General features: G+C 37.6%; 3 protein-coding genes and 2 long non-coding RNA genes across 5 annotated transcripts; 2 read left to right on the plus strand and 3 right to left on the minus strand.

Moving 5' to 3' along the window:
* Window positions 1–1,435: 1,435 nt before the first annotated feature.
* On the minus strand, window positions 1,436–1,921 carry LOC136242848 (uncharacterized). Its single transcript, XR_010694660.1, has 3 exons — window positions 1,802–1,921; window positions 1,624–1,736; window positions 1,436–1,567 (listed from the first exon to the last, which is right to left on the minus strand). It is a non-coding gene; the product is annotated as an uncharacterized lncRNA (long non-coding RNA).
* Window positions 1,922–4,417: 2,496 nt separating this feature from the next.
* LOC136246365 (uncharacterized) lies at window positions 4,418–11,824 on the minus strand. The gene is made up of 2 exons (XM_066037757.1): window positions 5,187–11,824; window positions 4,418–4,698 (listed from the first exon to the last, which is right to left on the minus strand). The coding sequence occupies exons 1-2, from the start codon at window positions 11,822–11,824 to the stop codon at window positions 4,623–4,625; spliced, it is 6,714 nt and encodes a 2,237-aa protein (XP_065893829.1). The 3' UTR covers window positions 4,418–4,622.
* A 13,722-nt stretch (window positions 11,825–25,546) lies between these two features.
* Window positions 25,547–28,576, minus strand: LOC136242616 (uncharacterized). Its single transcript, XR_010694588.1, has 3 exons — window positions 28,331–28,576; window positions 26,341–26,412; window positions 25,547–25,847 (listed from the first exon to the last, which is right to left on the minus strand). It is a non-coding gene; the product is annotated as an uncharacterized lncRNA (long non-coding RNA).
* A 3,421-nt stretch (window positions 28,577–31,997) lies between these two features.
* On the plus strand, window positions 31,998–33,731 carry LOC136246366 (uncharacterized). The gene has a single exon (XM_066037758.1). The coding sequence runs from the start codon at window positions 31,998–32,000 to the stop codon at window positions 33,729–33,731; it is 1,734 nt and encodes a 577-aa protein (XP_065893830.1).
* A 123-nt stretch (window positions 33,732–33,854) lies between these two features.
* On the plus strand, window positions 33,855–37,439 carry LOC136246367 (uncharacterized). The gene has a single exon (XM_066037759.1). It carries the CDS (start codon window positions 33,855–33,857, stop codon window positions 37,437–37,439), a length of 3,585 nt encoding a protein of 1,194 aa, XP_065893831.1.
* The last annotated feature ends 32,295 nt before the right edge of the window (window positions 37,440–69,734 follow it).

Raw genomic sequence — 69,734 nt, forward strand, 5'->3', positions numbered from 1 at the left:
AAATGGAACCACAAATAATAGTGATAAACCCACCACACACAATGGCCATAATTCCAAACCTGTCTTAAACAACGACTGTATTTATTTACTAGACTAAGAAATAATAATATAATTCAAGTGCTATCATCCATGTAAATACCTTACCATAAAGTTGTTAAAAACATTCCAACACTTTATTGGACAGGTGTAATAATAACACTGATGACCACTTTTTCCTTTTGGACCACCATCATAATATCCATACAGTGATATATATATTCTTGTGGAGAACAGCTATAGATAAAGTAGCTCGCAACATGCATAATATGTATGCGTAATTGTATTTTAATCTTCCATACAAATTCCATTCTATAAACTTAACAAACAAGCTGGTTGACGTCCCACCTTTACAGCAAGTGCTCATGTTTGACACTCACAGACTGACTGATTAGATGGAAGGAGGGTCTAAACTACACAGTATTCATCCTTATCATGAGTTATGGGGTCCCTCTGATAGATTGTCATGACTGGTTCAAGTGATATATTGCTAGAATAATGTTCTAAAAGTGTGGGAATTGGTGGTTGAAATAGTGTCAGGTGTGGTGGCTCAGTAGTCAGAAAACTGGATATTAAGTGCTAGGATTGTGTACGCATTAGTAACATGGGGTTCTGACTGTTTTAGGAGTGACCCTGAAAAGTAGATATCAAAGTTTGTTTTCCATGGCGGATGGACCTGTTAGCTATACGGTATGGTTGCCCACTATCTCCCAATAGTGGTCAATGTCAGTGAAATATGCTGCAGAGCCTACATGATGGACCAACGTAAAGTCTCAAAAATGAAGAAATAAAGTGACTAAGTTTGGAACAGGTGCTGTTATCTGGGATACTACTATTATATAATAGTCTAATTGTGATATCACCATAATTTTGTTTCCAGCATGATTAATATTGGTAATATTAGAGGTAGTTTCAACACCAAAAGATAATATGTTTAAATTTTCTCTGTGGTGGAGGCATAATCCAATTTTGTTGCCTAAAGCTTGTGTTACAAATCAATTTTCAGCCACTTCATCAAATGTGTGGATACCTTATGGTAGTCTGCTCTAACAGGCTACAGTGATTTTCAAAAGACATGCTAAACTAGAATCTCAGATCAGAGACTGCACGGTTTAGGTAAGGCCAGTGACTAGCTAGGTTGAAACAGAAGTCAGTGATGGGTTTAATATGCTCTGCAACGTCTAAGTGGGTTGTAAGGATGTGAATTGCTCTGTGAGGTAGAGTTTGATTTTGTTGCAATAGCTGGGTTATCCATGCAACACAGGCTACTGTACGTGTGGTGTTTCTAATGATACGTATACCCTGCATCTATTCTTTGAGTTGCAATTAAATATAGCCTTGTAGTTTCCTAAACAATTAAAGCATAGCCATTTATTATTTACTATTTCCAACTGTGTTTTTGCATCAGATACCATATTGCAATACATGGCACTATGTGGACTCTTACAATACACACAGGATATATATGGTTTTCCATTCACTGTGTACTTTCTTCTTCCTTGTTGGCAGTCCTGACTGACCCTACATACACCTGTGAAGAAAAATTCAGTGATACTTGATTGACTATGATTATTACGACATTCTCACCCAGATTCTAACCTATGGATTGTAATTTTTCTTTCAATACAAGTATGATCTATGAAGTTCATCAATATCTTCAGCTTAAAAAGAGTCCAAAAATGTTTGCCAACCAGGCAGATCTTCAGAAAATAGCATTTAAAAAAATAGCATTAGCACCTTTTAAACAGCATTTCAAGAGTGTTACCTTCTCATATCTTAAATCTCTATCATCTCAAAAGTGTCTCATTCAGAATCATCATCTCCTTCAATCATTGACTGTATCTTCGTTGCTATCAAGTTTTTGAATTGATTCTGTCAGTGAGTATATATATACACTGATTGATATAATGTTATATTATATTATAACTAATTAGTAGTCTCTTCAGCAGCAGGCTGTTTCAAGTCATCTTTCCATAGATGTACATTTAATGAGCCTGGTATGCCTTGTGTAATCTGTTCAACTTGCCCATTCCTTCATCCTAGTTTGATGTATATGAAAAAATAGAAAATAAACGATCTACCAGTGAAATGGTTTGTCTTGACAGTAGCATTAAATCATGCCACAGTACAATGGTGCCTGTGGGGAGGGTTACAAAACAGCAAACCTATTTGGTCACAGCTCCAATGTCATCGCTGATGCACAATACAGCCAAGATAATTATTACAACTCACGATATTACTCACTAAACAATAAGGTCTTGGTCTTTCAAGTTCAAAGAATTAGATGTGTGTGGAAGACCCCTTTTCACAAATTTGGTCACATATTATTTTGCTGTCTTGGCTTATTGAATGTCATATACTTTCCTATAGCTGTACTCCACAAAAATATATATCACTGTGTGAATATTATAATGGTGGTCCAAAAAGGATATTGCAGGAAGAAATGGGTCATCAATGTTATCATTAAACCAATGAAGTGTTGAAATGTTGTAAACAACTTTGTGGTAAGGTAGTTACATGGATGATAGCACTTGAATATTATTTCTCAGTCCATTAGCACTTCTCAGAACTAGTTGTGTAATATTATTTAATATCCACACATTTCCAATAGTCACTAATAGACATACACATACTGTTGACTGTAGTCTAGTTAAGTAGTCTATTTAAAAGTATGACTTCATTATTGTTTGCATTCTTGCATTTTTTCATGTATATCATTGTTGTTAAGGTACCAGCAAACTGTACAGACAGGTTATAAGCAATGGATCTGACTGTCAATAAAACTATAAAAGATTTCTTGAAGAGAAATTTCAGATTTGGTACTCATACGAGGTACAGAAAGGCTTTAACGGGCAGCTGCACCAGGATTTGTACATGAGTATACTTAAGCCACTTGGAGCTGAATGGCTTTTCAATGCCTATCAGTATCAACAGAGTAATAGCTCATTAGAATTCTGGTTCTTGAACTATAATTGTTTATAGGAAAATATTTTGAGTATTGACTTCAGCATTTCTAGAATATTATTATGTATTAACTATATTACTTTCAGTATTTATTGCATTTATGGTAATTGATCCCTGACAGCTACTGTAACTAAGCACCTTTAAAAAAAACCCTACACAATTTAATTATACCGCTAAACCACAATACTATATACACAATTCTGGACAGTTCTAGAATAGAATGAATACAATTACAAATTGCATCATAACCATAAGTGTATAGTGTGAAAATTTCACAGACAACCTGTCTAGTTACTAGCGTATTATTACAACAATTTAAAAATTGATGCACCGTAGGGAAAGGTAAACAAATGTCTCTTTCAAAACACTGCCCTAAATACAGATGTATTGCTTTCTGGTGTAATGGCTTATAAAGATCCTGTCCAAAACAAATCACTGTGGTAAATGCAATTGCAAAAAGTCCACATTCTTGGATACCCTGTTGCTTATGAACCTTGGCAACATTGTGTTTAATGGAGACTCCAAACAATTCATGGATGATCACCTGGGTTCTGTCATCAGTGCTGTCATACAGGGAGTCATACACCATCACCTTGTCTGATTCTTCTAGGTGAACATTGGAAGCATCAATCCAATCGTTACTACGTAAGTCAATTATTTGTGTGTAATACCTCGAACATTGCTGTCCACCTACATCATTCTGCTTCTTTGCTTGCAGAATTGAACTGTGTAAACCACTGATAGCAGGAAACTGCTTCTCGAGTGATTTTTGTGCAAGGTTTATAACCAAATCATTCAGCTCTTCTCAATTTAAAATCTTTCTTTATGTCAAATTACTAGGCAAGCATGGCCAGTGTTTACCCACTCTCAATCCACCTCAAATTTCTGGTCTTCTACAGGTGTGGAATAGTCTAGATTACTACTGCATCCTTGGACTTCAGTACTATTTCCATTGTGCTTATCAACTGGTACAGTACGTATTATCAATTCTTCCACAGGTTCAAGCTTTATTCTCTTCAGTAGTGTCTTCTCAGTGTCATCATCTTTCTTCAAAGCCAAATCCAGCAACTTTCAAGTTGTAACCAAATGTTCATCATCATTATAAGAGAAGGAAATTTTGCAAGGTATCTAACACCCTGATCTGACAAACGTAGCTATAATGTACCAGTTTTCCAAAATAAGGTGACATATACAAGTATCGTGAAAATGTTAGAATTCAACCTTGTATTGTTAAGCAGGAATATGTAGCTACATACAAGAACAGTACTAGTGATGAATATCATGAGCAGTATTTCACCAAACCGACCATGTTAGGAATGAATTACCCCAGCTAGTAACTACAACGTAGTTTTGCTGTGCAACAAAATGCCTGCCATATCAAATAGAACTTAGCCTTCAGCCCACCTGTTTCTGAGCCAAAACATCACTTATAATTGTGACATATGTAAATTTTTATGTAGTGATAGCATTAGGGAAAAGATCTGTATATAGTGTAATACACTACAGCTATTCAATTTAAAAGGTGAAAGTTCTATGATACACATTAGGGGGATACATGTATGTGTGACACACTATATGCATACAATCTACACTTGTCATTGTTCACATCTCAAAGCATACAGTCAGTCTTTAATCTCATCCATCACTTCCATGAAGGATTCACGATAGTGAGTGGCATCATCCATCTCTGATTCTCTGCTATATGTAAGAGTAAAGAGAGCATATTATGAGCCATGACAACAATAACTGTAATGTATGATGTGTAGAATATTTAGAAACAGTAACACAATAAAGTACAATATTAATGGGGTCTCCTGGAGATCCAGAAACATCGTTTGATATTTATACTTACATAGGCTTGCAGCATAACCATCAAAATTATTATTAAAACTTTAGTAGTACAAGTGAAAGTAGCTATAGAAAATCTACAGTGCAGTACACTGTTAAAACTGCAGCAGTGGAGTATTGTATTAGCTAACTTAATGAATAATAATATTATGTTGCTTTATTTATTTTTTATAGTTTCCATCCAGCATATTTTCCTAAAATTCTTGATATTGTGCTCAAAAATTATCTCTATTGCCTTTGACACACCCGAATTTGGCTTTGTAGGTAATTTTTGGCAATGTACATGGAAGCGTGATATGCAATGCTATATCACATAATGATAATAATAGTATACTTACATTTCACATATAGTAGCATTCACCCTTCTGCTATCATCAATAACACTATCAACGAACTCTTCTCTCATTGGTATCTCATTGTTGTCATTGGTAGTGTCAGGTTTAGGTGGTACACAATATTTAGTGATTTTCTTAATTGTCCTTTTGTAAAGGTAAATTTCCATTATCAGAAATGGTATTAAGGGCAGTATAACTAATACAAACATAAATGATAGCAATAAATCAGGATCATAACTGTCAATAAGTGGTATCATTGAAACCACAATCATCAAATGCAACACAAAGCCATCAAACACATTAAGAATGTCAGGTCTATATGGCCTTATTGTCATATGTATAAAGGCTAACAAGGAATTGAAAAAGATCAATAAATACTGGGAAGCGTCATTATTTGATGTATCGGCAATAATTATCAAAATAACAACCAGTCGACATGTCATGTAATAAGCTGCAAATGAACGATACTTGTCTTTGTAACATCCTTGAAGCTGATCTAACAATGGTTTTATTCGGGTAAAGTTGATTTTGTTGTTAAGAAATGGCTCCAATAAAAGTAGAAATGGCAGACCAATTACAATAATTAGAGTGCATATTATTGCTAGAATAAAATATGGTAGATGACGGCCATGTAAATATTCTATGTCAGGTGACAGGTAAGTGTAAACCTTATCCACATTATGAAATGTCAGTGATCTCAATATCAGTAATGAAGTTGTTGCCACAGAAGTGTATGATAACAATAGAAGAAAAGAGATAACATGGATAATTCCTCTACTAACGAATGATGAAAACTTGTATGATATTCTTGCTGATTGGCAGATTACTACAATGATAATGGCAACAGCTAGTGGATGGACATAATGAATGAACTGTTGGTCAATTCCACTCATATCAGTTACTAAACAGAGCTGTCCTAAAAATTGTGGTGTAACTTTTGCAATACTGGACATAATGCTAATAAATGTAAATAATCCTTGTGATGAGTACAAGTGTTCACTCAGCAAAATATCCACCACACTGTAATAGTATGTAATAGCATACAAATAACCAATCCCAATGTGATAGTATGTCACAATGAACACTATTATAACTATCACCACCCAGTATAGGATTGATAATGTTACCACAAGTACTGTTTGTCCAGGTGTACATGTGTCAACACTTACACATTCTATAGAATCAAATGAAAGAGTATAGCCTTCCTTACAACCACCACAAGCTGTACCAGATCGCTGTGAAATGCACTGATTTGTTCTGACTGGTGAAAGTTCATAAAATCCATTAGCTGTTTCACAACAAGCAAAATTACAATAGTTATTAGGACAAATCGTCACTGTAGCTTTATCATCAACTATACCAAACCAGTAACCTCTTTTGATAGATGATGCACTACCAGAACAAGACACAACATCACTATCATTGTAGCATACACATGTTTGTGTATTATTATTATCATAATGGAAACCAGGGTGACATGGTGATAGTTCAATTATTAGCTTAGTGGAAAACTCCTTTAAGTTAGAAGTACTGCCATCATATGAAGTGATAGTCATTGTATAATTAGTAGCCCCCATAACTCTCATCCCCTTTATACTCACTCCTTCAAATACTGTACATGATATTAACACATTGTCTGATCCAGCAATATGATGATCTTGATCTTCACTTCTCAGAACAAATTGTGTTGATTCAGTAGGTTGATTGTAATAATCCATTACACAAGCACTCCTTATAATTTCCTGACCTAGCATTATATTTCTTGTTAGATAAATCTGACAATTTGTATCATTGTCATTGTCAATACATGTAACTGCCGAGTCATTAAATTTTAGTTTTCTAGGAGATGTTTTAATGACTCCGTCAAAATGATTATATCCTTTGCTAACGATGCTGTTGCTGAAACACATCTCATCACATGATGTTGGCATGTCAACATAAACATCAGAACCTGTTAGGCCAGTGTTGTTATGAAATGTAATATTTGTAGTGTTAAATGTAATTTTACTCTCAGTACTTCTTGTCAGGTCACAATACATGGCCCCACCAAAGCGATTAGCAGTGTTGTGGGAAAATGTGTTATGAGAATTATGGGATATACTTACAGTGAAGTGATTGGTTAGATGCATGGCCCCACCACTTCCTGCAGCTGAATTACTGAAAAACTCTGTACGGGAATTATCCATAAATGTTACAGAAGACTGCACAACAGAGATGGCTCCCCCATTCTCTGCCTCATTCCTGGTGAAATTTACTGAAGCATTTTCCACAAATGTTGATTGTAGAATTGATAAGGCTCCACCATATTGAGATGTATTGTTCATAAACTTCACTGTAAGTTTTCCTTCTAGTGTAATGCTGGAGTCATCACTACAATAGATTGCTCCACCATACTGAGTACCTTCATTATTAGAATAAGTAACTTTTGAATGTTCTGTAACAGTCACAGTGGAATTGTCGGTAATGTACAGTGCTCCGCCACTTTCACTTGCTTTATTAGTATTGAACGTTACACTTGAGTTACCATTAAATGTGATATTAGATGAAGTCCTGTAATATACAGCTCCTCCATATCTGGCTGTATTATTATTAAATGTTACACTTGAGTTACCATCAAATGTGATATAAGATGAATCATAAAAAAGTACAGCTCCTCCAAAATCACTGGCTTCATTATTATTAAATGTTACGCTTGAGTTACCATCAAATGTGATATGAGATAAATCACGACAAAGTACAGCTCCTCCATATCTAGCTGTATTGTTATTAAATGTTACACTTGGGTTACCATCAAATGTGATACGAGATGAAGGCCAGCCATATACAGCTCCTCCATCAATACTGGCTTCATTATTATTAAATGCTACACTTGAGTTACCATCAAATGTGATATGAGATGAAGACTCACAAGATACAGCTCCTCCATGTGTGGCTGTATTATTGTTAAATGTTACACTTGAGTTACCATCAAATGTGATATGAGATAAAGACACACAAGATACAGCTCCTCCATCCCTGGCTGTATTATAATGAAATCTTACACTTGAGTTACCATCAAATCTGATATGAGATGAAAACTTACAAAATATAGCTCCTCCATCATCACTGGCTTCATTGTTATTAAATGTTACACTTGAGTTACCATCAAATAATGTGATATGAAATGAAGACACACAATGTACAGCTCCTCCATAGTTGGCTTCATTATTATTAAATGTTACTCTTGTGTCACCATCAAATGTGATATGAGATAATACAGCTCCTTCAAAATCACTGCTATAATATACAGCTCCTCCATTATCACTGGCTTCATTATTATTGAATGTTACACTTGAGTTACCATTAAATGTGATATTAGATGAAGTCCTGTAATATACAGCTCCTCCATATCTGGCTGTATTATTATTAAATGTTACACTTGAGTTACCATCAAATGTGATATAAGATGAATCATAAAAAAGTACAGCTCCTCCAAAATCACTGGCTTCATTATTATTAAATGTTACGCTTGAGTTGCCATCAAATGTGATATGAGATAAATCACGACAAAGTACAGCTCCTCCATATCTAGCTGTATTGTTATTAAATGTTACACTTGGGTTACCATCAAATGTGATACGAGATGAAGGCCAGCCATATACAGCTCCTCCATCAATACTGGCTTCATTATTATTAAATGCTACACTTGAGTTACCATCAAATGTGATATGAGATGAAGACTCACAAGATACAGCTCCTCCATGTGTGGCTGTATTATTGTTAAATGTTACACTTGAGTTACCATCAAATGTGATATGAGATGAAGACACACAAGATACAGCTCCTCCATGTGTGGCTGTATTATTGTTAAATGTTACACTTGAGTTACCATCAAATGTGATATGAGATAAAGACACACAAGATACAGCTCCTCCATCCCTGGCTGTATTATAATGAAATCTTACACTTGAGTTACCATCAAATCTGATATGAGATGAAAACTTACAAAATATAGCTCCTCCATCATCACTGGCTTCATTGTTATTAAATGTTACACTTGAGTTACCATCAAATAATGTGATATGAAATGAAGACACACAATGTACAGCTCCTCCATAGTTGGCTTCATTATTATTAAATGTTACTCTTGAGTTACCATCAAATGTAATATGAGATAATACAGCTCCTTCATGATCACTGGTATAATATACAGCTCCTCCAGCAACACTGGCTTCATTATTATTAAATGTTACACTTGAGTTACCATTAAATGTGATATTAGATGAAGTCCTGTAATATACAGCTCCTCCATATCTGGCTGTATTATTATTAAATGTTACACTTGAGTTACCATCAAATGTGATATAAGATGAATCATAAAAAAGTACAGCTCCTCCAAAATCACTGGCTTCATTATTATTAAATGTTACGCTTGAGTTGCCATCAAATGTGATATGAGATAAATCACGACAAAGTACAGCTCCTCCATATCTAGCTGTATTGTTATTAAATGTTACACTTGGGTTACCATCAAATGTGATACGAGATGAAGGCCAGCCATATACAGCTCCTCCATCAATACTGGCTTCATTATTATTAAATGCTACACTTGAGTTACCATCAAATGTGATATGAGATGAAGACTCACAAGATACAGCTCCTCCATGTGTGGCTGTATTATTGTTAAATGTTACACTTGAGTTACCATCAAATGTGATATGAGATGAAGACACACAAGATACAGCTCCTCCATGTGTGGCTGTATTATTGTTAAATGTTACACTTGAGTTACCATCAAATGTGATATGAGATAAAGACACACAAGATACAGCTCCTCCATCCCTGGCTGTATTATAATGAAATCTTACACTTGAGTTACCATCAAATCTGATATGAGATGAAAACTTACAAAATATAGCTCCTCCATCATCACTGGCTTCATTGTTATTAAATGTTACACTTGAGTTACCATCAAATAATGTGATATGAAATGAAGACACACAATGTACAGCTCCTCCATAGTTGGCTTCATTATTATTAAATGTTACTCTTGAGTTACCATCAAATGTAATATGAGATAATACAGCTCCTTCATGATCACTGGTATAATATACAGCTCCTCCAGCAACACTGGCTTCATTATTATTAAATGTTACACTTGAGTTACCATTAAATGTGATATTAGATGAAGTCCTGTAATATACAGCTCCTCCATATCTGGCTGTATTATTATTAAATGTTACACTTGAGTTACCATCAAATGTGATATAAGATGAATCATAAAAAAGTACAGCTCCTCCAAAATCACTGGCTTCATTATTATTAAATGTTACGCTTGAGTTACCATCAAATGTGATATGAGATAAATCACGACAAAGTACAGCTCCTCCATATCTAGCTGTATTGTTATTAAATGTTACACTTGGGTTACCATCAAATGTGATACGAGATGAAGGCCAGCCATATACAGCTCCTCCATCAATACTGGCTTCATTATTATTAAATGCTACACTTGAGTTACCATCAAATGTGATATGAGATGAAGACTCACAAGATACAGCTCCTCCATGTGTGGCTGTATTATTGTTAAATGTTACAGTTGAGTTACCATCAAATGTGATACTGGAATTACAACTGAATATGGCACCACCATTATACCTTGCATGGTTGTACTTAAATGTCACTGTTGAGTTTGCCCAAAAGATCATCAAGGAATGAATTTGATAAATAGATCCACCATTATCTGCAGCAGAGATATTAATAAATTTTACATCAGACTTATCACAAAATATGACAGTGGAGTTCCTGCTATAAATTCCTCCACCAGACTTTGCTGTATTACCCTTGAACAACACACTACCTCTAATATGAAGATTAGTATGTGAAGTGAAAATTGGTACTCCTGTGTTGTTGATAAACACATTGTCTTGTAAACAAGCATGACCAGTGATCCAGCTACCTGAACCATCAATATAAACTACACTTTGTGTGGCTATATTGGAAATGAATTGGCTATTTTGGATCACCATTTTGTATTGACCATGTCTATTAGTATTTGGTGAATAATGTAGAGCCGCTCCATGTCCACTGTATTTAATTTTGTGTGTAAAATTGCAATTGTTAATGTACACATTTCCGGACACTTGTGAAAGTAAAACACTACTTCCTTTGGAGTTATGGAATGAGCATCTTTCAAATGAAACATTGGATGAGTTGTAGAATTCAATTCCTGGATAATCTTTAGAGCCACACCCCTCCCACTGGATACCTTCTATGGTTATATTCTTGCAGGAGATGAATTTTACTGCACCAACATCGATAACATTACACTTTACAACAGGATTTCTGTTTCCTATTATCATGATATTTTCAAGATCTTCTAATGTCACAATAGAGGACAACACAACATCAGTTGTAATGTTGACAATGGTGTTATCACTGGAGATGTTATTTAGAATGTCAGCAATTGAATGAAAAGTAAAGTTTCTAGATACACAGCAGGGAAGTGTATCCTGACCTCTCTCATTTCCACCACCAGCAAAGTCTTCATCATCACTGTTCCAAGATTGCCTATCAGGCATCACTGTACTGTCTCCTTCAATTTGGCTGAACAAACACACTAGCAGAGCAACAGCAGCTATGGAAATTTTTAAGAGTTCCATGCTTGTATCGACAGGTAACAAAAATACTAACTTTCCATTTCCGTTACTGATATTTATAGCTTCAAAGAGGATATGATGTCACACTGATGATGTCATGATAAATGTACACATTCAGTCAATGATAGTTATAAACATGTTTGTGGAAAACATGTACATTACTACTTCAGATTCTAGACCTGATAGCTAATTAGACCTATACACCAATTTGATTTTACTAAGCAGTGAACTTTTAAACGACTATGTTAATAGGGACCCACTAATTATACTGGCATAATAATGAGCATAACAGGTACCTGAAAGTATTAAATATAATGCTAACATAATAGGCAGAAAACTTATGTAGTACTATAAAGTCTTGCTTATCAAAATACATATCACACAAAAGATCGATATACTCTAATAGAACAGTCAGTAATTGCAATAAAATTAACAGGTAGCTGACTGTTCTATTAAAGTATATTGATCTTTTCTGTGACATGCATTTTGACAAGTCTGTGCTTCAACCACGTACTGTTTTCTTATAAAGCGCAAAATTATTAGAAAAATTTGGGAATTGGGGTATATTAATATTGAGCATAATAGGTAAATATTGAGCATAATAGGTAAACATTGAGTATTATTATTATTATTATTATTATATAAGTACTGTGCAGAAATCTACAAAAGATTGTAACGCACAGATATTAATCATAATTACAAAACATTAGCCAAGTGCCATAAATTTACAGTGAAGGAAAAAGAGTTTATATTCTTGACACTGTTTGACATTTAGGGTCTGTACATCCGACATTTGTTAGTAAATGGTTGGACATAATATGTAGGTGTATCATTGTTGGATGTGGATCCATTTCCAACTTCCATAGTAGAATTGTCGCTGGAAGAATTCAACGATTCAGTTCTGGGATTAGGTATGAAAGTTGAATTAATGACTTCACCATAAATTTGGCCTTTAACATAGAGTTTGGCACGACGAATTTTAATATGTTTTTTGTCAGTTCCGGAACAAATCAAGCTCCAACGCTCCTTTAGTAATACTTGCTCTCTTAGTTTTTCCTCTTTATTCATATCAGGTTTGATTTGTATGCCTTCAGGGATTTTAGATCTATTGGATAAGACAGTGGCTACATCAAAAGCACGAGATAGTTTCACTAGTAGAGGTCTTGGTTTGGTTCTAGATGAATTAAACTTTCCCAGACGCAAGCAGTCCCTAATAGAAAGATCACTAATGTCACCATTAGCTTTGTTCAGGATGTTAACACAGGAATCAATGTCTGACTTGGTACGACTACTTCTCGGGGTGCCAGTAGGACTTTCTTTGATACCATACACCACAACATTGAATTTACGATCTGTAAAATTATTTGACACAGTAAATTTGCTAACAGGTGCAGGCTGATTGTATGTACCACTTGAATTCTGTGGGGTTACTGTTGACATTTGTGTTCCCTTGCTTTGCAAGGCTGTTGGCTGGGTGGCAGCAGCTGTGAGTTGTTTGTTAAACTGTTCAAATCGTGAATTAAGGTCAGCTACAGATTTAGTCAACTTCTCTTCTATAACATTCATCTTTGCAGCTATTGAGTTCTGTTTTTCCTGAATGTCATCAAAAAATTTAAACGCTACTTCAACTTTTGGCTGACAAAGTTTACAGAAAAACTTGACACGCGAGTTTATGTTAAAAAGTACCTTCAGCTCATCTTCAGTTAAGCCAGCACATTTACTGTGCTCCCACTGTCCACACCAGTCACAACTGATACAGTCATTTTCAACGTTCTCGCTGCACGAAACACACGCGTAGTGAATTGTTTTGCCCTCCTTGGCTGGTGGGGAGATGTCAGGTTGTCTATCTCGCTTGAACGGGTGCGACATACTCCGTCATAACGAAGACTGTAGTCACTTTTGACGATAAAACGAAGAGCTTGATTTTGAACAACGTCTAATTGATGCCCACATTTTATTAATTTAAGCATATTAAGTAAATTTTTGAGCAGTGCAGCATACTGGAATGTCCCTAAGTCTATGTACCATAATAATCAGTTCCTTATTGACACTTTCATTTACAGTGGGGTAGTACTATAGTCATAGTGTATATTCTAGGATTTCTCCTTTGGTGGGAATCAAGAATTTGTGTGTGTGTGTGTGTATGTGTGTGTGTGTGTGGTAGTGCTGTACACCTACAAAATTTTTATCACCGGTTAATTGCCTACCAATAATTGGCAATAACCGGTTAATTGGTTTGTTTGTATATTGGCAGACATAATGCGAGTCAACAAGCCCGCTGAAAGATTTAGGGTGGTACCAAAGTAACCATCAACATCTTGTCTTGCAATAACAGTTTTTACAATTACATATTTACACATTCTTTGAGGTTATGTTATGATGTTAACACTTGTCAGCAGGGGTAATTTATGGTTTACCAAGTGGGTGGGCAATAACCGGTTTAAAGGTTTCTTAACCGGTTATTGGCTGACCTAGACAACACCGGTTAATAACCGGTTAATTGGACACCGGTGTACAGCACTAGTGTGTGGGAGGGGGTGGGGGAAGGGGGGGGGGTGACCAGGTGAAACTCTAGCTGTTATATAGTTGTCCAATGTAAAGCAGTTGGAACAGTTCCCAAACACTTGCAGGTTAATCATATAAGGCTGTGTCACGAGTGCTGCGTTTGTGATTGGGTGAAGCCAGATAATATGTTTCATGGTTGGTAGACTAGGGCATTTTCATGGTTATAGCAAAACAGGAAGTTTTTTTTTTCAAATCTGGCTTTCTGAGTTTAAATCTGGGGGGTATTTGAGTTAGCTGTGCATGCCAATTGAAGGTAGAATTTTACAAAATTATGCTTTCTGAGATGAAAGTTAAGGAACAATTTTGAGAGTTAAGCATGCTATTTTTTTCTAAACTGGGTAAACTTGGGCTCTCAGATATTTAATAGCCATCACTATATGCATGAATTTTTGCTAGTTGTATACAGACTACCCCCTAGGAGATTTTTAAAATTAATCTGATACTGGATCTGTGAGCATTTTAATGTTGTGTTTGCAATTTTTAACTAGGAAAAGTTTTACATATAACCGACTCTAAGATTGAATCTGAGAGCAGTTTTGATAAGTTTTTAGTGTGTCATTTTGAAAACAAGCTTAACCTGAGTATAGTGTAGTAATCACTCACAATTTTAAGGGGTGCGTCTGAGATTTTTGTGGGAAAGGTTCCCCCTAACAACCCTAGACTGTAAATATGATAGCTGCAAAGCCATGCAATGTACAGTTGTAAGTGCTAATACTTGTGGTTTTCTACTGTCTATTACAAGTCTTTACTGAAGGGTAATGAAGTACTACACTCGTACATAAAGGTTAACACACACACACACACACACACACACACACACACACACACACACACACACACACACACACACACATGCACACGCACACGCAAACACAAAATATATAAACTTATCAAAGTGATATCAACAGTGGCTGCTATTAACAAAGGAGTAATAGGATAATAGGAGTTTGAATTGAAGGTCAGTTTTATTACAGTTATTTGCTCTCAACTACTGCAATTTTGTACTATAGAGTTACGTAAGGGTTAACATGCATATAAGAATACTAAAGTGTGTATTATAGTGAACATTTTGTAAACATACAATAATTTTATAGTCAATACTATAGCTAGAAGGGGAGCAATTTATCACTAAAGCATATAATACTCAGAAAGTGTGATGTGTTTATAGCTATGAACTGTAACTTAAACTTTTATATACACGTCAGCTCTGAGTGACTGCTTGAATTGTGGGTATGGTTATAGTTATGAGAAATGTTAATCAAGTAAGAAATAATGATATTGAGTGCAATCATCTAAGAAACTACTTTACTACAAAGTTATTTACAAAATTCAAATGGTTTGGTAGCGCCCTGAAAATAGATTTACTATAATATTATATCAATGAAAATAATATCGTATAATCTAAATGACACCGATATAGCTGTCAAATAACAATGGGCCATGGCTATAGCTATTATATGCTAAACTTAAGTTACTTATGTTTGTGTATTTGCTTTATACATCTGAATATTGATTGTTTGATAAAAGTGAGGCTACTGCATTTTAGTGCGGTACCGATTCCCACCTTTTAGGGAAAACCGATATTCGATATATTTTACCCTGTTTTACCAATAATTAACCGATACCCGATTGTAGGTCTCTACAGGTTATACTTGTGCATACTCCACTAAAAGTACAGCTAGTAAAGCCACAACTCTAATACATCTACACAGCTTTAGAATTGAATGTAGGTTTTAATTAAGTGGTACTGGACTATTTCTGGTCATCTTACTTATCTAATCCTGCTATGTTCTCTATCACGATAATTATATTGCATATACAATACAGTTTCATCTTCACATAACAAAAACTTAATGTCGGTACTCTGAATATTGTGTGATGAGGTAGTGATTGTATAATTTACTGTATTGTAGTCATTATTGTATACACTATACAGGGCTGTATATCGGAAATGTGTACCAAATGTGATAGAGTGTGGGGAGCATGTGAGAATATTGAACGTCAATTTTTACTGATCATGTGGATATTACATAATATTATATAACTATAATTCTGAGAAGTGCTAATGGACTAATAAATAATATTCAAGTGCTATCATCCATGTAACTACCTTACCACAAAGTTGTTTACAATATTCCAGCACCTTTATTGAATCAATAATGGAATTCATGGCCCATTGTAACTACCTGAAATACAGATATTTAATGTAGCTATAAGTAGCTTCCATTTTTTCACTTAGAGTAGTAACAATGACAATTGGTCAATTACAACACTATAAACACTGGAGTAGGTACTTACATTGTATACACATACCACGGTAGTTAGTACATTCGTAGATATCAGTGCAAGTGTACAGTAGGTGCTTAAAATTAAACAGTATACAACTTTTATATGGATGCAACGCTATACAGGTTGATAGTACTATAGTATGTACAAGTTGAGCTGAGCCCTGAGATAACAACTATAAAAATTTCTCAAGAGGAATAATATTTCAGCTAACCATATGATTAGTGGTGACAGTAAAGGTGTCGAGAGCATACATGTGTGGTTTAGCTCCATTACATGTTCAGAAAGGAGTATAATGCAACAGATGGTACACTTTTACAGGAAATGTAAGGGTGGGAGGAAAGAGAGAGGCACCAACTTAACTTATTCCTATACAATTTTTACTGTCTATACTAGTAATCTGTAGTAATCTGCACAACATAAATCCATCAAAGGCACTCTATCCTTTCAGCAAATAGGATATTAATCAAACGAGCTTGCAGTAAGATATTTTTGATGAGATTTAATACAGGTTAGCTACCATTGTGAAGTTTAACACAGGTTTTATACAGCCTTCGGCTTTCACATAGTAAATGCTTTTACTATAAGACATTTTGATCATGTGGATGCAGAAAAACAAATACACACATACATACAACATTATGCCTCTTACATTTAAAGTATTAGCTAGACTAAAATTTCCATGCTGGCAGTTGTATAGGTAATCATCTTTGATTGTCATTACTGTCAGTAATGACATTCATGATGCCTGTATAGACTTTGTAGCTGGAAATATAAAATTCTTTTTAAAAAAATTGTCAAGTTTGTGTCTTACTTACTTGACATTCTGTAGTTAGTGTTAAATCATCCACACTGGATTTGATAACTTCTTTTTTATGTGACAAAAAGTGATGAATCTATAACTGGCCTAATAATTACAAACACTAACTAGCAATGAAGTCTTGTGTTGCTACACTTCTTACACAAAATAAATAACTCCATCATGGGATATAGCTACACTATCTGGCTAGCTATTTTCACATTAAATCCAGTTCTGCTTTCTGGAGATAGATGTCTGTAGCAGAGGCAAGGCTTATACTTTGCCCTAGAGGCATTTGAGGACACTGTAGTGACTTCAGACAATGTTATTGGCTTACAGTGGCTAGCAACTTTACATATACATGAAATGTGTGTTTTGTTGCATTGTGGTCCATCTAGAGCTCCCAATTCCCAATTACGTATACTTAAAAGGTCATAAATGTCTCCATCTTCAGTGAAAATTTACTCGCATAGCTACCTAAATGATTAAATTCCTTTTATCTAAGAATGAACATTATGTCCTAAAGATGGCTTTCCATGCAAAAAATCACGCATGAACACTCACCAACACACCAATCAATACAATCTCTAGTTTATCTGCAATCACCCGTATTCTACTAATGCCTAAAGCAGCTTTATTAGACTTTGAGAAAGTAGTAGCAGCCTTTCTAGAATCTATGTGCAGTTGGTAGATCATGTGATTTCATGTGGGATTGATGGTGACATTTCAGATTTTGGCAATGTTATGTATGTACACCATTAATTGTCACAACATCACATAACAGATATTTCCTGACAGGAGACAGATACAGGTATGTACCATACTTAGTGGCATACTCCATAACCAATATAACATGGAGTGTGAGGCAGTGACTGTGTGATGTATTATAGACTGTAGTGGAAATTTATGCCAAATGTGATAGTATGTAGCTATATGGGGAGTGAGCATACAGGATGATCAATAGTGAATAATGAAACTGTGTGGATATTACATAATAAATGTAGAAATAATAATATTCAAGTGCTATCATCCACATAACTACCTTACCACAAAGTTGTTTATATCATTCCAACAGTTTATTGGTGTAATAATACAGTTTATAATTTAAACTTGTAGTAACCAGATACTGATATATTTTTATTGAGTATACAGACACAGATAGTCCACTACATACATAATACTAATCTGTACAATATTGGGGAAAGCTATGTATGTGTTTAATCATACAGTATAGTTACCATATATCTCCAAAAAGTTCCATGACAAATTCTTTGCTGGCATCATCAGCACAATTGAGCATACTGACAACTTCATTAATGCTGTCTAATACACAACTTAGCCCTACAGGTATTGAGACAAGTGTAGTAACAATGAATAATCAAATGGATATGGGTAGGTAGTAGTCTCGCATAGCCACACCACTACTTTTTCTTTTGTGTGTGGATGGGAAAAGTAGCTAGGGTTTGGTACAATGACAATAGAAATCCTGTTCAGACCTTCACTAGTTTTCAGTGAGCATTGATTGGCGAAGCCCTAAACTTCATAACCTTGTTAACAAGTGATGTACCTGCCATTTATAACACCTTTTGTCAAGATGAATTAATATCTTGTTCTATGCAATCGATATCCACTTGAGGACTAATAGCACTTTACACTGAATGGCTAGGCATCTTCTTTAAAGCTTTCAGATTGCTACGAAACATTGCAATTAATAGCGGAACATGCATTGCTTGTTAATAGGGATATGAAATACAGGGCTTTTCCATTAAAATGCTTTATATAGTCATTGTACCAGACCTTACTTTTCCCGCCTGTGCACACCCAAAAGAAAAAGTAGCTTGGCTATACGAGGCTAGGTAGGTAATACAGTGTGCACCAAGAGTTAATAATACTATATTATTTTATTATAAACTCTTGATGTGCACTGTATTGTAACTGCAACAGCGATCCCTTTTATGATTATCTAAAAGACAGATTTGTTGTAGTGCAGTAAAACCTTACCAGGTAAACCAGATGACCAAGCAGTTATTCCAGTTATCAGCTATTTTTTGCATAACCGAATAACCAATCTCTAATATAAGTCAAAAATGTAGGTGTCTTCTGCTTTAACATTGATATCACAGATTCTGCTATAATCACTTGGTGCCTATATGGAGCCCTAGTCTAAACTTACCATGCTTTGTACTATAGATTTACTGCATATGTAAGAGTTGACATAACCGCTGCACTTTGTTTATGGCACTAAAGAGGTATTGGAAATGATAACATTGACGTAGCATTGTCAAAGTTATCTCAATTGTAACTGTATGTTGCAATTGTGTAGAATAATAAAAGTACAAGTATTTTACGTTTGATTAGAGTTGAAATAAAAAAGGTCGTAAAACAAGGGAATAGCAAAAAAACTAGTGAAGCATTGTAAGAGGGGTTGCCTATGCCTGCAGATATAGTAATGGACTGAATTAGTGTTAAATGCCATTAGTACATTTATCTGCAGGTATAAGCAACCTCTCTTATTTCACAAATTTGGTGGTATGTAGCTATTAAGTTAGTGATTGCAGAGACACTTCTCATACATTTGTATCGCTGAGTAACAGCCGCTTAACAGGCGGAACATAGCTGAAGATCAAGCATAATGGCCACTTCATTTTTCAGTAATTGATTGTTGGGACACATGTTCAGATGAGAAATTAATATTATGGTATTTCTGGCGCCATCCTTCTTTTGATGTGGAATGTGCAGGGTCATTAGTCATAACAATGTTATAAAAAAGTACGTAAACAAACAAGTATAGAAAGGAAAATAAAATGAAAGTTGGATGTGAGAATAAAAGGGTAGTGAAACAAGGGAATAGTAAAGAAGCCATATTTCCCTACCATGAATTGACACCTTGAGTTGTCAGTGAAAAGAACTCGGACACAAAGGAGAAAAAATGTAAGTCCATGATGAGTGTATTGTACATACTGCGGTTGGCTAAGAGGCACATTGTGGGACGAAGCGATGTAAAAAATCAAGCCCGTAGCTTTTAATTATCCACTTTTGAGTTATGCTTAGCTGAAGGCATCAGGTAGCCAATTAGTAGAAAATTCAGTTAAATAGAAAAAGATTAAAATTCCATAGAACTTTTTGGAAGAGTTTGGGTTTGTTCTGAATGCATTTTTGGGCTTGGTTATGCTGAACCAATATGGCCAAGCTGTTTTGGAGGAAACCTGCGGCTGTTTCTGGGGTGATTTTGAAGGGCAAGTAAGCCCAAAACTCCATGATCCCTAAAATACTGTACTAAAAGTGGGTTATTGTGGTGCATGACTTACAGTCCCTTACTGCATAAACTTTTTAGAGTACAAGCACAGATACTACATCACTGTATGAATAATATGATGGTAAGGATATTCCAGGAAGAAGTGGGTCCTCAAAGTTATTCTTATACCAATAAAGTGTGGTAATGTTGTAAACAACTTTGTGGTAAGGTAGTTACATGGATGATAGCACTTGAATATTATTTGTTAATCCATTAGCACTTCTCAGAATTAGATATGTGTAATATTATGTAATATCCATGCAATTCCAACAGTCACTACTGGATATACACTGTTGACTGTAGTCTAGTTAGTAGTCTATTTAACTGTTTGTTATGTTTTGTTTTTTTTTAAAACACATATGCGAAGCCTTTGAAAGTTTGTATTTTCTCTGCCTAACAGTAGCACTGCTCACTTGTTGCCGTTTATAAGCATTATAAACCAAAGAGCTGGCAAAGCTAGAGTGAATGCGCCAGCTGCAGTAGGTCTATTGCTGATGGCTATCTATTTCGTTTCTATGTTATATGATGTAATTGCATAATGTAAAATCTTTGTCAATATGTGCTATTTTACAACAAAAGTCACTTCTTGGGAAGAAGTGCATGACATCTAAATAATAGTGCAAAAGTCAAGCCCGTACCCTTATGATCCCTATGCATTGTTGAGTTATGCATAGCTAAGGAATCAGTTGATCAGATAGCAGAAAATTCAGTTAAATAAAACATTTTTAAAATTCCATAAAAACTTGGTGAAAGGGTTTGGAATTTCTCTGAAGGCACTTTTGGGCTTGGTTATGCTTATATAGCCAATACCAACACGTACTGTTTTGTGGGGGGAATGGGGGATGATTAAGGCTGTTTTTTTGAGTGATTTTGAAGGGAAAGTAAGCCCAAAACTCTATGATTCCTAGAAGTGGGAACTGCGTGACTTATTGTGGTGTGTGACTTACAGTTCCTTACACTAATACTACATTTTTGTGGAGTACAAGTACAGATACTACATATTGTCTATAATGGTAACAAAAAGTATAAAGTCTAGAAATTTTGTTAGTGTTTTATCTTGTAACTGTTATTTAGGTTTAAGGCCCTTTGTTTCTGCACCTCCATTACCAAGTCCGGATGGACATAAGGTTATGATCAAAAAGGAAAAAGAATGTATTGCAACTGAACATATGGGAATGCAAATTTAAGGCAATATGGTGCAGCAGTGAAAAGACTGCTGCTGTTGAATAGCATCAAAAGTTGTCAGCCATCTATTGTCGTGCGGCCCAAGAATCCGGCGCGCCACACCGTGGGTATATTGACAGGAAGAAAACAACATTTTCACACCTTTGTATCTCGGTAATCCCTTATCCGATTGGAATCAAATATGCTACATAGTTGGCCGCTAGCTAGGGGAGTCTACATTCCAAATTTGAAGGAAATCGCTCCAGCCATTTCCAAGACACGAGCTGCCAAAGTTTCGATTTTTTCTTAGTTTTTTTTCCCTTCTTTCTTCGTCTTTTCGCGCACTTGCAAAAATTGCTATATAAAAATGCAAATGCGTACTCTGATCGCCTTGAAATTTGGCACAAAGAAAGGGAGTCCAAAGGCAAATCCTAGTATCAAAGTTGGTGCAAATCCGATGAATGATTCAGGATTTATGACCGAATACTGTACCACACCACAAGAAAATAGAAAGAAACATCTTCCTATGGCATAAAGCCAACTTTGACAACATAAGGAATTTACATCACAGAGTTTTCCAACACATTCTTGAATGTTGTTAAGCTAGGAAGGGACACTGCATGAAGTGCATAATAGGTAAATATTTTGGAAAATTCATGAAAGCATTTTAGGCAAAATTTTGAGTATATTTGGCTCAGGCCTACTTCTTAGTAACAAATTAAGTTTGGTCCCACTGAGTTGTACCAAATGTACACTTTGCACAGATATAGTATCTATATAAATACAGTTAGAACTCTTCACAATGACTTGATTTTCTCTCCATTTCCTGTTCCATCCAACCCTCATGGCATATATCATAAATGTATGGAGCAGAATTTTCTTCTTTTCCACTGGCAGTCTATGTGCCTTGGGTGTGCATCACTTTCTGTAGTAGACTAAAGCACAGTTGAACTGAAATGTCAAGGCCAACTAATCAAGATTGAATGGTGGCCATTACACTTCGCTCTTATATATTTCAGTCCATTACACAATGCTACAAATGAAGAGTTACAGTATGTACAAAATAAACATAAATTTACTTGAGGTGTAAAAAGGGCTTTCCGTGAGATTTCTCCTAAATATATCATGTGATGTCAATCATGAATTCAGGCCTTTGGTAAAATCATAATGTGGTACGTGCCATATTGCTGTCACAGGGTTGTGTCTGCTCTGCCATGATGGATGGGAAAGGAACTGCAATGGTAGGGCAATGCATGCTCATGCCCACCCTGGCCATGGCTACACCTATGGTGTGTGTGTGGGTGCGTGCGTGGGTGTGAATTTTTGTGCCCATATGTGTACATAGTTTAGTGGGTGGCGGTGATTGTGTGATAGCAATAGTCTGGCCAGTAGTTTTTTTTGCATGATAACTGATGAGGTCCTGGGAACACATCTACTGTTTGTTTTGCCATTAGTTAAGTCAACCCAGCAGTAGTAATGGAAAAGTGTTGACACTAAAGAAATGATTGGCAACCTCCTACATCTCACTTATTGGGTTGAAAGGAGAGGGATTTGTGCCATCATCTGTGAACCTCCTGCTGAATGCTAATCTGTGAAGTACATGGTAATCAATAAAGCAAAGTGTAAAATTCTCTAGTAGCAATAAATATTTTGAGATTGGCCGCCTTTCCATTGTACATAACATTGCCATATACATGGAAGGTTACCAAACTCAATCAAGACTCACGGCAGTGAGTCGCGCGGCCAGTAAAGCAGAAACGCGCGCCGCAGACAATAAATGACGCGACCACTACGTGAGGATTTTACAGGAACGAACGTTGTCAAATTCGGCCGTCCTGTAACTCACCCGCCACTTACGCTATCCCTCTGAAACTCTAGAGTTGAACTCATCGTGTCACTAGTAACTACCACACAAGCAGTGAAGCAAATCCATGCCGATTGCTTCGTGATCGAGATTGCCGACATCAAAGGGGAAGTTTCATTTAAAAATATATATATATATTTTTTTTAATCGCATGCGGTTAGACGCAACCGCAGGTGTATGCCTTGCGTTCCTTTGTGCATTCCAAACATTGATTGCCCTGCTATCGCTTCAGTATTCACTCAATCGCCTCAAGATTCACATCATCGATTTCACCATACATGATTATCCTACAGTAGGCACTCCAGTCCGATTTTTAAATTTTGGAAAAACTGGCTTTTTATGTGCTCAGTAGATAGAGTATTGATTGCCGATCTCAGAAATATATAGTTTGTTGGATTGGAATTAGCTACTTTGGCATGCACAGTGCTTAAAAACTGAAAAAAAAGGACATTTTTTCTCCGGGGCTTCCCATACATTTTAAAGGGGAAAATGGCACAATTGAATCAGGGAGCCATCTAGCAATCTGGACTATCTTGAAACTGCAGTTGTTTCTAGCTGCAAGTTTGTACATGTAATGAGAGTAACTTCAGGTCTTATTGGATCTCAGCAATCTTTGTATGCTTTGTGGTGAGCAAAAATGCTTCACCTACTGCACACTTCTCAATACTATGGTGTATACCCATAGGTAAGTGGCTATCTCAAGTTGGTAAAAACATCAAGTTAACAACTTATGTAGGTAAACAACTAAAGTGGAGGTGCCACAAGGATGCAACAATACCTAAGGTGGAGTTGTGGTTTCAATTATGGCATTGTTATACCGACTTTGAAGTGGTTTATACTTTTGAGCTGATGACACAGCCATCAGAAAATTGCTCTGGAGCTGAAAATCGCTAACCCGAGTGAAGTAACTACGGACTTTAAAGTAACCACCAGTGACTACCTTTCACCCGACAGTACGTTTTTTTAAGTTTTAAAGTATTCTACAAACATTACAAGGCTTGAAAAGATTACAAAACAACACAAAACTTACTTATATATAACGCGCACGATAAAACTAAGATTTTCATGATGATCAGCGTGTGGACAAACCCCACAGCGATTTTCATCCTCATTGGAGCTCGGACAACGGAGCAATCCCTAGTTAAACACGAGTTGTCATTTTGTGCCAGGGTTCTATTGGGGACTATACGGATAATTTTTTTATTAAAAAATCTCGGATACTGGAATGCCTACCCACAGTCGTAATTTCAGCACCAAACGAAGTTTCAGTCGTCCTCAGTCGACCTAGAGGCCAAATACAAAACCCAGATTGTTGTTTTCCGCATTACTCGCTTGGCATGTAGGGCAATGTGTCTTTAAACTGTTCTAAAAGTTTCGTTTAGATTGAAACGTATGTTTTCGAGAATGGCTAGTTTGAATTTAGTCGCCCCCACGTAATTTGCTCTCTAAGAATTTTACTCGGAATTTAAAGAATGACGCAGAGCACAACTGCGGTCACTGGGTATTGATGAAATGGCGCTCTATGTAGTTAATCAGTGCATAAAGCCACAAAGAAGTGTGCTGACATAGATTATAGTCCACAGATATAATCTATGGTGCTGCATACCATCGTTCGTTTTTATCAAATTTAGTCGCCCCCACCGTGACGTAATTTGTCCCTCTAAGGGCGCGGCTTAAAGAATGACACAATACAACTGCGGTTACCAGATTTTGACACAAGCTGCGAGTAATTAGCACATGTAGCTAGCTAATTGTCACCATGCATTATTACATTTTATAGCACCCCCACACAAAAATTATACATGTAATTACAACATACAGAGGACACATGAATGCCAAACACTTTTCACAACAATATAATGTAAGAATTGTACAATAATTACTGTAATATAACAGCTATGTATTTCCATTGGCCCGCCATGGTAGCAAGTCTCACATGACGGCATGTATATTCATCCAATCCAAGCACAATGGGAGTAACACGTAAGTATGATGACAAGTTGGTATGACTCCATTTGTAGAATCCAGATGAATGGGTGTGGCTCCAGTATGTCTAAACAGTTAACAAACATTCCTGTTATATATACGTGCTAGAGTTGCAATATAATAGCATAGTATTTAAATGCAACAATACATAGTCTCCACTATCAAACGACACTAAGTGGAGGATATTGTTGCATCTCTAGTATGTACACTCTATCAGTACAACCTGTCTTAATGGCCACCAGTATAGAAAGACAACCTCTCTTGAAAAGCGAATTCCAATTGAGAATTTATACACTGTTACCTGCTTATTGAGTGAAGGTGGCAATAAACAAGTTCCACCGTAATTTATACACATGATCTGATCTGTATATTCTGTCAGTGGATGAGATCCACTTGGCCAGGACAAAATGTGACCCAAATGTCCTGGATGATCCATACTCAACCCACTTATGACCCAGTGGCACAATAGAACTGAGTATAGAGAATACATTTATATTTATTTCTAAGATGTGTGGACACATTACAACACATTACATGTACATACAAGACATGCTACGTACTGTTTTAGCATTTCAAGTCACCACATTATGTACGGACCATTCAACAATGCTTCATAGTGCCCATCTGTAAACCTGAAGAAAAGTTACGAAAAATAAAAATTTACATAAGTACAATGAAACCTCATTAATATGGCCAGCTGTGGAACCAAAAATTTGGCCTGAATAACAAGGTGGCCTTATGAATGAGGCCATAAAGTACTGCTTAGCTATATTTGGGATCTACTAGAGGTGGCCAATATAATGAGGTGGTCTTATTAAAGAGGTGGCCGCTAAGTGAGGTATCACTGTACATACAGTTCACAATGGTGAACAATATTAATGGTTAACAATATACACTGAAACCTGCAGGTCACTTGTGGAAGATTGCTCTCTACACAAAATGACACACTCAGAGATGGATGATACAGTAACACATTGTGACTTCAATACTCGTGATGTGTCACTGCTAGGCAGCAACCATATACACAGCACTGCCAATGCACAACATCGCACTTGCTTGTACACACAATTTTGCTCAAGATTTTACAAATTGATAATTAAGGGGTGTGGAAACTAGCTGCTCGCTCGAAAGACTGTGTGGCAGCTGTTTCCCTTCTGTACAAGTGGCCACCAAGACAGGTCCACTGTGGATGAAAGCCAGGCATTAGATATTTGGTATTTCATGTGTTGAAGGCATTCCAGGGCTTCCGGTAGTCTCAAATCTCACCACAGTTTAACTCAGGCAGTGTTGTGGTCACCACTAAACCACTGGAATGCTGTGTTATGTGAAAAATATATCCTATGGATAATGACTTCATCACTTTCTTCATCAGGAGCTTATAAGGACCAATAGTGAAACTTTTTACACTTTGGGCTGACAGCCAACTGCCTAAGTCTGAAGCAGTGCCTTTGGTGCTCTAACAGATTGGCTGCCCCCTTGCTGCCAGCACTCACTGTCTCGTATGTTGTCACACACTAAATCCATCTCTATAGCCAGTTAGAACAGTATGCTTCTTACCTTTTTTAAGGCGCAAAATGCAGCCACCTCTTTAAAAAGCTAGGTCAGAAAATTTTTGTCCCTACGGCCTGAATAATGACCAGCTTTCACTGTACTATTAGTGACTAGTGATCATGGAGGATTATTTATTAAGATACTAAGATATATTAAATGCTACAACCTCTAAATATAGCAGTAAATTTTTTACCCTGGTCCAATGTCTAATAATCATGAGAGACTCTACTGTGACAAATACATGTTTATCATGATATGTGACCGGATTTCACAAAACCAGGCTTCCACACACACAAAATCCAACTTACGATTTTACCAGAAATGGATTGCTGGTCTAATACACTATCATATTTCACACTGTACTTCCTTCAGCACTGACAAGTCTGGTTTCTGTAGCAGCTTTCTTCCGACCCTGTCAAAGCCACGAGTGTGAGATTGGCACCATTAAATGGCCATGGCTTTGTGATAATGGTGTGTAGTGAGCTGGAACTTCACAGAGAGCTCGCCAATAGTGTTCTCAGTCAATTTGGAGTAATTTGAGGGCCATGGAGGGCCCAAACTTGGCCTCTGGATTCCAATCGTCTTCTTACTCCATTTTATACCCGTATATTGGCCTCTGGATTCCAATCGTCTTCTTACTTCATTTTATACCCGTATATTAAGACCACCGTCCACCCCCACCCTCCCACCCTATTACTACCATCTGTGATATTATTACTCGCTCGAAAAAAGCTGCTCAAAACAAGGCAAATTTTGGGTATAAGAAATGTATACACCCACTCAGTGATAGCTAGTGAACAGATGAACAATTGGTGCAAATTTTGTTTGCACAGCTGTAGGCACTGGGAAGTTATTACACAATGATTCCTTAAAATCGCCATATCTCCTAACAAAGCTTTGTGCGTCGAAGCCTTGTTTTGTCAAATTCAGTCACATATGTGCTAATCGCCTTTTTACAATTAAGTTTTACAACACAAATACATGTATAATTAAACTCACTAATTGTGACTAAATCCCTTCAACACGAAAAGACAGGTAATGAGACAACCTTGGAGACAACAGCCTCACAAGCCTATTCTGGTGCGCTTATTTAGTAGTAATATAAATTTTAATGGCGTTTATTTACAACAGGACATAATTACGTGCCCCTCTATTGTCTCTGTACATACTTGCCTTTTCTTTACTATTCTCCTTTCATTTCACAAGATCTCTTGGCAGGGGCGTAGCTTCTTCACTTGAATTAGTCAATGCTTGAAGTAGATCGAGATACTCTAATAGAACAGTCACATTTCTACAAGTGCCATATTTTTATATTGTAAAGTGTGTAAGTAGCTAGTAATTTAAGCTATACAATCCAATGCTAAGCAGAAGTTGTAACTATGCTAAATATTGATTGCAGTGTTACAGCTATTTTGTGACTGCTCTAATAGAGTATTTTGATCGTTTTAATGCAGTACAAGATGAAAGCAAAGTGTTATTAAGGGTTTACTAGTTAAAATGGTTGTTAGTTGACTGTAGTTGCATGCCACTAACAGGTCCGCCCAGAGAAATTAGGGGGCCCAGGGAAAAGAGTTAAAGAGGGGCCCAGGGGCAAGGAAGGGTCTAGATCCTGACTGCTCTATTAGAGTATATTGATCTTTCTTTAAACAGGCAATCAAGGGACCCCTTTTGGGCTGGGGCAGGGGGAAAATTCCCCCCCCCCTCCATGTGGGCGGCCCTGGCCACTAAAATTACAGTTATATTTTAATATTCTGTCACTGTAATCTGGGGTTTCTGTCAAAACCATGGAAACTCACCTACTGTTATCAACAGTGCATTGCTTATTCTAACAAAAAGTATTGAAATCCCATCCAAAAACAGCTTATAGCTGTAAAAAAGTGCGCGTCCAAGTAAAGCAGAGTTAATTGCGACAAAAAGTAATGATATCATAATGCGGCCATGTACGAGGTGTGCAAGTTGTAAAATTCATATTAGCTAATCAGATAATACAACGTTATTGTTAAAGTGTTAATGAGAACTATGTGCTGCTAGTTTATAAGTGTGTGAGCATCTTCATAAATGCCACACAAATTTAATTCTCAATAAAGCAATGTGTATAGATTCTCTGATAGCAATAAATAGCTTGAGTTTGGCCACCTTTCCTTTGTTCGTAGCATTGCCGTATACAGGAAAGGCGGCCAAACTCAAACTATTTATTGCTATCAGAGAATCTATACACATTGCTTTATTGAGAATTAAATTTGTGTGGCATTTATGAAGATGCTCACACACTTATAAACTAGCAGCACATAGTTCTCATTAACACTTTAACAATAACATTGTATTATCTGATTAGCTAATATGAATTTTACAACTTGCACACCTCGTACATGGCCGCATTATGATATCATTACTTTTTGTCGCAGTTAACTCTGCTTTACTTGGATGCGCATTTTTTTACAGCTATAAGCTGTTTTTGGATGGGATTATTTATAGAAGGTAAAGGCTACCATAAATGCTATGCAATGGTGGCATAACCAGGTGATACAGTAAGACTTGAATCTTGATTATACGAACCCTTTATTATCCAAACAGTGTAAGTGACTGTTCTATTTGAGTATTCTGTTATTAGGTGAACGTTCTATTAGAGTAAGTGTATGTTCTATTAGAGCAGTTGAACGGAACTTACTATATAAATGAATGGGCTTGATTTATACAAACGTATTCACTTATCTTAACATTTTTATAATTGAACTGGCACACAGATGCTTGGGTCCTACTGTACTTTATACTATACATCAGTTAGAGAAACAAAATAGAAGTTGTCTTATACGTAAACAATTTACTTGGTTATGTGCGACCCAGTCCTAGTAATTATACAACCAAGTAGTAAGAATAATAAGAAATGCGGTTAAAATTACGTCATTAATAATGAATGAATAAATAATAAATAATGTTTGAGAAAACTACGAGGCCTAGAGATATGAACTAAGCGGGGATAGATTCGCCTGTGAATGAAGGCACATCCGTATAATAAGTACGCCTGTTCGTGCTGATGACTTTACCGTACGTGTAATTCTATATAACGCTCGGCACCACGCCCTTGTTTAATTACAGATTGCTTGAACGAGAAGATTAGTAAACGTCCGCGGAGAGGCCAGGCGCCACTTTACTGGTAAGCAACAACATTACAAGTATGTTTAAACGTTTGTAACTGTGTCTTTTGTATTCAGGATATGCGCTCCAGGTGTCATGCAGTGAAGGACCAGCTGATGACCAGTTGGGATACCAGCTGATGCGCTTATAAACAACCAGCTGGAACAGCAAGGTAATGAGTAATGTAATACTTGTACCGGTAGTTGTATTATAGGTCTACATCTTCATCCTTCATCTGGCTTGCTAGCGGCTGGAATTATTTTCATTATACCGCCACCTTCATCTGGCTTGCTGGCGGCTGAAATTATTTTCCACTCGGCTTAACTACTAGTCTACTGTGAGTCTGTAATAGCTAAACAAGAAGCCGATGCAGTGCTGCATATTCAACAATGTGTAACTATTTCCTGTATGTTGTGCATGGCTGTATGCATAATAATATAGACTGTGATCACTGTGCCAATGCCACACCGCTGATATACAGGCAGTGGCCTCTAGTTACAACACAGTCTGTTGTGCCATATTGGCTTGATTGGGATCAATTGCTAATTGTGCCTTCACCATATCCCTTATTCTGCATAGCCTCACTTCACTGCTGAGTCATCTTCAGAGACACGTCACACCTACAATACATAGTTACTTTCAATATAGCTAACTTAACTTGGTTTTTGTGTAGGTTGTGTTTTAGTATTGTGGTTTTCTGATGCCAGTTAAACTCCCTTGCCTGTGTACGTATGCATATGTATCATTTCCACAGGTACACGCACACTGCTCTGAGTGTTTCCTATGGCACTGTTTATACTTGCCCAATGGGTAGGTTACAACGTCGGTGTATGTACTTGGTTGTACGTGACGCGGTCCTAGTAATAATAATAATAATAATAATATTCGCGTAAAACAAGATCGATATGTTGCCACGCCTACAGGGTAAACCGCTTCATGACTAGTCTGGTGGCACCCGCCCCTTTGCATAGAGTAAGAGTCTGGTATGCTTAGCATAGTGGAGTTGTACCAGATTACCAAAAACTGGTGCAACCAATCAGAACGCTCCACGCTTAATCAACGCATTTTTGTTATGTTACGTCAAAAGAATGAATCAAATGCCCTAACAGTACTGAAAGAAACAAAAGGAGTTAAGTAATAAAGAACAAAGAGAAGAAAGTGTTATTTCAGGAAGGGCTTTTCGCTGTCATGAACTGACTGTATTTATATTACTTTACTGTTGTAATTATAAGAGTTGTAATTCTTACGCATGCGTATGAGTGTATGCTATGTTTTCGTACATCATGAACAGTGGATGACCTCGTTGTGTTGTATCCGCGGAATCGCTAGCCCTCCAACCCCCCGCCAATCCAGAACCTGCTGTATTGTGCGTTAGTCACGACATTGGTGCTGTGACCAGGATTTCCGATTGGTTTTGCTACTTCGTAACCCATCCCGCAAACGTCGTGGTACCGTGGCATTATTATTAACGGTACCCACCAAGGCAAGCCAATCTTACTGTTAATAAGTTCTTTCTGGTATTTCTTCGCAGATGGAAGGGCTAGACAAGTTAAAGGGATCTCGAAAGGCATATCGATCCCATTTAACGCGCCTTTATGGAAAGTTGGAGGAACTGAATCTCTCGCAACCCGCGACTGAAGAGACCATCACTGCTGTTACTTCTCACCTCGACCAACTTCAGCGTAAAGCCGAAGCAATTCAACAACTCGACTCTAAGATCCAATCTATAATGGAAGAGCCATCGGACATAGAAAGTGACGTACTGTACTCATTAGACATTCAGGATACGCTAATTGAGAGAATGACTCGTCTTAAACGTTACTTAGAGAAGGCTAGAGCAACAACTGTGACTCACTCGACTACTGAGACCACTGCCAGAGCAACTGCTAGTCGTCTGCCAAAGCTTGACTTGCCAAGATACTCTGGGGACCCACTAGGCTGGCAGACTTTTTGGGACTCCTTCAAGGCTGCTGTCCATTCAAGCACGCATCTTACTGGTATTGAGAAATTCAATTATCTACGTGGACAGTTGGATGGTGAAGCTTCTAGAGCAGTTAGTGGACTTACCTTAACAGATGCCAACTATGAGCAGTCAGTTGCGCTCCTAGAATCCAGATTTGGAAAGAAGCAACGCATCATTAATGCACATATGCAAGCTTTGACAGACCTTCCTACCCCTTCCAACAATGCAGCCAGTCTCCGCCAACTTTATGACACTTTGGAAAGCCATATACGAGGATTAGAGGCATTGGGAAAGACTAAGGATACATTTGGAGATTTTTTAATTCCTATCATCTTCAGAAGGTTACCATCAGCTATCAGACGAAACCTTACACGTGACCACACCTCGGAGGAATGGAACATAGATGAAGTGCGCAGGGCTATAGAGAAAGAGATCATTGTACTGGAGTCTGGTCTAGACAATCAAGGTGACAGCGGTCGATCGACCATCACAGGATCCTTTCTCACAGGAATACGTAAGGGACAGTCTGGACAACAGTTAGCTGATAAGAGATTTGTGAGTGCTAAACCAACTTGTGTTAATTGTAAGGGACTGCACAGCTCAGCACAGTGTAATGTTGTAGTGGATGTAAAAGCACGGCTAGAGGTGGTAAAGAGGGGGAGGTTGTGTTTCAATTGTTTGGGCAGTCACAGAGCAATGAATTGTAACTCTAAGAATCGGTGTAGATTGTGCCATAAGAAGCACCATACTACTTTATGTGGAATGGACAATCCACTTATCAGTGGAGCTACAACTGTAAGACAACAGAATGCCACATCACAACCCCCACAGACCAGCCAAGTTTCACCTCCTCTAACCAGTCAAACTCCACAAGGTTCACTGAACCCTGCTTCAAACAGTTTTGTCCCCACACAACAACACATTAGTGAATACACAATGGCTACACAACCCCTGCTTGTTGTTAAGCGTAACCCTCAGTGTCTATTGAAGACAGCCATTGCACTTGTTAGAGTTGGTAATAAACGCATTTCTGCAAATGTACTATTTGATGAAGGAGCACAAAGGTCCTTTGTTACTGAAACCTTAGCTGCTCAACTAGGTGCAAGCCCACATCACAAGGAGAGCTTAGCGATTTCATCATTTGGTGGATCAACCTCCCTTAACAATCAAGTCAGTTTAGTCAATTTTATCCTAGAAACAACTGAAGGTGACATCAAGATTTCGGCCTTAGTGGTTCCAAAAATTGCCGCACCCATCCAGAATTTTGTGAGGTCAGACTTGCACAATCTTCCTCATTTATGAGGCTTAACACTGGCTCACCCAGTTAGTTCAGCAGAGAAGTTTGAGATTTCACTCTTGATTGGAGTAGACTGTTACTGGGAGATTGTGGGAAACCATATAGTACGGGGAAGAGGTCCTACTGCTATGCAGTCAAAGTTGGGATACTTACTGTCAGGACCATTACCAATACAATCAGAATCAATTGCCGGATCGCTTCACTCCTACACAATGCAAACATCTAACATTGAAGTTTCTGATTATCCAGACTCGATCATGAACGATTATTCCCCTCCTTCCCCAACCCCTCCACCAGACACAGCCGGTAAGCCTTCAGAATCATTTTTGCTCACATACCAAGAGAACTACATATCACGAGATACAGATGGGTCATACATCGTACGATTCCCTTGGAAGGAGAACTATCCACTCCTCCCTTCCAACCTAGCAATTTGTGACCGTCAGACAAGAGCCCTGGCCAGAAGATTAAGTCACCAACCAGGCCTGCTTCAACTTTATGGGAATATTATTGCTGATCAGCAACAGAGAAATTTTATAGAATACGCCCCAAGCCTGAGTACCAAAGAAAACCATTACATACCTCACCACCCTGTCAGAAAGAATTCTCCAACTACTCCCATACGAATTGTCTACAACTGTAGTTGTCGCCAGTCACCCAGACATGCCAGTTTGAATGACTGTCTAATGGTAGGTGATTCAGCTCTGACCGATCTCTGTGCAGTATTATTGAGGTTCCGTTTGCACTGCTATGCTCTGTCGACGGATATCGAGAAAGCATTTCTCCATTTGAAGATTGACAGCCAAGATAGAGATTTTACAAGATTTTTGTGGCTAGCAGACCCCACTAACCCAGAGAGTCCGTTTATCTCATACAGATTTAAAGTTGTACTGTTTGGCTCTGTTAGTTCCCCGTTTATGCTTAATGCTACATTAGACCTCCATCTCAAGTCATTTGATTCACCAGTGTCTCATGATATGAAGAAGAATTTGTACGTTGACAATATCATTTCAGGTTGCCAGTCAGAGGAAGAAATTCTGCAGTACTACACAGAATCTAGAGCCATTATGAGTGATGCCAAGTTTAACCTGCGCTCGTGGGCATCAAACAGTCCAAAACTGCAAGAACAGGCACAACGAGATAACACATTGGATGCTGACACCACGGTCAGCGTACTTGGATTAAAGTGGAACACATGCACTGACACACTCTATCTTTCACGATGCCAAATCAATCACTCCCCTGTGACCAAGCGAAGTGTCCTGCAAGCATCGTCCAAACAGTATGACCCTCTTGGGTGGCTATCCCCTATTACTGTTCGAGCCAAATTGTTGATGCAAGAGCTATGGAAGCAACAAGTGAGATGGGATGAACCGTTAGAAGATGACTTTATCATTAGATGGAGCCAAGTAGCTGCAGACATTGAAGAAGTTGCAGGGATGGTGATGACACGTAGGTACTCTGTTATGTGTACTAACCAATGTGTATATTTACATGTGTTTGCTGACGCAAGTTTGAAGGCTTATGGAGCTGTAGCTTACCTCCAGAGTGCAGACCAAGTAGATTTGTTGATGGCAAAATCCCGTGTGTCACCTCTTAAGGATACCACATTACCCAGGCTTGAATTGCGGGCGGCAGTCATAGCCGCCCACCTTGCCAAGTTTATTGTTTCCACACTACAGTCTCAATTGGGTGAAGTGAACATCAGACTGTGGAGTGACAGTCAGATTACCTTGCACTGGATATTTAGCAGTAAGCAGCTCAAACCATTTGTTGCCAACCGGGTTAAGGACATTTGCTCCCTGTTTCCTACCTCCGTGTGGGGTTACTGTCACACTGAAGATAATGCAGCTGATCTGTTGACTCGAGGCATAACACCATCTCAATTATGTTCATCATCACTATGGTCTCGAGGTCCAGCTTGGTTAACCACAGAATCTGATTGGCCTCAATGGTCACCCTCTTCTATCCTTCATGTTAACACAGATGAAGAAGTTGAATCTACTACCGCTGTGATGGAAACAGCTACTGTCCACAAGCCAGGCGTGAATCAGTGTATCGACATCAGCAAGTACAGTACACTAACTAAGTTGTATAGGATCACTGCATATGTATTACGCTTCATTACCAACCTGAAAGCCACATCATCCAAAGTGACTGGACCACTGACCGCAACAGAGCTCAACCAATCCCAGAAATTGTGGATTACAGCTACCCAGCAAGAGATTTTCTCCAATGAACTCACCAACCTTCAGTCCAAGTCATCTCCCCGTCTTCCTCTAGTACGTCAACTCCGTCTTTACCTAAACAAGCAAGGTATCATTTGCTGCGGGGGGAGGATACATAATGCGCCAGTTTCCCATTCAACCAAGTTCCCTTTCCTACTGCCAAGGAGACACAGGCTTACTGAACTCATTGTCCGCGATATCCATGAGAAGCACTTTCACGCTGGAACAAACAGCACTGTAACATATATCCGACAAAGATACTGGATACCTGCTACCAGACAGTGCGTTAAGAACATATTAAGGCATTGTGTTGTGTGCAACAAGTTATGTGGAAGCCACTACAAGGCACCCAATCCACCACCACTTCCAAAACACCGTGTACAGATGATGGAACCATTTACAGTGACTGGTATAGACTTCACTGGAGCCTTACACATTCGAGCACCAGAAGGGGAGAATAAGGTTTATGTATGCTTATTCACGTGTGCCAGTACTAGGGCTGTTCATTTGGAAGTGGTGACGGATCTTTCAGAGGAAACTTTCCTTCAAGCCTTTCGCAGATTCTCAAGCAGGAAATCCTTGCCACAAGTTGTACTGTCTGATAATGCATCGACCTTCATGTCAGCTGCTGATGATCTGAAAGCACTGTTTGAGTCTACTGGGGTACAGGAAAGTCTAGGCAATCAAGGTGTAGAATGGAGGTTCATTCCCCGCCGAGCTCCCTGGTACGGAGGCTACTGGGAACGTCTAGTCGGATTGACGAAGAATGCTATTAAGAAGACACTTGGTCGTGCTTTTGTCACACTATCCAGCTTACAGACGTTAATTGTGGAGATCGAGACCCACCTAAACAACAGGCCGTTAACATATGCTAGTACAGACCACAATGATCCGGAGCCTCTGACACCGTCACATATACTATATGGTAGAATCATCAACACTGTACCACATTCCTTGACTGATGAAGAAGAGTTAAGTGATGAGAACTTCCAAGAAGCTGGTCAAAAGCTGCATCATACCTTAAGCAAGAAGGCTAAAACTCAAGCTCTGATCATACAACACTTCTGGAGCTGGTGGAAGAAAGAATGTTTGACGTCTTTAAGAGAAACCCATACTACTAACACTGGTACCGATAAGGAACGAATACGGGTAGGAGATGTGGTGATAATCCATGATGATAGTCCTAGACTGAAATGGCATCTTGCAGTAGTACAGGAGTTACAACGTGGAAATGACAGTCTTGTGAGATCAGCCACGATTCGAACTGCCAATGGCGTTACTAACAGGCCCATCAGCAAGCTCTACCCACTAGAGGTCAATGCAGGAAAGAATGCAATTGAGGATGATAACGATGATCAAATTAGCACACCAGAAGCCGAACCAATGTCATCCTCACGTCCTCCAAGATCAGCTGCACTTAAGGCCAGAATGAGAGTCTCTGAGTGGAGTAAAATCCTACGGGGCCCGGAGGATGTCATGAACTGACTGTATTTATATTACTTTACTGTTGTAATTATAAGAGTTGTAATTCTTACGCATGCGTATGAGTGTATGCTATGTTTTCGTACATCATGAACAGTGGATGACCTCGTTGTGTTGTATCCGCGGAATCGCTAGCCCTCCAACCCCCCGCCAATCCAGAACCTGCTGTATTGTGCGTTAGTCACGACATTCGCCTTGTTTGATACGCGTAAAACCCTGGTTACGCTCTGATTTTCTAGGTAGGGAGACATACGTATTCTATAGAACTAGACCAATCCACTATTGCCTGTGTAAAGGCGAAGAAAGTTCAATATCTCTGCCACAGTTTTGGGCGAGGCACTTCCGTTAAGACCATTTTCGTTACGTCATTTAATACGTTCAAATTAAATTCCTCTAGAACAACTCGGTGATACCAAGCGTACCAGACCCTTACTCTATGCGAAGGGGCGGGCGCCGCCAGACTACTTCATGGCATGAGTTCAAAATTGCTATGTAGATGGAGTAACCATCGTAGGAGTGCCTTTTCGTGGTTTAAAAGGAATCAAGGTAAAAACGATGGAGATATGACACAAAACCCAACCTGTGTCACAATTACGAAATCGATTTTTATGAATAAGAAAGTGTTAGTTTTCACGCCTACTAGGCAAACCGTTTAGAGCAATAAATTGGTGTATAGCTGGAAAAATCTTCATAGAAAGTCCTTGCAGTAGTACAGAAGAATCGGATTACAAACCACTAAGTTATGATTCGAAAGCCAACTCCGTGTAGTTAATGTGAAATCGAGATACTCTAATAGAACAGTCACCCTAATAGAGCATTCAGCTAATTAATTTACTCCATTATAGAATTCTATTACATTGCAAGTTATTCTGTACAGAATTCAGCTACAAACAAATCACTCTGTAGAGAGATCAGCTAGAAGAAGTTATCTCGTAGAGAGTTCAGCTACAAAATAATCACCCTGTAGAAAGTTCAGGCATAAAAAATTACCCTGTAGACAGTTTTGATACAAACAAATCTCCCTGTAAAGAGCTCAGCAAGATAAACGTCACCCTGCAGAGAGATCAAGTAACCCTATAGAGAGGTCAGCTAGAAGAAGTCACCTTGTAGAGAGTTCAGCTACAAAGAAACCATCTTGTAGAGAGTTCAGCTGCAAACAAATTAGCTACCCTGTAGAGAGTTCAGCTCTAAGAACAGACCAGCCTGTAGAGAGATCAGCTAGAAGAAGTCACCTTGTAGAGAGTTCAGCTACAAAGAAACCATTATGTAGAGAGTTCAGCTACAAACAAATCATCCTGTAGAAAATTCAGCTACAAACAAATCGCCCTGTAGAAAGATCAGCTAGAAGAAGTTACCTTGAGAGAGTTCAGCTACAAAGAAACCATTCTGTAAAGAGCTCAGCTACCAACAAATCACCTGTACAGATTTCAGCTGCAAATAAATCACCCTGTAGAGAGATCAGCTAGAAGAAGTCACCTTGTAGAGTGTTTAGTTACAAAGAAACCACCATGTACCGAGAGTTCTGTAATAAATATATGTATTATATATGTAATTTGTACATTTACTGATAAAATCAGAAATATTTAAAATATTTAACATCTGCTTCATCTTTTCTTCTTCCTGTGGTAAAGAAAAAAATAAGTTAAGAAACCCAAAAACCTTCCATAGCCTGGCTTTGGGGTATACAAATACAAAAAGAAGTGAAATCTAATCCAAAACAGCCAAGCTGTAAAAAAAGAGTGTGGCCCTCAAAAAGGCTATGGTGAGAAAAGATGTGAAATCCAAGGTGGCGCCAAGAAATGGCTGTAATCATAGGTTAGTGGTAAAAATTGCAATAACGACAATTCAGGTGAATTTTGTGCCAAGACCAAGCGGCACCAAAATTCACCTGAATTGTCATTATTAAAATTTTTACCGTTAACCTACCATCACAGCCATTTCTTGGTTGCCACCTTGGATTTCACATCTTTTTTCACCGTAGCCTTTTTGAGGGCCACACTCTTTTCTTACAGCTTGGCTGTTTTGGATTAGATATGATTTAGCAGCAGAAAATCAGGTAAACATTGGTGTTGCCACCTGGCAATTTCAATATTTTATAATATTGCATTCCTAATACAATGTACTGGAAATGCAATATTATAAAATACTGAAATTGCCAACTGACAACACTAATATTTTCCTGATTTTCTGATACTAAATCATATATTAATAGATGGCCGACAACTTTTGATGCTATTTAACAGCAGCAGTCTTTTCACTGCTGCACCATGTTGCCTTAAATTTGCATTCTCATATGTTAGTAATACATAATTTTTATTTTTTATCATAACGTCATGTCCCTTCTTCTACAGACAAAGTTGGTAATGCACTACTGCAAGATTTGAAAGGTGGTCACTACAACTGGAAGCCACTGAAATATTTGACCGGTTAATAGCCGCATCTCATATAATATCCTCCCCCCCCCCCCCCCCCCTAGATAGTAGCCGCTCCACAGCCTAGAATTATTGTCATAAGAGCCACGACTTGTATCTGAACATACTGTTGCAAGTGTTGACATCATAGATAATATACACCCCGTATCTATGTTGACATATACAATCTATGGTGTTGACTGGACACGTTTGAAGCAGAAACAAGGCAAAGGAGTTGTTTTAAGTCAGGAAATAGCGTTTTTGAGAGAAGTTAAAATGAATGACAGTATTGACAGATGATTAAACAAGGTCAGTCACTTGTCACAGTGAATCCGTATCAACGCTGTGGGCTGCTGCCACACAAGCTCATAGTAGCCACCTTTGTGTAGTATCTGCAAGGTTTTGTTTGCTGAACGTTATAGTAGTTGCGGCTATTAACTGGCAAATATGGTGCCCTTTAAAATGAAATTCCTCACACAAACCCTACAGGTTACACACTAAATTCAATTACAATTGAAGAAGTAAAGTATTGTCTACCCATGGCTAGCTACTAGTTTAGAGAAGTGGGATCTTTACTTGCTGAGATGCACAATGGGTTAGCTAGATGTGCCTTTGAAATAACCACTGGGTGTTAAACTGTGGTGCAGAAAGCACCTAAATATCTCTAATCACATCTGTACAATAGTATAAGCTGCTAGCTAGTTCCTAGTAACCGCGAAATCTAAGTAACTTTCAATACAAGAGTTACATTGTATTAACCATTACAATTTTTGTGACATCAAAAGCTCAGTTGTGAAAACATTGATTGCAAAGAATAAAACATGACTAAGATGTTCTAAAAAACCATTATAATTACATATGCCCCAGACACATGTGACCAAAAAGCACAGTACAGGCATGGCCAGAAATCTATAAATAAAATAAAGCTATAGTGCTACACACAAAAACAAACAAGAACGAGACAAATTAAATTCCTAAAGTGTTCCAATCAGCACAATCACGTGCCCAAAAAATTTGTTAAGAACAACTGATTGCTTTGTGAGCTGTATTATCCAGTATAGAGTACTATTTGCTACAGCAATAGAAGCCATTTCTGTACACTATTGGTAATTACACCTATGTATATTACACAAGCCAGCATAAATACAGAGGTCTTACTCACTAGCATACTAGCAAAATCTGATCCAGAAAAGCTGTCTTTACCATTTAAGATACTACACTAAACCACAAATTACCTGTGAGAAATAATAGAAAACAGTCACAAAGTGAGTAGAGTAGCTAGTATAGGAACTTAGTTTAAGGGGATTTATGGCCATTGCACAAAATTTTGGTGGCACTAAACAATAACAGATTAACAAAGCCTAGTTATCACACAGTGAGTACAATAGCTTGATCTATAATAGTTTTAAGTTACGCAACTTGTATGTGTATTGTGAATTAGTTTAATAGCTTACTTATGCTACAATATATTAAAATAACATTCCCTTTTTTAAGGACCAAGAAATTCTTGTGGTGATATAATTTCTTTTTATATGGCTTCCCATTAGATGGATTTCCTGCATACACCACCTTAAATGGCAAATGCCTTTCAACTCTTGATATTGTGAGTTTCTACATAATATATATCTAATCCAAAACAGCCAAGCTGTAAAAAAAGAGTGCGGCCCTCAAAAAGGCTATGGTGAAAAAAGATGTGAAATCCAAGGTGGCGGCCAAGAAATGGCTGTGATGGTAGGTTAATGGTAAAAATTTTAATAACAACAATTCAGGTGAATTTTGTGCCAAGACCATGTGGCACCAAATTCATCTGAATTGTCGTTATTAAAATTTTTACCATTAACCTACCATCACAGCCATTTCTTGACCGCCACCTTGGATTTCACATCTTTATTCACCATAGCCTTTTTGAGGGCCGCAGTCTTTTTCTACAGCTTGGCTGTTTTGGATTAGATTTCACTTCTTATTGTATTTGTATCTTTGGGACTTTTGTATATGTATATAATACATATATTTATTACAGAACTCTCCATGGTGGTTTCTTTGTAACTGAACACTCTACAAGGTGACATCTTCTAGCTGCTCTCTCTACAGGATGAATTGTTTGTAGCTGAACTCTCTACAAGGTAATTTCTTCTAGCTGATCTCTCTACAGGGTGATTTGTTTGCAGCTGAGCTCTTTACATAATGGTTTATTTGTAGCTGAACTCTCTACAAGGTAACTTCTTCTAGCTGAACTCTCTACATGGTGGTTTGTTTGTAGCTGAACTCTCTACAAGGTGACTTCTTCTAGCTGATCTTTCTACAGGGTGATTTGTTTGTAGCTGAACTATCTACAAGGTAACATCTTCTAGCTGATCTCTCTATAGGGTGATTTATTTGTAGCTGAACTCTCTACAAGGTAATTTCTTCTAGCTCATCTCTCTACAGGGTGATTTGTTTGTAGCTGAATTCTGTACAGGTGATTTGTTTGCAGCTGAGCTCTTTACAGAATGGTTTCTTTCTAGCTGAACTCTCTACAAGGTAACTTCTTCTAGCTGAACTCTCTACAAGGTAACTTCTTCTAGCTGAACTCTCTACATGGTGGTCTGTTTGTAGCTGAACTCTCTACAAGGTGACTTCTTCTAGCTGATCTTTCTACAGGGTGATTTGTTTGTAGCTGAACTATCTACAAGGTAATATCTTCTAGCTAATCTCTCTACAGGGTGATTTGTTTGTAGCTAAACTATCTACAAGATAACTTCTTCTAGCTGATCTCTCTACAGGGTGATTTGTTTGTAGCTGAATTCTGTACAGGTGATTTGTTTGCAGCTGAGCTCTTTACAGAATGGTTTCTTTGTAGCTGAACTCTCTGCAAGGTAACTTCTTCTAGCTGAACTCTCTACATGGTGGTTTGTTTGTAGCTGAACTCTCTACAAGGTGACTTCTTCTAGCTGATCTTTCTACAGGGTGATTTGTTTGTAGCTGAACTATCTACAAGGTAACTTCTTCTAGCTGATCTCTCTACAGGGAGATTTGTTTGTAGCTGAATTCTGTACAGGTGATTTGTTTGCAGCTGAACTCTTTACAGAATAGTTTCTTTGTAGCTACAAGGCAACTTCTTCTAACTGATCTTTCTACAGGGCAATCTGTTTGTGGCTGAATTTTCTACAGGGTGATTTCTTTGCAGCTGAATTCTCTACATGGTGGTTTCTTTGTAGCTGAACTCTCTACAAGGTAATTTCCTCTAGCTCATCTCTCTACAGGGTGATTTGTTTGTAGCTGAATTCTCTACATGGTGTTTTCTTTGTAACTGAACTCTCTACAAGGTAACTTCTTCTAGTTGATCTTTCTACAGGGTTATTTGTTTGTACCTGAATTTTGTACAGGTGATTTGTTTGCAGCTGGGTTCTTTACAGAATGGTTTCTTTGTAGCTGAACTCTCTACAAGGTAACTTCTTCTAGCTGATGTCTCTACAAGGTATAGTTTATAGCTGAACTCTCTACATGGTGGTTTAGTTGTAACTAAACTCTCTACAAGTTGATTTCTTCTAGCTGATCTTTCTACAGGGTGATTTGTTTGTAGCTGAACTCTCTACAAGGAAACTTCTTCTAGCTGATCTCTCTACAGGGAGATTTGTTTGTAGCTGAACTATCTACAAGATAACTTCTTCTAGCTGATCTCTCTACAGGGAGATTTGTTTGTAGCTGAACTCTCTACAGGTGATTTGTTTGCAGCTGAACTCTCTACATGATGGTTTCTTTGTAGCTGAACTCCCTAATACAAGGTAACTTTTTCTAGCTGAACTCTCTACATGGTGGTTTAGTTGTAACTAAACTCTCTACAAGGTGACTTCTTCTAGCTGATCTTTCTACAGGGTGATTTGTTTGTAGATGAGCTATCTACAAGGTAACATCTTCTAGCTAATCTCTCTACAGGGAGATTTATTTGAAGCTGAACTATCTACAAGATAACTTCTTCTAGCTGATCTCTCTACAGGGTGATTTGTTTGTAGCTGAATTCTGTGTTTAGGTGATTTGTTTGCAGCTGAGCTCTTTAAAGAATGGTTTCTTGGTAGCTGAACTCTCTACAAGGTAACTTCGTCTCACTGAACTCTGTACGTGGTGGTTTGTTTGTAGCTGAATTCTCTACATGGTGGTTTCTTTGTAACGGAACTCTCTACAAGGTAACTCCTTCTAGCTACAGGATGATTTGATTGTAGCCGAATTCTGTACAGGTGATTTGTTTGCAGCTGAGCTCTTTACAGAATGGTTTCTTTGTAGCTGAACTCTCTACAGGGTAACTTCTTCTAGCTGAACTCTCTACGTGGTGGTTTGTTTGTAACTTAACTCTCTACAAGGTGACTTCTTCTAGCTGATCTTTCTACAGGGTGGTTTGTTGTTAGTAGCTGAACTATCTACAAGGTAACATCTTCTAGGAGCTCTCTCTACAGGGTGAATTGTGTGTAGCTGAACTCTCTATAGGGTTATCTGTTTGTAATAGAACTCTCTACAGGATGGTGTCTTTATAGCTGCTCTCTCTATGGGGTGACTTGTTTCTAGCTGATCTCTCTGCAGGGTGATTTGTTCGTAGCTGAACTTTCTACAGGATGATTTGTTTGCAGCTGAACTCTTTATATGATGGTTTCTTTGTAGCTGAGCTCTGTACAAGGTAACTTCTTCTAGCTGATCTCTCTATATAGGGTGACTTGTTTGTAGCTGAACTATATCTGCAGAGTGATTTGTTTGTAGTTGAACTCTCTACAAGGTGATCCTTCTAGCTGATCTCTCTACAGGATGACTTTTTCTACCTGAACTCTCTATAGGGTGATCTGTTCATAGCTGCACTCTCTACAGGGTGATATGTTTGCAGCTGAACTCTCTACATGGTGGTTCCTTTGTAACTAAACTCTCTATAAGGTGATGACTTGTAGCTGATCTCTCTACTGGATGAATAATTGTTTCTAGCTGATCTCTCTATAGAGTTATAACTTTCTCTATAGAGTTATAACAGGTTTGTATAGCTGAACTTTTTACAGAGTGGTTTTTTGATTGGTTGCTGAACTCTCCAGCTACACGGTGACTTGTTTGTACTACAGAGTGACTTGTTTGTAGCTGAAGTCTCTACAGAGTGACTTACTTGTAACTGAACGTTGCATAAAGTAAGGCCACTCCAAATAAGACTGTAGTTTCCCGTCCTGACGTTTCACTATTTGGTGCGGGCGGGAGGCTTATTATCATTATTCATTATTAAAGATGTGACTGCTCTATTAGAGTATCTCGATCTTGAGAGGATTTCAAGGTCATGAAAAAGCTTCTTTGTAAGCTAGCAACCACCAGAACTGTTCATTCTTAGGTTTCGTTGTACTTTTTAGCAATGCAAGAATAAAGGGTTCCATGAGAGGTTTCCAGGAAGTGGTTTTGGAAAAATAATGGCAAAAATGATATGCAATTCGGGTGCCCAGACGTGATGCGGGCGGAGGACGGAAAACTACACTCTCATTTGGAGTGGCCTAACTTGTTTGTAGCTGATCTAGATGAACTCTCTGCTGGGTAGCTATTTTGTAGCTGAACCCTTTACGCAGTGACTTGCTTGTAGCTGAATTCTCTACAGAGTGACTTGTTGTCTCTACAATGTGACTTGTTTATAGCTAAATTCTCTTCAGTGTGACTTATAATGTTCTGAATCTCTACAGCAACATATTTGTAGCTGAACTCTCTACAGGGTGACTTGCTTGTAGCTGAATTGTCTATAAGATTAACTGTTTGTAGCTGAACTCCCTACAGAATAACTTGCAATGTCATATAATTCTGTAATGGAGTAAGTTATATACGTAGCTGAATGCTCTATTAGAATGACTGTTCTATTAGAGTATCTCGATCTCGCATATGCTACACGTAGTTGGCTTTGGAATCATAACTCAGTGGTTTATAATCCGATTCTTCTGTACTACTGCAAGGAATTTCTATGATAATTATTCCAGCTACACACCTATTTTCAGCTCACTGCTCTAAACGGTTTGCCTGGTAGGCGTGAAAACTAATAGTTTTTTTTTTCATAAAAATCGATCGCGTAATTGTGACACACGTTGGGTTTTGTGTCATATCTTGATGGCCTTTAACTGGATTCCTTTCAAACCACAAAAAGGCACTCTTACGATAGTTACTCCATCTACATAGCAATTTTCAGCTCATTCCTTCAAGCGGTTTACCCTGTGGGCGTGACAGACCTTCGACCTTATTTTACGCAAATAATTGGTCATAACTCCGTGAATCTTCATCGGATTCCTACCAAACTTGGTACTGAGATTCGCTTTAATGAGCCCTTTAAGTGTACCAAATTTCAGCCCGATTGGAGTACGAATTCGCGTTTTATGGCGGATTTTGCAAAGTGTGCGAAAAGAAGAAGTAGAAGAAGAAAAAAACGAAGAAAAAAACCCAAACTTTGGCCGCTCGTATCTCGGAAATGGTTGGAGCGATTTTCTTCAAATTTGGAATGTGGACTCCCCGACCTAGCCGGCACTTCTGTAGCAACTTTGGTTTCAATCGGATAAGGAATCACGGAGCTACAAAGGTGTGAAAATCGCGTTTACTTTCTTCCTGTAAATATACTCACGGTGTGGCGCGCCGGCTACTTGGGCCGTACCGTGTGTCTTGATAAACAAAAAGAGTACTATACCATACCTTATATTTATTACTGTATATCACAGAATTTCCGATTAGTCACAAGCAGTCAATCACCAAACAACTTTAGAGTGTTAACTGACAGTAACCTTTCATAGAATAATCACATGCAGTCCATTGCTCAGTCCATTACCAATAAGTAAATTAAACGTTTTCTTATAATTTATGAGAATGCCTTTTAAGTGTTAAAGCATGTCAATACATTTGGTTTGCCCAATCCTTAAATACCCTTTCTCTCTTGGGACCCCACACTTATGCAAATGTTTACATACTGTCTAATGCTTAATAAAATAACTTTCCATAGTATATGGGAACATGTATGAGTATTATGTTATCAGTGACAACTGGAGTTGTGTTGATATTATATAACTAGTTCTGAGAAGTGCTGATGGACTAAGAAATAATATTCAAGTACTATCATCCATGCAAATACCTTACCACAAAGTTGTTTACAATATTCCAACACTTTATTGGTGTAATAATAACATAAATGACCCACTTGTTCCTGGTATATCCTTTCTTTATTCATGTGCATTCATGTATCCTTTCTTTCAACTAACTTCCTGCTTCCTCCAAAATGACTGTCCCTTTCAGATTTGTAAGACTTGAAAATTTTATAGCTTCTCGTGTTAGGTTGCCTTTTTAAACCATACGAAGACTGATTGGACAAAGCTATTTAAAGTGATTCCACTTTATACTATACTAGGGAGTAGATACTTTTAGCTAAACTCATAAAGTGAAAGTTGTGACCACACCCATAAACAATCAGACACATGATCAGTGGTGACAGTGAAGGTGTCAAGAGCATACATGTGTGGTTTAGCTCCATTACATGTTCAGAAAGGAGTATAATGCAACAGATGGTGCATTTTTATAGGAAATGGAAGGATGGGAGGGAAGAGAGAGGCATCAACTTAACTTATTGCCATGCAATTTTTATACTAGTAATCTATGCAATCAAAAGCACTCAGTTAAAACTATCTTTGAGCAAATTTGATATTAATCAACCAAGTTTGCAGTAAGATATTATTGATGAGCTTTAATACAGGTTAGCTACCATTGTGAAGTTTAACACAGAAGCCTTCGGCTTTCACATAGTAAATGCTTTTAGTACGAGACATTTTGATCATGTGGATGCAGAAAAACAAATACACACATACACACACAAAGACAACTTCATGCCTTTTACATTAATTTGAAGTATTAGACTAAAATTTCCATGCTAGCAGTTGTAGCTAATGTCTTTGAATGTCAGTAATGACATTCATGATTCCTGTATAGACTTTGTAGCTGGAAATATAAAATTCTTTGAAAAGAATATGTCAAGTTTGTGTTTTACATACTCGACATTCTGCAGTTAGTGTTAAATCATCCACACTGGATTTGATAACTTCTTTTTTTATGTGACAACAAGAGAGGAATCTATAATTGTCCTAATAATTACAAACATTGACTAGCAATGAAGTCTTGTGCTATGTTACATTGCTACACTATGCACACAATTAAAAATAATAACACCATCATGGGATGGCTACACTATTTGGCTAGCTATTTTCACACTAATCCAGCTCTGCTTTCTGGAGATAGATATCTGTAGCAGAGGAAAAGCCCATAGTCCACTCTAGAGGTGTTTGGAGGACACTGCATGTAGTGACTTGAGACAATGTTATAGACTTAAAGTGGCTGGCAACATTACAAACACACGAAATACGTGTTTTGTGTGGTATTGTGGTCCATCTAGAGCTCCCAGGGAATGTAATTTGGCCTGGAACTTGCCATTACAACACTCATCCATTTTGTATCCCAACCACTTCACCACCTCTCACTTCTTTGTGAGGACTAATGATCCATCAACAAACAAGGAAAAACCTATCTAATTATATAAATAGCATGCAGGAAATTGTAGACATTGCTATGTAGATGGAGTAACCATCGTAGGAGTGCCTTTTGGTAGTTTGAAAGGAATCGAGATAAAGACCATGGAGATATGACACAAAATCCAATCTGTGTCAAAATTACGCGATAGATTTTTATGAATTAAGAAACTATTAGTTTTCGCGTGTCTACCAGGCAAACCGCTTAGAGCAACGAGCTGAAAATCAGTGTGTAGCTGGAATAATCTTCATAGAAATTCCTTGCAGTAGTACAGAAGAATCGGATTACAAGCCACTGAGTTATGATTCGAAAGCCAACTCCGTGTTGCAAATGTGAGATCGAGATACTCTAATAGAACAGTCACCCTAATAAAGCAGTCAGCAAATTTATTTACTTAATTATAGAATTCTATTACATTACAAGTTATTCTATAGGGAGTTCAACTGCAAACAGTTAATTTTTTAGACAGTTCAGCAAGAAGCAAGTCCAGCTACAAATAAGTCACCCTGTAGAGAGACCAGCTAGAAGAAGTTACCTTGTAGAGAGTTCAGCTACAAAGAAACCATCATGTAGAGGGTTCAGCTACAAAAAAATCATCCTGTAGAGAAATCAGCTACAAACACGTCACTTTGTAGAGATATCAGCTGGATACAAGTTACCTTATAGGGATCAGCTACAAACAAATCACCCTGTAGAAATATGTGTTGGAAACAAATCACCATGTAGAGAGTTCAGCTAGAAACAAGTCACTCTGAAAAGAGTTCAGCTACAAACAATTGGAGTTTCAGCTACAGTTCAGTTATGTATAAGAAGTCACTTTATTACCTACAGTATGATTATCTTTCATTGTTAAATATATATACAAAATTATAGTTTTAATCAGACAAAAAACTGTACACAACATTTCTTCCTTTGTTCCATAATTCCTGCAGAAAGGAAAAAAAAACATGTTAGAAGGAAGCACCAAAGCCAGTTAATGGCCGGCTTTGTGGCTTGCAATACAAAAAGAAATGATATCTAAACCAAAACAGCCAAGCTGTAAAAAAGGAGTGCAGCCCCCCAAAAGGCCAGGATAAGGAGGAGACTGAGTGTGGCCCCGACTAGACATTGGGTGACCTGCAGTTCGATTCCTGGGGTTGGAGGGGTTTTTTTTCTCCTTACTTTGGCCCCTTTTCTGTTACACCTTTTCAGCTATAAGTCACTAAGTCTAAGTCCTTGAAATTAGGTTAGGTAATCCTAAGGCTGCAGCACATGTTGCTGCAGACCTTCAGTGCTGGTCACTGTAAAGCATTAATACAATAAAAAAAGATGTGAAATCCAAGGTGGCGGCCAAGAAATGGCTGTAATGGTAGGTTAATGGCAAAAATTTTAATTACAACAATTCAGGTGAATTTGTGTTGCCTCCTCCTAGGTTAATGGTAAAAATTTTAATTACGACGATTCAGATGAATTTGCATTGCCTCCTCCTAGTAAAAAATTTAATTACGACAATTCAGGTGAATTTGGTGCCGAATCCTAGTGGAGGAGGCAATGCAAATTCACCTGAATTGTCGTAATTAAAATTTTTGCCATTAACCTACCATCACAGCCATTTCTTGGCCGCCACTTTGGATTTCATATCTTTTTTCATCCTGGCCTTTTTGGGGGCCGCATGTTTTCTCCAAAGGAGAAAAAATCCATGATTGGACCTAGGTAGCCTCAAACCTGCAGCCATTTGATTTACGCTCGAACGCTTACAAGAGTCTACCAGGTGGTCAGGATGTTTTCTCCTTGTTATTTTCATGTGATTATATCCATAGGAATTCTGTTGTTGGTGCATTCACTCTAGCTTTGCCTGCTGTTTGGTTTATAATGCTTATAAACAGCAACAAGTGAGCAGTTTTACAGTTAGGCAGAGAACTGTAATTGCATGATGTAAAATCTTTGTCAATATGTGCTACTTTACAGAAGTCACACCTTTGGTTTAGATTTTAATTTAATTGAATTTAACCAATATGGCCAGGCTGTTTTGGAGGAAAACTGTGGATGATTTTGAAGGGCAACTGGGCAAGTAAGTACAAAACTCCATGATCCCTAAAATACAGTAGCTACTAGAAGTGGGTTATTGTGGTGCATGACTTATAGTCCTTTATTGCATTAATTTTTCTAGAGTACAACTACAGATACTATATATATCACTGTATGAATATTATGATGGTGGTCCAAAAAGGATATTCCAGAAAGAAGTGGGTCATCAATGTTATTATTACACCAATAAAATTGGAATGGTGTAAACAACTTTGCAGTAAGGTAGTTACATGGATGATAGCACTTGAATACTATTTAGCAATCCATTTAGCACTTCTCAGAATTAGTTATGTAATATTATGTGATATCCATACAATTCCAACATTCACTAATGGACATACACTGTTGACTGTAGTCTAGGTCTATTTAATGATTTGTTATGTTTTTTTTTTTACAATATGGGCAGCCTTTGAAAGTGTGTATTTTCTTTCCCTAACTGTACCACTGCTCACTTCTTTATTTTTTATTTTTTATTTATTAGTGCTTTACAGCACAAATGCTGAAGGTCTGTAGGACACCTGGTCCTACAGCCTGCTCAAAGACTTTAGCTACATAAGGTGTGTTTGAAAAGTTGGAGAAAGGAGAAAAAATCCATGACTGGACCTAGGTAGCCTCAAACCTGCAGCCATCCGATTTACATTCGAACGCTTACAGGAGTCTACCAGGTGGTCAGGATTTTTTCTCCTTGTTATTTTCATGTAATTATATCCATAGGAATTCTGTTGTTGGTGCATTCACTCTAGCTTTGCCTGCTGTTTGGTTTATAATGCTTATAAACAGCAACAAGTGAGCAGTGTTACAGTTAGGCAGAGAACTGTAATTGCATGATGTAAAATCTTTGTCAATATGTGTTACTTTACAGAAGTCACACCTTGAGAAGAAGCGACATCAAAATAATGGTGAAACATCAAGCCCGTACCCTTATACGTTGTTGAGGTGTGCATAGCTATGGAATCAGTTAGTCAGTTACAGTAGTAGACAATTCAGTTAAATAGAACGTGTTTAAAATTCCATAGAAACTTATCGGAAGGAATTGGATTTGTTCTGAAGGCAATTTTGGATTTGGTAATGCTTAACTAATACTGACAGTTTTAATTTTATTTTTGGGGGGGGGGAGACTAAGGATGTTTTTTGGGTGATTTGAAGGGCATGTAAGTAAAAACTCTATATGATTCCTAGTGTATGATAGAAGTGGGAACTGTGTGACTTACTGTGGTGCTTTATAATTACTTATCGTCCCTTACACTAGTATTGCATATTTGTGGAGAACAAGTACAGATAGTAGATACAGTATGTCTATAATGGCAACAATAAAAGTATAAAGTATAGAAATTTTGTTGGTGTTTTATCTTGCTACTGTTATTTGGGTTTAAGGCCCTTTGTTTCTGCATCTCACTATTGCAAGATAATTTCAATGGCTTTCAGTTGGAGTGATCAGCTTTAAAGTATTGCCAAGACCTTAAAGGTGGTCACTCCTACTGGAAGCCATAGAAATTCCATAAATAAACATACCTTTAAAGTAAAGTTCCTCACACAGACCCTATGGATTACACACTAAATTTAGTTGCAATAAGGTATCCTCTACTCATGGCTACTAGTTTAGAGAAGTGGGATTTTTAATTGCCAAGACACACCATGGGTTAGATGTGCCTTTGAAATAACCACTGGGTGTTAAATTGTGGTGCAGAAAGCACCTACATATTTGTAATCGCATATCTGTACAATAGTATAAGCTACATGCTAGCTAGTTCCTAGTAACAGCAAAGTCTAAGTAGCTTTCAACACAAGAGTTACAATTTTTTGGCTTCAAAAAATTGTGAAAGAATTGATTGCAAAGAATAAAACATCACTAAGCCATTTAGCAAACCATAGTCTTGGTAATTTACAGTAGGCACCAGCCTATTATGCTTTTAATTTTGCCTATTTTGCTATGCTGCAGTGCTCAAAAATTTTGCCTATTATGCTCAAATTTTTCTGCAGTTCCCATGTTTTGATACTTTCTGATGGATAATGACGAACTTTTGCTTATGAACAGCTGGTTAAATGTAAAAGTTAACACTAATCTTGTTGTGCGTTAAGAATTTGGCTGCATTGTAAACTACAATATAATAATAGTCGTGTCAAATAACTATGCTTCACTGTGGCATCAACTGTTCTGTCCACCTTTTTCAGTGGCATCCATTTACTTATAGTATGACATAATTATTCTGGCTATTATGCTTGATGCTTTCAGGCACCTATTATGTTCAAAAATATGCCAGCATAATAGGTTGGTACTTAATTTACAGTCTCATAAGGCATCAATAGCATAATATTCACCCACTTTTGTCTATGAATATAAAATTTGTATCAGTTACCTTCTGATATGACCCTATGCTGCTGGTTATGGTGCTGGCATTGTAGCTAGCTATAGATCAGTCTTCATAACCCGGCAGATCTAGAAATATCTTGACTATCACATACAGCAAAATCGAAAAGCCCATAAATGCTAATAATTATAGTGTTGCACTTTGCAAAGGATTGCCAGTGGACTAGATAATAGCTACTAGTACTCTTCACTGCATTCTGATTTTCAGTACCCTTAATTGGTGTTAAGGCTAACAAAGTGTCACTAGACTAAGGAGCTTGCATACTATCATGGTGACATTCAACATAATAGTATCTAATGCAAAACAGCCAAGCTGTAAAAAAAGTGTGTGGCCCTCAAAAAGGCTATGGTGCTTGGCACCAAAATTCACCTGAATCGTCGTTATTAAAATTTTTACCATTAACCTACCATCACAGCCATTTCTTGGCCGCCACCTTGGATTTCACATCTTTTTTCACCATAGCCTTTTTGAGGGCCGCACCCTTTTTTTTACAGCTTGGCTGTTTTGCATTAGATTTCACTTCTTTTTGTATTTGTATACCCCAAAGCCGGCCTATGGCCAGCTATGGGACTTTTTTAACCTATCTTTTTTTCTTTACCACAGGAAGAAGAAAAGATGAAGCATATGTACCTTAAATATTTATTTTATCAGTAAATGTACAAATTATATATATATAATACATATATTTATTACAGAACTGTCCATGGTGGTTTCTTTGTAACTGAACACTCTTCAAGGTAACTGCTTCTAGCTGATCTCTCTACAGGGCGATTTGTTTGTAGCTGAACTATCAACAAGGTAACTTCTTCTAGCTGTTCTCTCTACAGGGTGATTTATTTGTAGCTGAATTCTGTACAGGTGATTTTTTTGCTGCTGAGCTCTTTACAGAATGGTTTCTTTGTAGCTGAACTCTCTACAAGGTAACTTCTTCTAACTGATCTCTCTACAGGGAGATTTGTTTGTAGCTGAACTCTCTACAGGTGATTTGTTTGCAGCTGAACTATCTAGATGATGGTTTCTTTGTAGCTGAACTCTCTACAAGGTCTAGCTGAAATCCCTACATGGTGGTTTCTTTGTAGCTGAACTCTCTACAAGGTGACTTCTTCTAGCTGATCTTTCTACAGGGTGATTTGTTTGTAGCTGAATTCTGTACAGCTGATTTGATTGCAGCTGAGCTCTTTACAGAATGGTTTCTATGTAGCTGAACTCTCTACAAGGTAGCTTCTTCTAGCTGATGTCTCCACAAGGTCACTAGTTTGTAGCTGAACTTTCTACATGGTGGTTTCTTTGTAACTGAACTCTCTACAAGGTAACTTCTTCTAGCTGATCTTTCTACAGGGTGATTTGTTTGTGGCTGAACTCTCTACAAGGAAACTTCTTCTAGCTGATCTCTCTACAGTGAGATTGGTTTGTAGCTGAACTCTCTACAGGTGATTTGTTTGCAGCTGAACGCTCCACATGATGGTTTCTTTAAATTTGTAGCTGAACTCTCTACAAGGTAACTTTTTCTAGCTGATCTCTCTACAGGGTGATTTGTTTGTAGCTGAACTATCAACAAGGTAACTTCTTCTATCTGATCTCTCTACAGGGTGATTTGTTTGTAGCTGAATTCTGTACAGGTGATTTGTTTGCAGCTGAGCTCTTTACAGAATGGTTTCTATGTAGCTGAACTCTTTACAAGGTAACTTCTTCTAGCTGATGTCTCTACAGGGTCACTAGTTTGTAAATGAATTCTCTACATGGTGGTTTCTTTGTAACTGAACTCTCTACGAGGTAACTTCTTCTAGCTGATCTTTCTATAGGGTGATTTGTTTGTAGTGGAATTCTGTACTGATGATTTTTTTTGCAGCTGAGCTTTTTACAGAATGGTTTCTTTGTAGCTGAACTCTTTACAAGGTAGCTTCTTCTGGCTGATGTCTCTACAGGGTCACTAGTTTGTAAACGAATTCTCTACATGGTGGTTTCTTTGTAACTGAACTCTCTACAAGGAAACTTCTCCTAGCTGATCTCTCTACAGTGAGATTTGTTTGTAGCTGAACTATCTACAAGGTAACTTCTTCTAGCTGTTCTCTCTACATGGTGATTTATTTGTAGCTGAATTCTGTACAGGTGATTTTTTTGCTGCTGAGCTCTTTACAGAATGGTTTCTTTGTAGCTGAACTCTCTACAAGGTAACTTCTTCTAACTGATCTCTCTACAGGGAGATTTGTTTGTAGCTGAACTCTCTACAGGTGATTTGTTTGCAGCTGAACTATCTAGATGATGATTTCTTTGTAGCTGAACTCTCTACAAGGTAATTTCTTCTAGCTGAACTCTCTACATGGTGGTTTCTTTGTAGCTGAACTCTCTACAAGATAATTTCTTCTAACTGATCTTTCTACAAGGCAATTTGTTTGTGGCAGAATTTTCTACAGGGTGATTTCTTTGCAGCTGAACTCTTTACATGGTGGTTTCTTTGTACTGTAGCTGAACTCTCTACAAGGTAATTTCTTCTAGCTGATCTCTCTACAGGGTGATTTGTTTGTAGCTGAATTCTATACAGGTGATTTGTTTGCAGCTGAGCTCTTTACAGAATGGTTTCTTTGTAGCTGAACTCTCTACAAGGTAACTTCTTCTAACTGAACTCTCTACAGGGAGATTCGTTTGCAGCTGAACTCTCTTCATGATGGTTTCTTTGTAGCTGAACTCTCTACAAGGTAAGTTCTTCTAGCTGAACTCCCTACATGGTCGTTTCTTTGTAGCTGAACTCTCTACAAGGTGACTTCTTCTAGCTGATTTTTCTACAGGGTGATTTGTTTGTAGCTGATTTTTCTACAGGGTGATTTGTTTGCAGCTGAACTCTCTATATGGTGGTTTCTTTGTAGCTGAACTCTCTACAAGGTGACTTCTTCTAGCTGATCTCTCTACAGGGTGATTTGTTTGTAGCTGAACTCTCTTCATGATGGTTTCTTTGTAGCTGAACTCTCTACAAGGTAACTTCTTCTAGCTGATGAACTCCCTACATGGTGGTTTCTTTGTAGCTGAACTCTCTACAGGTGATTTGTTTGCAGCTGAACTCTCCACATGATGGTTTCTGTGTAGCTGAACTCTCTACAAGGTAACTTCTTCTAGCTGATCTCTCTACAGGGTGATTTGTTTGTAGCTGAACTATCTACAAGATAACTTCTTCTAGCTGATCTCTCTACAGGGTGATTGTTTGTAGCTGAATTCTGTACAGGTGATTTGTTTGCAGCTGAGCTCTTTACAGAATGGTTTCTTTGTAGCTGAACTCTCTACAAGGTAACTTCTTCTAACTGAACTCTCTATAGGGAGATTTGTTTGCAGCTGAACTCTCTTCATGATGGTTTCTTTGTAACTGAACTCTCCACAAGGTAACTTCTTCTAGCTGAAATCCCTACATGGTGATTTCTTTGTAGCTGAACTCTCTACAAGGTGACTTCTTCTAGCTGATCTTTCTACAGGGTGATTTGTTTGTAGCTGAATTCTGTACAGCTGATTTGTTTGCAGCTGAGCTCTTTACAGAATGGTTTCTTTGTAGCTGAACTCTCTACAAGGTAGTTTCTTCTAGCTGATGTCTCCACAAGGTCACTAGTTTGTAGCTGAACTTTCTACATGGTGGTTTCTTTGTAACTGAACTCTCTAGAAGGTAACTTCTTCTAGCTGATCTTTCTACAGGGTGATTTGTTTGTGGCTGAACTCTCTACACGGAAACTTCTTCTAGCTGATCTCTCTACAGGGAGATTGGTTTGTAGCTGAACTCTCTACAGGTGATTTGTTTGTAGCTGAACTCTCTTCATGATGGTTTCTTTGTAGCTGAACTCTCTACAAGGTAACTTCTTCTAGCTGAACTCCCTACATGGTGGTTTCTTTGTAGCTGAACTCTCTACAGGTGATTTGTTTGCAGCTGAACTCTCCACATGATGATTTCTTTAAATTTGTAGCTGAACTCTCTACAAGGTAACTTCTTCTAGCTGATCTCTCTACAGGGTGATTTGTTTGTAGCTGAACTATCTACAAGATAATTTCTTCTAGCTGATCTCTCTACAGGGTGATTTGTTTGTAGCTGAATTCTGTACAGGTGATTTGTTTGCAGCTGAGCTCTTTACAGAATGGTTTCTATGTAGCTGAACTCTTTACAAGGTAACTTCTTCTAGCTGATGTCTCTACAGGGTCACTAGTTTGTAAACGAATTCTCTACATGGTGGTTTCTTTGCAACTGAACTCTCTACAAAGAAACTTCTCCTAGCTGATCTCTCTACAGGGAGATTTGCTTGTAGCTGAACTCTCTACAGGTGATTTGTTTGCAGCTGAACTCTCTACATGATGGTTTCTTTGTAGCTGAACTCTCTACAAGGTAACTTCTTCTAGCTGATCTCTCTACAGGGCGATTTGTTTGTAGCTGAACTATCTATAGTTGATTTGTTTGTAGCTGAACTCTACAATGTGATTTCTTCTAGCTGAATTGTCTCTTTCTATAGTTGCATGAATTCCCTACAAGGTAACTTCTTCTAGCTGATCTCTCTACAGGGAGAATTGTTTGTGGCTGATCTCTCTACAGGATGACTTGTTTGTAGCTGATCTCTATACAGGTTACTTGTTTCTAGCTGATCTCTTGAATTCTCTTCGGGTGACTGCTCTATCAATACACACGGTAGTGTGTCGTGCGGCCCAAGAAGCCGGCGCGTAACACCCGTGAGTATATTAACAGGAAGAAAGAAAACGCAATTTTCGCACCTCCTTAGCTCTGTGCTTCCTTAATGAAACAAGACGATTTTTGCTGTGGACATACCCTCCAACTGCAGCACTCCACATTCCAAATTTGAGCGAAATCGCTTCGCGCGTTCCCTAGATATGCGACTTCAAAAATTGGCTCAGTTTCTTCGTTGTTTTTTTTTCTTCTTATTTCTTTTTCTTGTCGCACACTTACAAAAACTGCTATAAAACTCGAACGCCATATCCGATTGCCTTGAAATTTGGCACACAGAAGGGGGATATAAAGGCGCATCTTGGTACCAACTTTGGCTGGAATACGATAAACAGGCAAAGAGTTATGAGTGATTATTCGCGAAAAATAACACCAATATGTTGTCACGTCTACAGAATAAACCGCGTATGGCAAGAAGCTGAAAATCGGTGGGTGAATAGGTTAACTATTGAACTTCAAACCTATTGTAGTTTGAAAGAAATCGAGCTAAAAACCAGGAAGATACAACGAAAAAACCAACAGTGTGTAACAATTACGCAATCGAGATCAGCTAATAAAAAAGCGACTGCTTGCCACGCCTACCAGATAAACCGCTTAGGGTAATGCTTTGAAAATCGTTGTACAGATGGAGTAATCATCTTAGAAACGCTCATCAATGGTGTAGAAGAATCAGACTTAAAGCCACGGAGTTATAACACGAAATCCAACTTGGTGCAGCAAGTGCGAGATCGAGATACTCTAATAGAGCAGTCATCCTAATAGAGCAGTCACCCTGAAGAGAATTCAAGAGATCAGCTAGAAATAAGAAACCTGTATAGAGATCAGCTACACACAAGTCACCCTGTAGAGAGATCAGCTAGAAGAAGTCACCTTGTAGAAAGTTCAGTTACAAAGAAACCACCATGTAGAGAGTTCAGCTACAAACTAGCCACCTTGTAGAGACATCAGCTAGAAAAGTTACCTTGTAGAGAGTTCAGCTACAAAGAAACCATCATGTAGAGAGTTCAGCTGCAAAGAAATCACCCTGTAGAAAATTCTGCCAGAAACAAATTGCCCTGTAGAAAGATCAGTTAGAAGAAGTTACCTTTTAGAGAGTTCAGCTACAAAGAAACCATTCTGTAAAGAGCTCAGCTGCAAACAAATCACCTGTACAGAATTCAGCTACAAACAAATCACCCTTCAGAGAGATCAGCTAGAAGAAGTTACCTTGTAGAGAGTTCAGTTACAAAGAAACCATCATTTAGAAAGTTCAGCTACAAACAAATCTCCCTGTAGAGAGATCAGCTAGAAGAAGTTACCTTGTAGATAGTTCAGCTACAAACAAATCTCCCTGTAGAGAGATCAGCTAGAAGAAATTACCTTGTAGAGAGTTCAGCTACAAAGAAACCATCATGTAGAGAGTTCAGCTGCAAAGAAATCACCACTGCCCAAATTTCAAGGCAATAGTTCTTTCCAATCTGAAGTTATCAATTGTCAAAGTTGGCAAATTGGATGTGTGTGGAAGACCCTTTTTCGCAAATCCGGTCACATATGTATTATATATATAATTTGTACATTTACTGATAAAATATTTAAAATACATCTACTTCATCTTTTCTTCTTCCTGTAGTAAAGAAAAAAAACATAGGTTAAAAAAGTCCCAAAGCTGGCCATAGGCCGGCTTTGAGGTATACAAATACAAAAAGAAATGAAATCTAATCCAAAACAGCCAAGCTGTAAAAAAAGTGTGCGGCCCTCAGAAAGGCTATGGTGAAAAAAGATGTGAAATCCAAGGTAGCGGCCAAGAAATGGCTGTGATGGTAGGTTAATGGTAAAAATTTTAAAAATGACAATTCAGGTGAATTTTTGTGCTGCTTCACAAAATTTACCTGAATTGTCATTATTAAAATTTTTACCATTAACCTACCATCACAGCCATTTCTTGGCCGCCACCTTGGATTTCACATCTTTTTTCACCATAGCCTTTCTGAGGGCCGCACATTTTTTTTTACAGCTTGGCTGTTTTGGGATGACTGCTCTATTAGGATGACTGCTCTATTAGAGTATCTCGATCTCGCACTTGCTACAGCAAGTTGAATTTCGTGTTATAACTCCGTGGCTTTAAGTCTGATTCTTCTACACCATTGAGGAGCCTTTCTAAGATGATAACTCCATCTGTACAGCGATTTTTAAAGCATTACCCCAAGCGGTTTATCTGATAGGCGTGGCAAGCAGTCGTTTTTTATTGGCAGGTTATATAGAGCCGGTACCGGATACACTGTTTTGCCGGCTATTTTGCCGGCAGTGGAGGGTATAATACTTAGAATGTTACGTGCATTAAAAAAAAACTTGTACAAAAAAAAAGTTGTCTAAGCGAGGGTTCGAACCCGGGCATCCGTACTCATAAGCAATGTTTGTAACGATTATACCACCGGTGCTGCAGCTAGTCATATTATTTAGTTTCTACGTTATAAACATCCGACTGAAGTGACTTCTATATATAACAAGAGTGAAGAAGAAACCAAAGCTGAACCCTAGCCTACCCCTAACGCTAAGGAACTACTTTTCGCATCCACTAAAGTTGAATGCTGGGGGAAACCTACTAGACGCGTGCCCTAAAGTTGAATGCTCGGGGCAACCTACTAGTGCCGGCACAATAGCCGTTAGTGTTTGCAAACCGGTACCGGCTAAATATACACTTGGTTTTTTATTAGCTAATCTCGATTGCGTAATTGTTACACACTGTTGGTTTTTTCATTGTATCTTCCTGGTTTTTAGCTCGATTTCTTTCAAACCACAAAAGGTTTGAGGTTCAATAGTTAACCTATTCACCCACCGATTTTCAGCTTCTTCCCGTAAGCGGTTTACCCTGTAGGCGTGACAACATATTGGTGTTATTTTTCGTAAATAATCGCTCATAACTCTTTGCCTGTTTATCGTATTCCAACCAAAGTTGGTACAGAGATGCGCCTTTATACCCCCCTTCTGTGTGCCAAATTGTAAGGCAATTGGATATGGCGTTCGCGTTTTATAGTAGTTTTTGTAAGTGTGCGAAAAGAGGAAGAAAAATAAGAAGAAAAAAAATAACGAAGAAACTAAGGGAGGGAGTGTCCACAGCAAAAATCGTCTTGTTTCATCAAGGCAACACAGAGCTACGGAGGTTCGAAAATTGCGTTTTCTTTCTTCCTGTCAATATACTCACGGGTGTTACGCGCCGGCTTCTTAGACCGTACGACACACTACCGTGTGTCTCGATGCAAGCACGTAGTATGCAAATGCCATGCTCTATGCAAGCACCTACGTAGCTATACATGTTTCTGCCTCACAGATTTAGCTGATTATCTAGAGCATGGCTAAGAGGATCGGAACTGATACATCATGGTATAATATAGCTAGCTATATCTAAATGCTTGGTTGCTACAAATGAAAAGATTATCATGCATGCATGATAGCTACGTACTCAATGCATATTGCAATCAGTCTTGATTTAATGGAAAAGTAAAATTTAATGATATAAACTGAAATTCCAACCATGAAATTAGGTCAGTAGTGAACACCAACTTTGCTAAATAGATTGAGTACATTTTTGGTATGTTTTGAACACTATATGTTATGGTCCTCCATTATTTTCCACTGGTAAATTCTTAAAAATACTCTTAGATTCACATTTAGAGGGCCTAATTGTCAAACATTTCCTGTCCCCAAACCCCCCTAGGTTGGAATGTAGTCATTTCCGAAAAGCTAATTTGACAATGGATGAATCAATCACTATAGGGCCCTGTGAGAAGGCTTGGTATCTTCTAATGTCCAGCTAGTTACCTATGTCCTTGTCCAACTTAGCCCCCCCTGCCCCTGAATATACACACCACTGATGCATTGATGTGTATAATAACAACATTGTGGTGTGCCTGACACACTATTGGTGTTTACCATGTGTTATATATTATAATTGTTCCATTAACCTACCATCAAAGCTATTTCTTGGTCACCAACTTGGATATCACATTTTTTCACACTGGTGATTTTGAAAAGGCCACTCTCGTTTTCACAGTTTAACTGCTTTAGTTTTATGTATACTTGTATTACAGCTACATACAAGGATTTTCATGAACCAGTACTAGCTTAATACACAAGTGCCAATCAAGCAAAGAAAAGAATACAATATTGTATAATTACAAATGTACTTCCCTGAAACCATGACACTACTAATGGACATCTATTATAGTAGCAGCTATTATGCTTATATCAGAGGAGCAGGTCATGGCTACCTAGTAATCTAGTAGCTGTAGTGACAGGTTTTATTGGTTGCAAAATTAAAGAGGTTCTACACAACTTTAAATTCATTACATGGCTACAATAAAAATGCGCAATTCTCAGCAAAACATGTACAGTGACAAACTGACAACCTATTTCCTAACCTAGAGTATAAATTAATGTACATTCAAAATTACATTTATGAGAAAAAATGGTCACTGCACTCTAATAATGATGTTAATCCAGTTCAACACTTGCTGTGATGTACTTGATACGATATGTTTCATCAGCATCATGGCGGTACATCTCAAGATATAAACCATTAGTGAGGTCTAGGAAATGTTTATAATTTACAATATTAGTGTAGCCTTCCTCATGCTCTGTCTGACAAGATCCCCATTGTTCAGCTGGCCTGAACTGCATCTTCATTTCACCAGAATATTGATTTGCAGATACTAGGGGCCCATTAGTCTCCCTAAAATTTATAAGTACTCCATTACCCTTGTCTGCCTCTGCATGAAAACATGGTGACAATCTACCGTAATTACTTGTATCAAATGTAACAAATCCAATAAAATTTTTATCATCACTAACACCAAGTCTTGTATCATGGTCACTACTCTCTCCCAGCGTGGTATCCATTGCCATTATAATTGCTATAGAAACATTATCATTAACTTTCAGGATGCCAGGAGGAACCAGTTGAATTTGCAGCACAATTTGGTGGGTTGATCCAGTAGAAGAACTGATCTCAAAATACCGAGGCTGGACGTCATAAGGTCCAGTGATGACAGCATTATCTGCTATCCATTGAGGGGTCATCAACTGATGATAGGGCAGGATGATTTTCTTCACACACACCTAATGGAGACACCATGACTACTGCATCAAATGTTTATAACAGTTATTGAATCAATAGTTTTACTACTACTGAAATAGCTCTAGCTGAAAGTTTACAGTAATTGCATTCACCTTTGTGGTAGCATCTGTACATTGTGACTGTTGGTCTGTTAACATATGCTATTATATGTATGACTATGTACATAATACACTGCTTGAAGTATCTTAGTTTACTACAGTGGTATATCCCCAGTATATGGAACAGTTAATTGTTTGTTATTTTAGTAGTTTTTCAGTAAACCCGCATCACTGATGTTTTACTGAGAGTTTAAAACTTAGTAAAATAATTATGTTCCATATACTTAAGTTTACTGACACTTTACTATCAGTATAACTACAGTAAGGCATCTTAACAAATTAGTAAACTAAGAACCTTCAAGCAGTGATAATTATACATCCTTAATCCTTATGACCAGGCTTTACAGTATATGGTCATAACCTGTGATTCTATCAATATGCTTGCCGCTTCAGGCACTTATTATGGTCAGAATTATGCTAGCATAACACTAAATAAGTTGACCACAATGTGTAAAATTAACTAAGCCAAAATGATATTAATTCTATTCTGAGCTCAAGTGGGAGATCTAAGTGTAACAACATAATAATTATCATCATAAATGGGCATACAGCTAGCTATAAAAGTCACCCTCTTTACTGTCAATTTCAACTGGATAACTGCAACTGTGCTATCATAGCTACTAGCTACAAACCTGTGCTACATCATGATAGTGCTGGCTGTATTCATGTTTCTGGGAATGTATTGTTAGTAGCTACTTGACTTTATCGTAAAAGCAATGCTGCTGAAAGAGTAGTTTTTCATGCAATATCTTTACTTTAAGTGAGTGATTATTGTCTTGTCAGAAAGTGCAAGTTTATTAGCAAAATGTGGGAAGTATATGTGACCGGGCCTGTGAAAACAGGGCATGTGGGCACAAACTACACCCTGTCACACTACCGGTCATATCTCAGTACTGGAACAGAATGTGTGCATTCTGTAACTTGCATCATAACGCCAATTAAATGCTTATTAATGGCTAAAAATTTCAATGTCATAGCATAATATGGTGTAAAGAGTTATGAGTCAAGGAAGTGTGAAAAGTAGGAAGTCGGCAAAAATTATGTGCCTACATGCCCTGTTTTCGCAGGCCCAGTCACATGTGTGGCATCATAAATTTTACACTGCAGTATACAGTAGGTTAATTATTTTTTAAGTATAACAGGACTGACACTTATCAAGTTAATTAACTGTTTATCATAGTTCTTTTTCAACAAAAATTCCTTCCTACTAAGTACTGGTGGCTGTATATACTTGTCACAGTTGCTGCATTCAGAAATAGTGTTCATCGTGTAGTACATGTGGTACTATGGTGATTGGTAAATTTGGTGGTAAATAAAACTCCTCAAATTTAATTCACAAATTAACTAATATCTATTAATGTATGGCAATCATCATCAGTGTTCAATGTTTATCTGTCCAAATAAAAGTTTGGCACAAAAGACAAACTTTAGTACCGCAGAGCTTTTGCAGCTATATTGACAATATTCAATGTTAAAATATACAACAAAATTGTCAGATTGTGAGCTTGCTTTGAGATACAACCATATACAGATATTGTAGTACACTATATTTGCTATTATCAGTTGCAGGGAATGTGTTCATACTTTGTAGTTACATGACATCGCAATGCAAGGGAGGGGGTAGGGGAGAGCACGGGGATCCCCCTTCAAAATTTTATGTTAGTGCTACAGTACATGTGCAATATCATCTGGGCAGTGAAAAGAGAAGAGCTAATCTCTTCTAGGAATAAACAAGAGGGTCAAAATTAATTTACATTTCAGTAGTAAAGCTGCTAAACATCAAAATAGTCCAATAGAACAGTCGACTACTCTAAACATCAATCATTAAAATTCTTTTAAACTATAAAGAACAAAGACCGATTCCTAGACACTTTAATCTTCACCTTTAAACTCAAACCATACTGCAGCATTTATGTTATTCCCTTTATAAATAATGAAAGTTAAAGTTACCACTGCTAGAAAAACAATAGTGATTTCACTTAAAATAGCTTTGTATTTGGCGCCACAATGTTTGAATGTTTTTCAATTGTTCGGTTTATTGCCTGGTAGTGTTCTGCAGGAGTAAAACTCTTCCTCCTACTCCCACTCACTGCAGTGTTCTCTCACAATGCTTATTCAATGAAGTTCAGTAACAAACTAGTGTTAATGCAAATCCATCAAACTAGTGTCAATACAAAGCCAACAAACTAGTGTCAATACAAAGCCAACAAACTAGTGTCAATACAAAGCCAACAAACTAGTGTCAATACAAAGCCAACAAACTAGTGTCAATACAAAGCCAACAAACTAGTGTCAATACAAAGCCAACAAACTAGTGTCAATACAAAGCCAACAAACTAGTGTCAATACAAAGCCAACAAACTAGTGTCAATACAAAGCCAACAAACTAGTGTCAATACAAAGCCAACAAACTAGTGTCAATACAAAGCCAACAAACTAGTGTCAATACAAAGCCAACAAACTAGTGTCAATACAAAGCCAACAAACTAGTGTCAATACAAAGCCAACAAACTAGTGTCAATACAAAGCCAACAAACTAGTGTCAATACAAAGCCAACAAACTAGTGTCAATACAAAGCCAACAAACTAGTGTCAATACAAAGCCAACAAACTAGTGTCAATACAAAGCCAACAAACTAGTGTCAATACAAAGCCAACAAACTAGTGTGAACACAAAGCCAAAAAACTAGTGTCAATCCAAAGCCAACAAACTAGTGTCAATACAAAGCCAACAAACTAGTGTGAACACAAAGCCAACAAACTAGTGTCAATACAAAGCCAACAAACTAGTGTCAATACAAAGCCAACAAACTAGTGTTAACACAAAGCCAACAAACTAGTGTTAACACAAAGCCAACAAACTAGTGTTAACACAAAGCCAACAAACTAGTGTTAACACAAAGCCAACAAACTAGTGTTAACACAAAGCCAACAAACTAGTGTTAACACAAAGCCAACAAACTAGTGTCAATACAAAGCCAACAAACTAGTGTCAATACAAAGCCAACAAACTAGTGTTAACACAAAGCCAACAAACTAGTGTCAATACAAAGCCAACAAACTAGTGTTAACACAAAGCCAACAAACTAGTGTTAACACAAAGCCAACAAACTAGTGTTAACACAAAGCCAACAAACTAGTGTTAACACAAAGCCAACAAACTAGTGTTAACACAAAGCCAACAAACTAGTGTTAACACAAAGCCAACAAACTAGTGTTAACACAAAGCCAACAAACTAGTGTTAACACAAAGCCAACAAACTAGTGTTAACACAAAGCCAACAAACTAGTGTCAATACAAAGCCAACAACCTAGTGTCAATACAAAGCCAACAAACTAGTGTCAATACAAAGCCAACAACCTAGTGTCAATACAAAGCCAACAAACTAGTGTCAATACAAAGCCAACAAACTAGTGTCAATACAAAGCCAACAAACTAGTGTCAATACAAAGCCAACAAACTAGTGTGAACACAAAGCCAACAAACTAGTGTTAACACAAAGCCAACAAACTAGTGTTAATACAAAGCGAACGTACTAGTGTTAACACAAAGCCAACAAACTAGTGTTAACACAAAGCCAACAAACTAGTGTGAACACAAAGCCAACAAACTAGTGTGAACACAAAGCCAACAAACTAGTGTTAACACAAAGCCAACAACCTAGTGTCAATACAAAGCCAACAAACTAGTGTGAACACAAAGCCAACAAACTAGTGTCAATACAAAGCCAACAAACTAGTGTCAATACAAAGCCAATAAACTAGTGTCAATACAAAGCCAACAAACTAGTGTGAACACAAAGCCAACAAACTAGTGTTAACACAAAGCCAATAAACTAGTGTTAACACAAAGCCAATAAACTAGTGTGAACACAAAGCCAACAAACTAGTGTCAATACAAAGCCAACAAACTAGTGTTAACACAAAGCCAACAAACTAGTGTCAATACAAAGCCAACAAACTAGTGTTAACACAAAGCCAACAAACTAGAGTTAATACAAAGCCAACAAACTAGTGTTAACACAAAGCCAACAAACTAGTGTGAACACAAAGCCAATAAACACAAAAGTCACTAGGAGCATGTCAAATTGATGGATAACTGTGTTGTTGATGTTTAACAAATTAAAATGATAAACATGGAGTCGCTGAAAAAGTAAAGAAACAAGAGTCAGATAAGCCAGCATGTTAAACACAGAGATCTCTATTTGGACTCAAAAACAGAAACATTATTAGTATATTATACTTATGTGGGGTATCTGTATGGAACTACTCTTTTTCCTTAGTCTCTCTCTATATCATATCCATTGAGTCCAAATAGAGATCTCTGTGTGTTTCACATGCTGGCTTGCATGTTTGACTTATTTCTGAAATCTTTATTCCCATGTTTTAATTTTTACACTAGTCTGATTATTTTTTATAAATCCATTAATTTATGGAACATAATAATAGGAGGTACTGACAGTGCTTGATTACACCTTACTAAACATGCATATCAAGTCAGTTATCATGTACATTAGATGTTAAGTAGTTAGCTAATGCTATCAGCATTAACAAACACCAATGAATTGTTTCCTTACTACTGAATCTACCAACTATAGGCAATGCATAGCTGTGGTCACTGGTCAGCAGTAGTAGTATGGGTTTTGATATCTTGTATTGCTTGCAAGTGAATGGACAGGAAATGTACTATTAATTCGAAACATGTCTAATGGAATAATATACTCTACCACCTACATGGATACCATATGTATCTATAAGTGGGAAGAATTGTGATATTTTGCTATATAATTGTGCCACTTGAAACAGTGAGATATTTACCAAGCTTCTATAGCTAACAGTGTGGCAACAGATTAATGCATTATATTAACTTTATTATCATCACACTACATAATAATATTGTAGTTGATAGGTAACATTAGTAAACTGGAGACCTTTAAAATCATTTGCCATACATTATTAAATCAATGATGTGAAAAATTAAACAATTTTCTTAAATCCAGTTAGGTAGGTTTCATATAGGATGGTTTGGAAGTTACAGATGTACAGTGTAGAGTCTGTGCCATCTCATGGCTGTTTAATTATAAACAATTGTCAAAAGACATTGGAAATTTATACAAGACATTAATTTTGTAGTGCAACTTGCAACTCTTAGTACTTTTCTGTGCAGCTTTTAGTACTTTCCACAGCTGCATCTAGACAGATCAAATTTAATGAAGATCACAATTCATGTGAAAGTTTCTCAATTGTTTCACATAGAGACCACAAAATGATCATCATTTATTCTACTAAAGGGATAGTAAAATATACATGCTTCGAATGTAAATATCACTGAATGAACTGTAAAAGCATTTCAGATAGGGATGAGCCTATTTTGCTTTTTTTTCCACCTATTTTTCTTTTCAGCAATTCTTTTATTTTTTACCTATTTTGCTCAATATTTGCTCTAAATTTTTCTATTTTGCTGAGCATCAGTAAAAATTAATTGCAGTATCTCTAGCTTACAAGTATGTGTGACTGCTCTATTAGAATATTTCGTACGTAGTGACTGCTCTATTAGAGTATCTCGATCTTTAGTCACCATTTCATATGAGCATATGTTGTCCAATTAGAGTATCTCGATCTTTATCATACAAAATGTGCCAAGTTGCCATTCCTTGGTGCCCATTTTTCCAATTTTCCACCTATTTTTCCAGCATTTTGCTCTTTGCTTTTACCAACGTATTTTTCCAAAAATTTGCCGGCAAAATCGGCGCATCCCTAATTTCAGATGACTATAGTTAGCAAAAATACTGTAAATTGTGATTTCTATGATGTGTGGTTCACATGGGTCTTTGCACATAGCTGATGTCTGGATGATACGTATGCTAGAGCAATTAAAATACAGTGTCACACTGTATAGGGGTGTTGCAGTATACCACTTTAATAATGGTATTGAAATTCTATGATTCATAGTAAACATGTCAATCTGCCAGCTTCTTCTGTAATGTGATAAGTTGAGACGCAATCATGTAGTGTGTATTCTGTGAAATGTAAACAGTTGACTGCATAATTGTTGAGATTGATTGCAAGTGAATGGACAGGGAATATACTTTTCATTCAAAATGTGTCTAATGGAATAATATACTACCACCTACATGGATACCATATGTATCTAAGTGATAGGAATTGTGCTAAATAGTTGTGCCACTTGAAATGGTGAGATTATTAGAAGTTATATACTAGCTAACAGTGTAGTAATAGACTAATACATTGTAATGTGAAACTCACACTATAGAATTGTAGTTTATAGATACTGTAGCATTAGTAATTGTGACCCAGTCTGACAAAACCGGCTATTTAAAAGAAAAGCCGTTAGGTACAGTATGTTACCATTATAACTTAGAAAAAATATGACACCAAAAGGTACAGAAAACGAAAAAAAAAAGACTTGTCGAAACGGGTACTCGAACCACAGACCTCCAGCCCGAACAGCAGTGTTCCTAACCACTGTACCACCGGTGCTAGCTGACAGCACTTCTTATTTTGCCAATGTCACAAATGTAAATCAATATCTAATCAAAAACAGCCAAGCTGTAAAAAAAGGTGCAGCCCCCAAAAAGGCCATGGTGAAAAAAGATGTGAAATCCAAGGTGGCGGCCAAGAAATGGCTGTGATGGTAGGTTAATGGTTAAATTTTAATAACGACATTTCAGGTGAATTTGGTGCCAAGACTAAGCGGCACAAAATTCACCAGAATTGTCGTTATTAAAATTTAACCATTAACCTACCATCAGAGCCATTTCTTGGCCGCCACCTTGGATTTCACATCTTTTTTCACCATGGCCTTTTTGGGGACCGCACCTTTTTTTACAGCTTGGCTGTTTTTGATTAGATATCACTTCTTTTTGTATTTGTATACTGCAAAGCTGGCCTATGGCTGGCTTTGGGGCTTTTTTAACCCATGTGTTTTTTTCTTTATCACAGGAAGAAGAAAAGAACTTAAAGAAGATTAATTTTGTAA

This window comes from Dysidea avara, chromosome 2 (genome assembly GCF_963678975.1).
Source record: "Dysidea avara chromosome 2, odDysAvar1.4, whole genome shotgun sequence".
In the NCBI taxonomy this organism is placed as follows: Eukaryota; Metazoa; Porifera; class Demospongiae; order Dictyoceratida; family Dysideidae; genus Dysidea; species Dysidea avara.

What these genes read in the sequence shown, in the direction of transcription:
- LOC136246365 (XM_066037757.1), bottom strand. Translation starts at nt 11,824, where the DNA reads ATGGAACTCTTAAAAATTTCCATAGCTGCTGTTGCTCTGCTAGTGTGT. An exon ending in AATGCTACTATATGTGAAAT is followed by an intron (nt 4,699 to 5,186) that starts GTAAGTATACTA and finishes TCTTACATATAG; the next exon opens with CAGAGAATCAGAGATGGATG.
- LOC136246366 (XM_066037758.1), top strand. Translation starts at nt 31,998, where the DNA reads ATGGAAGGGCTAGACAAGTTAAAGGGATCTCGAAAGGCATATCGATCC.
- LOC136246367 (XM_066037759.1), top strand. Translation starts at nt 33,855, where the DNA reads ATGCAGTCAAAGTTGGGATACTTACTGTCAGGACCATTACCAATACAA.